Here is a 72,089-nt window from a genome sequence, read left to right on the forward strand (position 1 = left end):
ACAAGTAGGGTGAGGGAAGAAGATGGTTAAAATTCTAGTCACTTGTGTAGAGGGATCGAGAGAGCCATGGAGTTGGCCATTACATTTATGCAAAACCTCCACAGCCTTAGCAAGTTCCTGAGGTTTTGGTGGTTTGGGAGAGTAGTAACACCTCCCATGTTTTCATCTTTGGGGAAAGTCTAACATCACTACAATTCATATATATTCAATACTCTTCCACCTCTAAGTATCAGCAGTAAGGCATATGTACAGTACCTTGCATAAGTATTCACCCCCTTGGATGTTTTACCCTTTTATGGCTTTTATAAATCAGTCATGGTCAATATAAGTTGGCTTTTTTGACAAAAAAAATCACAAAATAGCTCTCTTTAATGTCAAAGTGAAAACATATTTCTACACAGTAATGTAAATTAAATAAAAATATGTAATGAAAATAAGTGATTGCATAAGTATTCACCCCCTTTATATAGACTGACCTAATTCAACAGAGGTCCAGCCAATTGGTGCTAGAAGTCTCACAATGAGTGAAATGGGGATCAGTGTGCAGTGAATGTGTCTCAAGTGACTGTAGTATAACGACACCTGTGTCTGGAAGGTCCATTCACTTGTCAGTATTCAGTAATCAGTATTCCTGGCTACAGTTACACCATGAAGACCACAGATCACCCTAAGAAACTCAGAGAAAAGGTTATTGAAAAGTTTAGGTCAGGGGAAGGATACAAAAAAATGTCCAAGGCACTTAACATCCCCTGAAATTCTATTCAATCCATCATCAAGAAATGGAAGGAATATGGCACATGTGTAAATCTGCCTAGATCAGGCCGTCCTTACAAACTGAGTGACCATGCAAGAAGGGGACTAGTAAGAGAGGCCACCAAGACACCTATGACTACTCTGAAGAAGTTTCAAGCTTCAACAGCTGGTGTGGGAGAGACTCTGCATACCACCACTGTTGCCTTGGTTCTTCACCAATCAAAGCTTCATGGAAGAGAGCCACTGTTGAAAAAAATGCTCCACTTTGTTCTCATCAAACCACAGAACCTTCTTCCACTTGACCATGGAGACTCCCGCATGCCTTCTGGCGAACTGTAGTCGATCCTTTTTTTCAACAGTGGCTCTCTTCCATAAAGCTTTGATTGGTGAAGAACCAAGGCAACAGTGGTGGTATGCAGAGATCCTCCAATCTCAACTGCTGAAGCTTGAAACTTCTTCAGAGTAGTCATAGGTCTATTGGTGGCCTCTCTTACTAGTCTCCTTCTTGCACGGCCCCTCAGTTTGTGAGGACGGCCTGATCTAGGCAGATTTACACATGTGCCACAATCCATCCATTTCTTGATGATGGATTTAACAGAATTAAAGGGGATGTTTAGTGCCTTGGACATTTTTTTGTATCCTTCCCCTGACTTATACTTTTCAACAACCTTTTCTCTGAGTTGCTTAGAGTGATCTTGGGTCTTAATGGTTTAACAATAGCCAGTAATACTGATTACTGAATACTGACCAGTGAATGGACCTTCCAGACACAGGTGTCGTTATACTACAATCACTTGAGACACATTCACTGCACACTGATCCCCATTTCACAAATTGTGAGACTTCTAGCACCAATTGGCTGGACCTCTGTTGAATTAGGTCAGTCTATATAAAGGGGGTGATAAAGGGGGTGAATACTTATGCAATCACTTATTTCCATTACATATTTGTATTTAATTTACATAACTGTGTAGAAATATGTTTTCACTTTGAAGTTAAAGAGGGCTTTTTTGTGAATTCTTTTGTCCAAAAAGCCAACTTATATTGACTATGACTGATTTATAAAATCAATAAAAGGGTGAAACATCCAAGGGGGTGAATACTTATGCAAGGCACTGTAAGGGATAATGTATAGTACACTGGTCAGTATCCGAAAATAAATCCAGACAGGATGAACAGGACACTCACGTGCAGCGGACTATACATTATCCTGCTTAGTATACAGTTAACGATAAGACATTCCTCAAGATCTCTTTTAATGATTTTGTTGCCTATTTGGGCTTCCGTCGAGAGAAAAAAATAGTTCACGTAGATAGAACTTTAAAGTTTCAGGTGTTACGTAGCAAAGTATTACTTGACTTTCAGTTACAATGAATTTCTATTAGGAGAAGTGAACGGACTAGTTGCGTAATGATATGTAATACGTGAATCAGAAGCACAAAACTTGTTGCCAATGGCAGTGATATATTTGAGCAACAAACATTGAGCGGAGGCCCATTCAAATCAACGGAACATTGTCCAGCATTCTGAGAAGCCGTACAATATATTATATCAAATTGCTGTACATAAGGTCAAATATTGTAATAGGAATTTTGGTTTGGATCGGTTGCCTTAACATAATGGTAAATCTGACAAATGTCAAATGCCAAAGTGCAGGGAGGTGTGTATACCAAAGACAAATTCTCTGCCACCCCTGATCCACTAATGGCTAACGGCAACAACTGATATCACCATCATCTGTCAGTCAAGGCAAACTACTGTCCCACCATCTACAGTGTGTGCTGTACACATCTGTGCATGAAGCGCTCTTGCTGTGTAGAATATGGGCCCTGCACAACTCACCTCTTCAGGAGAACCACTGGAGCTTGACTGGGGTCTGGGGTCTGGGTAGAGTGGGGCATGTTAATGCTGATGAACATCTCTAGACACACAGCCATCTCCACCTCATTCAGGGAGCTGGGCAACTCCAGCACCAGGGAGCCAAGCACCACTTCCACCAAGGGGTAATAGCCATGTTTGTAGGCACCTGCACACATTGCATTTCAACAAGCTGCAATTCAATTCAATTCAATTTTATTTGTATAGCGCCATAACAATACAATTGCCTCTAGGCGCTTTGGCGCAATGAGTTTATTCCCAAAAAAGTTTAAGTTTTGCAAATACTGGTTGCTGGTGAGAGTAGCAACAGAAGAGGTCATCATATTTATACTCACACACATACATCGAATCTGTGAAATAGAATTTAAATGTGTTTCATGATTTTAGCCTACGTTGGAAAAGTATTCGAGCCCGGTTCCAATGGTTCCGCTTGCCGAGGTCACAGATGAGTTTCTGGACCAGCACCAGCTCCGCAGGCAGCCCGCTACCCAGCATGACCTCCAGGGTCTCCGCGGCAACCAGTAAAGCATGCCGTTTCAAGCACGCCCTCAGAAGGGAGTTGAACAGGCCCGTGTAGTCACGCACCTCGGCAGAATCTGTCACACACACCCACACACACACACACACACACACACACACCAAAACAGGTCAAGTCAATCTGTATGGTTTGGAGGATGTTCATGGGTAATATGAATGATGAAGGCGGCCTTCTTGTAGAGGTGTCTGTGAATCATCATCTCACCAACTGGTGGCTGCAGCCCAGGGAGGTGTGTGAGGAGCTCCAGCGCATCTCTGTGAGAGGTGCATTGGGCCAGCCGCGTCTGGACAGACACGCGGTGCACCACATCCGCACGCTCGCAAGGCCACCTGCTGCAGCTTACAAACCAATTGTTGTCTACACACACAACCACACACACACACAACCACACACACACACACACACACAAACAAACAAACACACACACAAACAAACAAACACACACACACACACACACACACACACACAAACACACAAAAATGCATTTGAAGTTTTTTTGTTATTTTTATGAAATAAAATGGTGCTTCAAAGTGTGTGTGTGTGTGTGTGTGTGTTTTGGCATCTGCATGTTACCTCTAAGGACATTCAGGGCTCCCTCCACACTCCCAGTGTGCAGGTAAAGTTCTGTTGCCATGGTGATGAGGCAGCAACGTGAGGCGTCATCCTCACCACCAAAAACCCCCTTCATCACAGAGTAACATGGATGTTGCTCAGACAGTATCTCCACAATCTTCTGTCCCTGAAAAACACACAAGTTTGGACACCCAAATGGACCACTCACTCTGACAGGCCTTGACTTCTTACGTTTTAATCATTAAAAAAATTCTCTATTTTCAGCTTTAGATGTCTAATAAATCCGAGACAGTGGCATTGTAGAGTAGACATAAACTGATACCTTGCTCCATTGCTGGTTCTTGTAATAGTGGTTCAGCACAGAGATTCCAATCCTGCCCAAAAAGCTTCGGGCCACTCCTTCATCTGATACCTGATTGGACACTGTACACACACACACACACACACACACACACACACAGCAAACACAGCAAACACAGAAGGAGATGACTAAAGCAGATTGAATGTAGCCTAAACCCAATATGACACTTAATCATGGCTCTAAGTTAGGATTTTAGTCTGTGACCAGACCATGACCATGACATGGTTGGCATTCAGATCATTCACTACCACAGCACACAAAGGTATGTGCAATTAATGGTCATTACAAAATGGTTGTGTGCATTAAGTTGTCCAACAGCACTGAATGGAAATGCTACAAGATTGTTGTGCGCTTTAGACCGCACTAAGATCAAGCAGCGCTTCCACATCACATCACAGTGCCAGGCAACCTGTACCTGCTTCAGCGAAGCAGCTGTAGGGTAGTGTGTGTGACTGAGAAGGCTCCCCCAGCAGTGCGCTGGCCACACACACACAGATTTTCAGCAGGTGGCTGGGGGTGCAAGGACTGGCACACATGTGCAGGAACACAGCGGCCATCTGTCTCCAGTCCTCCTGCTTCTTACACAGCTACACACACACACAAGTGAAAGTGAAAAGTGAAAGTCACACACAGAAAGGGATTCAATGATCATCTCTACCTCCAAAAGTACTACTGTTATCCAAAAGTGACTTAGAAAGCATTATTTAAGTTCAAGTTCAATCTAAGTTCAAACAATGACATAATTGGGTATCTTTATGGGTGAACACACTTCTATGATCACATTAATGAGAGAAACTGACCTCTAGATCGATAAAAGCTTGTGCTATGTTCACCACCTCAGAGGGATTATCACAGATGTTGGCCAGCGCCCTAGAAAAAGAAAAGAAACAGAAAGAAAAGAAACAGGCCTTTGTAAACACAAGCAGAAAAAAAATGGCAAAATGAGATGATCTGGGTCTGGAACTCTCCTTGGCTTTTGGTAATCAGAAGTAGATGCACTGACCGATCTACCCTTTTTCAGCTTGATTGGCCAATAAGTCTCAGATATATCCGATTCTGGGACGGTTAAACATGTTAGATAAAGTGAGATATACTGCAATTGATTTTTTGTTGGATTTTAAAATCATACATTCGTACATTAAAAGCTCTGTCCAGTAACCTGGAAAAGCTTTAGAAATGTAAGTTATTTAAAAAAAATCAATGTTTTATTTGGAATGTACAATTGAATTTTCCATCATAGAAAAGTTGTTTGTGTATGCTGTCAAGTATAGTCCCTAGAAAGAAAGAAATTTGAAAACGGCAGGTCAGACCTAAAAATCAGAAATGGCTGCACAGCTCATCAGAAGTTGGCAGTTTTACTCTGCGTCAACCAATCACAAATCTCCCAATGTGATTCCTAAGAAAAAACAATCGATGAACTCTGAACAAGACACAATACTGTACAGCAATGTTTCACAGCAAATACTAATATAGATCATACAGGTCTGCATATATGCCTCACCTGCATTTGACAGCGATGAAAAGGTCCATCTGTGTTTTGGGGGCCTTCAAAAACACCAGACACTTCTGCAACCTCTCACACTGATCCAAGGAGAACACACAGCCGGCCTCAACCACCTACACATACACACACACACACACACACACACACACACACACACACACACACACACACAAACACAAAACTGCATTATTCCAAACACAGCCCATAACAAACAAAAGCATCTATTATCTGTGTGTATGTGCCCAAGTTTGAACCATACTGAAGGCTTTGTCTGAATATGAGTAAAGATGACTGTTTATACGTGTGTGTCTACACTATTCTATACCAAGCTCTTGACCCAGGCTAAACATCAGCTGAGGGTTGGTCCCTTGGGTCAATAGCCTAAGAGAAGAGTAGGCCGATGCTATGACTATGCTATGCTATGCCGTGACTGCCTGGGTTAAGGGTAAGTTCGTGTTTTGTGATTCATGTTTAACCCTGGTTGCGTGGGGGAAATGTATCCCTGTTATTAGATAGCTGATGCAATGGGTGGCAAATGCATGCTGAACATTTTCTCACAACAATATAAAACAAAAAGCTAGAAACAACATACAGCAGAAAAACATTCAAACTACATATAAGGAGAATTAGATGTAGGTATGTGCATGTGATTTGTAACGGTGTGTGTTCACCTTGGAAATCAGGAATACAAGCTTGGGAACAGTATTATGGAGCATCCTGTCACAAGCATGCTGGAAAACAGCTAACACACATTCAGATGGAGGCTGTTGAGGAAGGGTCAAAGGTCGAAGGTCAAAGGAAACTCAGAAAGGGGAAGTTACTCAACATTATAAATGGACAGGCCCAATCCCAGTTCCACACACACAAACCCGTATATTGTGTTTGAGCAGCAGGTTGAGGACATGGAGTGTTTCAGGTAGATAGGACAGTCTGAGGAGCGACGACACAAGTCCAGTCACCACCTGAACATTGAAACACAAGCCAGGGGTACACATCTCATAGTAGTCTGCAAACAGGTCCACTGGGGAAGAGAGAGAGGGGGAAAACAAATTACATTTACAACATCACTATGCAGGCACCTGACATGACATTCACATGACTGCCATGGGGAAATAAAATAAAATGAATAAATAACTAAATTCAAAAATTCAAAGCCCAGTTGTACTACCCTGTAGATTTCCAAGAACAGCCGAAAAAGTTTGGCTTTGTGGACATTTACGGGGACCCACAGAGTTCTATGGAAATCCTCTAGTTGAAATGCAATGTCACCTCACGCACTGTTAGCTCAATTTCCCTTCCCAACACACCTTTGCCTGTGTGCGGAGTACAATTATGGTAACAAAAGGTCCAGCAGCTGGCAAAATAGAGGGAGATTTAGTAACGGTCAGCAGTGAATCCTGGTCATGTTGCCAATTTAGTATTTTGTTTCCAACCAAGGGACGACTTGTTCAATGTAATACATTGTAGGGTTTCCATGAACGTAAACAAAGCGTGCAGCTGCATACGCGCATGTGTATGTTTTGGTGTGTCAGATACAATGTATGTATGTGTGTGTGTGTGCATGTGACTGTCTCACCAGCACGTTTGACATTCACCGCGTTGTTAGACTGTGTAAACCTCTGCACCGTGACCATGCAGAACTGCGGAAAGGAAGACACAAACATCAGACATGCCTTATAGACCAAACACACTAATCCACTGGCATACTCATCTCTACACATCAGACATGCCTTATAGACCAAACACACAAATCCACTGGCATACTCATCTCTACACATCAGACATGCCTCATAGACCAAACACACTAATCCACTGGCATACTCATCTCTACACATCAGACATGCCTCATAGACCAAACACACTAATCCACTGGCATACTCATCTCTACACATCAGACATGCCTCATAGACCAAACGCACTAATCCACTGGCATACTCATCTCTACACATCAGACATGCCTCATAGACCAAACACACTAATCCACTGGCATACTCATCTCTACACATCAGACATGCCTCATAGACCAAACGCACTAATCCACTGGCATACTCATCTCTACACATCAGACATGCCTCATAGACCAAACACACTAATCCACTGGCATACTCATCTCAACACATCAGACATGCCTCATAGACCAAACACACTAATCCACTGGCTTACCCATGTTTACACATCTGTGCTAATAATAAAAACTGAATACCACCTCTCCTCTAATCTTTGAAATGGCTGACATGGTACGTTTGACTTTTTGCCACTATACGTTATTTCATACCTCTCATTATTGATCATAATGTATCAAAGCAGACCCATAAGTACAATTAAGGGTGGAATTGCATAATACCTTTTCGTCCCCACTTCTTGGCACGTGCAGAAAACCGCAGTTCTTCCTCGAACAGGGGTGATTCTCACTGAAGTAATACTTACAGTACTGGGGACAAGTGCAAGAGAAAGACCAAAGCACAAGAATGAAAACACTGTTACTACTTCAACACGTGTGTGAGGCAGTGGAGTGAATGAAATCAACTTCAAGTGTTAATAGATCTTTTTTCTGGTCGTTGTTGTTTTTAACAGAGATATCTTTACATCTTAGAGAAAAAGCTGGATTCCAGAAAACAGCTTAGTAGTGTCAACATCTGAATCTAAGCAGACTGAATGATACTGGGGGTGCCTTTGTTTCGCCTTTAATCTTGACCTCTTTCTCAGTGATATACACGTCTATTGCCATGACCAAAATAATGATGTGGGTGAGAGAGAGAGTGAGTAGGAGACTTACAGTGTCATACATTGCAGGTCTAGGTGGGCCTCCATTCTTCAAAAGTGTGAAGTTGTCTTTGAATCAAGAATATAATGCATATACATAACTTAATATTAATATTGTATGTTTATACCTGTTGTGCAAGGTTTCGCTGAAAGAGCAATAACCTGTTCTACATGTGTATATGCTTTTCTATGATTAGGCCACAACCAAAGAAACATATTTCTGAATTCGTACCTGTGTTGCATGTGTTCTGTTTCAGGTTTGAGGGCAGCTTCCTCCTAGTTAAAGCCAAGATATGAAACATGTCAAAAGAAGGACAAACTTGTTATCTCTACATGTTACTGGTTACTGTATGTTACTGCACCATAACGCCTCCTAAACAGATTACATCAGACTGAATCTACCAATGGCTACCACATTATTCTTACATCTTTGGGCTAGCATAGGCCAACGTGGTAATGCTGCTGAGGCAAGGCTAATGTAATCAATCTATGCACTCGGACATCAACATGCTAATAGCAGAAATGAGATAACATCACTGGTTTCGCTTGCCAGCTCTCTTAGTCATGATAAGGACATGCACTAGTCACTGGCACTGCAGCCAGGGATGGTGTTCAAACGTTGTATAAAGGTTGTCATTATGTCACTAAGTGTATCCATAGTAACTTGCAAATGTCTCATTCCTCAATCTGCAATACACGTGTTCATGAAGAGTGGACCTCATGTACAAAATGTTTTTTTAAACATACAATGCTACTGTGCGATCGCAAAGTTTTAGTGCGGGAGCTCACTGAAACACAGCATCTTCATGAAGTATTACATGTCGTCCAACAAGGTCACTTACCCTGGGTTCCAGCCTGAGTTCCAATCCTTGCCGTTACCATCACCATCACCATCAGTCCCATTCTCCTAACACACACAGGAACAGGTGAGTGAGTGAGTGAGTAAGTGAAACTAAACCTTCCTACTAAACTAAAAACATGTTTACATAAAACCAAAGCGATGTTCCAACTTTGCCACAACCGTGTAAGTGTAACAGTATAGTGCAGAGATATGACTCCAAATCCTATTGTTTTATTTATTCTGAAGTGAGCCCATCTTGTTGAAGTACACAGTAATACATGTTTCTCTTGTACAGCACTATTTCTGAGTGCAAGTTGCAAAGGTTGACATAAATAAACACATGTAAAGATTAGACTGCTTCCTATGAAATGCATTTCATCCTCATGCACAAAACCATTCATCTCTTAATTCATTAATCTAGCGCCATTTTCTTTCTCCATTCTTCATGGTGTGTTGTGAATGCTAGATAGGCATTCACATACCTCCAGCAAAACAAACATGTCCCCAACCTGAGTCCAACTGCTGCTGGGTAAGGATGGTACCCTTCTTGTCATCGGGTTATTAGGGGTGCAATCCAGTGCATTCTCTAAAACATAAATACATCATTCATCAACTTCCAACATTTCCCACATTCAAATATTTGGAGCTCATTACACATCTAAATGTGTTCAATAAAATACATTTATCTACTGAAATTCTAAACCTTAAAGCAAAAGCTCAGACGATGTTTTGATATAACTGATTATATACTCACTTACATTTCTGGTGAACAAATGTTTGATACAGACTCAAAGTCTGTAAGTCTGAGCATATACAACATATCCTAGTCAAAATGACTACAGAATATCTTCAGAAATATATGCAAATGAACTCATTTTGCATTACCAGAATATTGTAATACCTATCATTTATTTAATGGTTACTGAACAAATGAAAAAAACTTGCATGAAATTAAAAAAATACTTAATGTAACGTGGACAGAATTATTGGCACCCTTTACTAATATTTTGCAATTGTCTAGTAGCTTTTGGAATAATGTTTTTTGATAATAGCATTTCTGACATTGGATGGTCATTTTCTGAATCCAAAAATGCAATGTTTTCAGTATTAACACACTCCCATGACTTATTATGAATGTTAGCATATAACAACTGACACAAGTGGAGAGGAGCAACCTCTGTGCAACAGGCTGTATGGAAAGCAAATGAAAATTAGTGTTAGTATCAGTTAGTAGTGAGACCTACCCTCAAACGGAAGATTGGTTTTCTTCACCTCTGCCTTGCCAGTTGGCTCTTTTAAACATCTAAAACACAAAACAACATCTGAATTTCAGGGTAATTTACAATCAAGTAAAAACTCAAGAGTAAACCTGTATATTTGAAGTGGGGATGCTTTAACAGACATACATACACGTACCTTTCAGTGTCAGAGAGTATCGTTTTTTCTTCGCAGATGGCTGGCTTAGAGAAGTTTTCTATAGTCCATGTCTGGACTGGTGTGTCCTTTTTCTCAGTTATCATGGACCCATAGAGATCTGGGTCATCATCTATCACGTCCAACACGATTGCATCCTGCTCATGTACTTGGAGATAATTCGTGGTGTCGTCAAAGGCACCAGCAGAAGGAGAATGGCTTGGTGAACACAAGGGATCCGGCCTCTCGCACATTACTTCAATACTGCCGAAAATGTCTTCATCAACGTCATCAACCTCTTCATCATCTTCACTGTCCTTTTCTGTAGAAAGGTCATCCTCACTGGAGGTGGTGGACTGAGTGTCAAACGCCGCTCTTCCACCCATCTTCCACGACTCACCATGGGGAGGACCCTGGCCACGTCCCAGAGCCGAAGACAGAGTTTCTTGTTCTGCTGGTATGGGCTTGTTGGGGATCCTTTTGAGCCACAGATTGTGTGCGCTTTCTGACACTTCACTCCCACTTGCTAATCCAGACACAGTGACGTCATGGTAAGTTTGGTGAAATATTAGAGGCCTGCAGGTTAGGGGTTTGCCCCGGGCAGCTGATGATACCACCTCACTCTCTTCCTTCAGAGATGGGACAGCAACTTGCTCACTTCCCACTTCCCTTTTAGTCATACTCTCAGTGTTCTCTCCATTTTGCCTTGATTCCTGAGAGCTCACATGAAGGTTCCGTAGAGATTCAGAGGCATCTCCAGCTGAGCTCCGCCGTGGTGACATCACAAAGGGTGGTGGATCGTTCCGGTGAAATGGCCAGGTTATGTACGTGCGTGAGCATAGGTAGCGATTTCTCCTCAAAAATACCTGTGTCCTCTGGCAGGTATTGACCTCAGATGGTACAAACAAATTGTCTTTTGTATCAGTAGTGACTTTAAATAACTCATCTCTAATCTGTCTCTTCCTTTTTCTTGAAATATCATCCTGCCGCTTGTTACTGTTTGATTTATTTTTGGTCTGCCACTTAGTGGTCGGCTCAGAATCAACTGCTGCTGGAAAGGAAGACCCTGATCCACAAGTGGACGAGCTAAGAGGGCCGTTCTCCGATTGGCAGAAACTGCTTGTTCTGGCATTCCCATCTTCAAGGAGCTCCTGGCACATGAGCGCTAAGATTTGCCTCTTGAAGCAGTGCACACCGCTCCTCTGCCTGAAGGGGAAAAGGGCCGGAGGGAGGTAGCAGGAAAAGTGATGTGAAACCTCAAACACTCGCCCTATGTCACACAGATTCACCTTAGGATACCTACTCAACCAGATCACCAGTTTTCCGTGCTTGTACTCAGACTTCGTAGAGGACAGCTGGTCTTCCGGCTCCTTCAGACAGACGCTGCTTACTTTGGGCACCCTACGGCGGGCCAGCTTCCTTGTTCTCACAGGTGGGGTGTACTTAACGACACCACACAAGGCGCAGCAGACTTTTCTGAGATCTATCAGTTTCTGTCTACTCCTCAAACGTCGTGACAAGGTCGATCTCATGGAAGGTGGCTGGCAATGCCTTTTTTCTGGGTCACATTAGTATCTGCAAAAAGAGATGTCAGCTATCGTTTAGATTCACTACTTTACCAGAGTCACCCATCAGTTATATCCAAATGATCAGTGGGGTTGGTTAGATCTTCGGCCAGATTAAATAACATTACATAACCACCTCTTACTAGCATTAGCTTATCCAATTCAGCAACTTAAATAAATGTACTTCTCACATTTCATTCCATTCAAAACACTGAAATAGCTGAACTGAATAACTGAATTATTCACACTTAAGAAAATGTATTCTACAGAAGGTACAACATTCAGTTTTATAAACACTATCTTTTCCATGACCGCGTCAGGCTGTGGCTTCGTGATGATGTACACACACACACACACACACACATACACACTTTCTTTGCTGTTGTGTCTGTCACTCCTACAAAACATGGAATACACAAGTGTCAACTCCTGTTTCTATCAAGTTCAAAATTCACAAATTAATGTCACCTAATTCATAAATGAATTTCCTGATTCACATATAAATGTCAAACCTTTCACAAATGTAAACATCGCTATACATATTTAAAGACTAATGAACGTGCATTTACAAACTGGTCGAAATGTAAAATGACGGTTGTTCGTCTATTTTGTGTTTGACTTACAGGTGGTCTTGTTAAACCAAAAACGGATCGGACAGTGAAATTCCCTCATGATGGAACGTAACACTTACTTTTTAAAACCAGGCCTGTTATTTTGTGCCAGTAAGCATTTTAGGGGGCTTAATTTAGTTGTGCATTGTTGTTATTTTGGACAGAATACCCTTCCATAACCATGGGTCTTATACAACCAGTTGCTAACTTTGGGTTCTTCCAACTTATGTCAAGATGTTGAAATGCAGTACAACGCCAAACGACCTGGACTTTCAAATTAAAAAAAATTCAAACCGGATTTATATAATAATTAATGATTAATGTATTTGGCAATAATGTCATAAACCCACATTTTAAATCCCTGTACTTATTTTATTCCCCAACTCATGCTAGCTTCCACTGCCCACTAAATACCGTGCTTGGCTAGCTTAACTTCATACACATTCACCTCTTGTAAAATCAAGTTAAGCTAGTTAGCATATAGACAGAGTAAATACTGGCCTTTCTTCTATACAAAAAAGGTCTGAAATTATTCGTATTGTGTACTCAACTTACACTTAAACATGAGACTTATTGACTGACGTCCAGTCCCTGCTCTTCCACCTTCTCGCACGATTGCGTGTGATCTGAAATTATCTTGAAGGTATGCTTTCTTTTCCTCTGGCGACTTCAATTTCTATGGTGCAGGTTTTCACCTTGCCATGCGTCCTCTGAAGGTTCAACTATGGCGTCACATCGCCCATTACTACATTTCAAACGTGCTTCTTTCTCATAATTCTTCGTATTGTTTCCAAATCCACACCAGCGTATTTTTCTGTGTTTCTGTTTTTCTTTTAAGTGTGAACGTTGTTTTCCCCTCAGAGAGTCCGACGCTTTACTCTTTGGCAGGAGATTGGAAATCATCAATGTGCATTCGTTTAGCTCCCAGGACTTTTTGAATGCATGAACTGAGACTATATATACCAGCTTTATGAAATCAACTCAGGGCCTTTCAGAACAGTCCTTTTTGGGGGGCCTTATTCAGGTGCCTCTGACTGTCTCAATCAAGCCTTGATTATTCATACAGAAACATTAGGACCACCACATCTTGTGAAATTAACACGAATGATGGTTGCATAATTTTTGGCACACATTTTTGGTGCTACTTATCCAATATACACTTTTTGTCAAATTCATGAAGTTGTTCATCAAGGTCATAGTCGTGTCACTTAAAAAAAACTCCAAGACTTGCTTCTACAAATGGGAAACGACCACAGTTAACCAAGCCATAAACGATTTCAGCCAATCAACACATTGCTTCAGGAGCATGGAAAACAGAGTTTTAGATTGGCTGTTGAGCCCAATTATCAATAATCTTTTGCCAGAATCACAGACTTCGCCTCTAAATCATTTAATGAGCATACTTATAATGGTTAAGAGGCATTTATCTTTCTCTCATTGAGCTTTAAAGGTGCAGTGATCATCTTACAACAAATTGAAAATGGTGTTTCCAAACATATCACGGTGATAAAATAACAAACAGCCAATTTCAACAGCTAGACGGTTTGAGTTCTAGCCCTGGAAGCACCCACAAAGGGGAGAGACTCTTCAGATCTGTACAACTTTCAGTATAAAAAACTGCACAAAGCATCCACGTCACATTAATGTGGAAGAAGAATCAGGGAAAATAAACAGTTATTTCAGGAGAATTGTATTAGGCTACCTATACAGAAAATCAGATAAAGACAAGAAAATAAATAAAGTACAAAGCTCAGCGGTACAAGACATGAGTTGTATTAGGGTAATTCTACAGAAACAAATACATTCCTTTTTCTAACATTTAAACTTTGACTGCAGTTGTCTTTACACGTCAATGACATCTTAGTTTTATTATTGATTTATGTATTGTTTTAATTTTTTGTGCATTTATTTTGTTGGCCCTTACTATAAGGAAGGTAACGCCAGTAACAGTAACACCAGGGACAATTTTCATGAAACAAATGTATGTCCATTAAAGACATCTAACCACATGTTGTTAATAATAAAATACTCACTAAGTTGTGTCATTTGATCCATTTGCTCTTTATTTATTATTTCCCTTGCAATTCCCTACTGATGTAGGTAACTTGAGTAACTCCAGGTAAAATGCTGTGTATGAAATGAAAAAATGTCTGATTGTCTGAAAATTGCACAGAATCAATGGAACAACCATATGTCCATCTTGAAAAATCTTTAGGATATAGGAACTCAGTTTTATTTCAGATTAAGGGATTTCAGGGGACCACTAATGTATAAGTTGTTTTGTCATTTCGAGGAAGCATGACACTGCATGCTGCAATTTGAACATGCTGTTGCATTTCAATCAACAGGTTCATGTGGACCAGAAAGACCAGGGACTTCTGGCACGTTGAGGGGCTTCTTGGTGCACAGCTTGTTGATGGTAAATTAACATACAAAAACAAATGAATCTTCAGTATTCTTCACTAAATTGCTGATGCTGGTTCTGTAGTTATATTGGCATGGATAAACAAATAATATTGGTGTTTGTCATGGTTAAACAATATAGAACCAAATGTTTCACCACTGTTCACTTATGATTTCACCATATTCCAACCTCAGGCCATCATACAAACATAAGTGTTTTTTGCTTTTTTTTTCAGTCAGGATTCCTGAAATATACTTGAGTATATTACATATACTTTTAGCCAACTATGTCTTCACTAAACTGACTTTACACATGTATCCTCTCCGCTTCTGGTTTGTACAGGGCAACAGATAGTGGTGATTGTAAGGCTGAAAACCAGTCACAAGCCATCAAATACGTGCAGTCAAACAATAGAGACATATTGGATCTACTATTTGATTCACTCTATTACAATCATTTTGGGAGGCTGTATTCTTCATGTGTTGTCACAAGGAGGTCCTTACTATGAATGGTTGCACCAATGCCCACACTATTTGAGGAGTGGCAGCCTTATCTATTCCCAGAACTTTGAAAGGGAGTCGGAGATAAGATTTAGCATCCATGTTAATGTCAGGAGGCATGCAATACATCAGCTCACCCGGTCACTTCAGCTGCTTAAAAAGACTTAACGGTTTTATACCCGATCATACAGTATGCATCCCTTACTAAAAGTACATTTCATTCTGATTCCAATGTTTTAAAACACCATAAACATAAACACAAAAAGTACTTACCAGTGCTTGATCAAGGGCAAAATCATGCTATTATGCCAGTGGTTGGTTAAACAATATTATCAGCATTTGGTTCAACTAGTGCCTTGTTTGTTTTAGTCATTGCAACCCAAAAGCTGTATGCAGATACACATTTTTCATGAACTGGATTGCTCGTCATTGTTTTCTATTTGGAGCCATCTTCGTACATTTCCACATCTATTTGCTGTTCTGTTCTGCAGTTTTAACATTGGTTCCTCTATGTATGTAATATGAAAAATATAATATGATAAATGTGACTTGAATCACTCTTCCTTCAATGGTATAAGAGTATCACTAGCTTTTTCCCTCATTATTCACACTTGTCAGGGAAAGCCATAGCTACACTATATTTGCACTCCTCTACACCAGTCTCTACCGTGTAAAGTAGCTCATATCATACTGGGTCCTTTTACACAGACTGTGCCCTCTCCTGTTCCATGATGTGGAAAGCCCCATAAGACGCTTACACAGGAACTGATCTCCAGATGTGCCCTTTTGTAATTTACTGAAGTTGCAGCAAAAGATAAATAAAATTTGGTGCACGCTTGTAAAATATTCAACTTCAGCTGCCATTTTCTTGCTGACCAGTAATGTTCGTTCAGTCCAAGAGCCTTCAGAGCTACAATAGGCATTTTGAATGCTGAAAGTGTGTACCGGTCTCCATATGTACCATAATGCTGGGAGAAGGAAGAGGAGGGGGTAAAAAGACACTAGAAGACAGAGAATCAATTAAGATTTTTATTGTTGTTAGAAATGCTCACTGCTTCTTATTTGCAACCTTCTGCAGCTTCCTGACTTCAACCTTGATGATCTTGTTCCTCTGCAAACCCAAAACAACAGATATGTTAGTATGGACATCAATGCAAGGGGACCCTTAATAAAACTCAAGGGACAAAGACAGCTACAAAAATAAGGGACTGTACATCAAACTCATTTTAAAGCCAAGCAATACAGTATTTAATGCAATTCTGTGCTTGTTACAATTCATGTGCCCTGCACTCAAATGGCCTGAAGTTATGCTCAGCACCTTTTTGAAAAAGTATTTTGCTCCAACATTCATTACTGCACCCCATGAAAATACTCATCTCTTGCATAAAGCTACCCATATCAAACAGGCTGAGTAAATGGAAATCGCAGGTAAACCACCCCTTTAATATAGTTAACCATCCCTTTAATGCATTATATAGTTACACTGGCATCACAGGTGAACTATCCCTTTAATATATATATTATAGTTACTTTGACTAAGAAAAATAAGTCTCAAGTGCTGAGAAGTACAAACCATTTTCTTGGCCTTCATAACCTTGAAACGGTCAAAGTCGGTCATCTTTGCCCTCTGTTGAGACATGAGCAAAAGATCAGAAAAAGAACACCTCCATGAAGCATCCACTCACTCAGATTCTACCAGCCATGTCCAATGTGAATTGGTACTCCATGCAGAACTTAAAAGATTGGTCTTTTCAGTTTAAAACAAATTCTTACAACTCCTCCTATACCTTTTGAGCACAGTATTGTTTCCAAAAGCCATTACTGCCAAATTTGCATGTAAACATATCTACAATCTTAATTCACAAAGTGATTTCCATAGCTTGGATAGGGTGGTGAGCCCATAGTTTGACTTATTTGCTACTAGAATAAGTTTAAATTGGTGACCAGAAAGGCATTTGCCCTCACTTAATTTTACAGCCAAGTCTTTTCTTCTGCTGACCAGTTATTCCATTGATTGCTTTGTATAGCACCAGCAAATCTCCCAAAGCTATTTATAATCTGGTATTGCTCATAAATATAGTAACATGACAATGACATATCAAGCGAAGAGGTCTAAAGTCATTTTGAAACTTGTTCCAAAGCAGTCAGTGGGATCGTTACCTTTTGTCTGGCTTCAATCTTCTTCGCCCAGCTACTCTCCACCCACTTCTTGTCGACCTCTGCTTTTTCCCAGGCACGCTTCACAAACTTCTGGCGAGCACTGAAACAAACACAAGAAGAAACCATTACACACTTGAGTACCGCATGGCCAACCTGCACAACCTAAAGCACCTCAGCATGCAGGGTGGGAGTAAATTTACATTACTGGTGATCATAGTTTATAGGGGTGTAACACCAATAAGGTGTCACTAGTATATTTGGGGACTTGGTTTGCCTTGAACACATTGACATTATAGCCTACAGCATTAGCCTCTCTTCTTTTCAGGTCATTTTATTTACATTAGGCAACTTGTGAATTTTGCCCTATGACTGTCTGCTATCCGTTCCTTAACTTGTCATGGAGATGGTTTGGGAAATGGAGATGGTTTGGGTAATGGCGCCCTATCGGCTAGCTCACTTTTGCTGCTGGAAGTCTCGGACCAGAGCATACACTCCCTGCCTTAACGGAACAATAATATAAATATTGTCTCAATATAAACAATGGTGAGTTACAGCTATAGTCAATCACGTCTTTGAATGTGTGCCCATTCAACCATTTTTATACATAAGCCAACACTATATAAACACCAAAAAAATACATGTATCAATGAAAAGAAATACCCCCAAAGTCCAACAAGCAATAGAAACTAAATAAACTAGAAAATTACTAGCTCCTTTGTCACAAACTTTGATTTCAATCTTGATTATTCATATTAATGTAGAACTCTTTCTATTAATGATTTCAATCAAGATTGAAATCAAAGTTTATTTCTAAGTTTATTTCAATCTTGATTATTCATATTAATGTAGTACTCTTTCTATTAGAAAGAGTTCTACATTAATATGAATAATCAAGATTGAAATCAAAGTTTGTGACAAAGGAGCTAGTAATTTTCTAGTTTATTTCGTTACTGAGGTTACTAGACACAGGTCTATTCCTGTAGTCAGACACTTAGTCACATTATGAGGCTGTCAGTAGTGGAAAAACTCTATGGCACGGATGCATTGCACATTGGATTACATTGTTAGCCGTTTTGTAGATGCATAGCGTTCAAATTCAATATTGAACCGATTTCAAACTAAAATTGCCCTCAGTAAAAGTTTGGGCCAAAAAAGATGTAAAAACTAAATAAAAAAAATAGGGCACAGGTTGAAAAATCCTTACACTCCCCTTTAAGAAATATTTGTCCATTACATTCAAGTATTGTCATTTCAGGGGTGTCAAAAGGGGCCGAGCCTTTGATCATCTAGAATCTCTCCAGTGGAATAATGTTCCTACTTCTGTTCAGGATGCTCACCTGTGTGCAACTTTGATGACGTAGTCTGTAAGCTGCATGCACTTGAAAGGCATTGACTGCCTCTTCACGCCAGTGCAAGGACCATCCACAAGGGCCTGTCAAACAAACACATCACAGTCACTTTCCTTGCTCAAAGACACCATAGGTCAACACATTTCTACTGGGGATTTTCACTAAAAACATAAAAAAGGGTCAACTAATATAAAATGAAAATAATTCATAGCATGCTAAAAAAAAAACACCCCCTTTATATGGAGATATAATATGTTAGAATGACTGCGTTAGAATGAATGAGCAGTCACTTTACTTACCCTGTTTTGGTCAATGACATCGACGATTGCCACCAGTTTACCCTCATGGGGCCCGAAGGCAACGTAGGCGACGCGGCCGATCTCAACGTAGCGCTTGAACACCTGGAAGAAGCAATCTGGAGTCAGACATGGTAAGAGCCAAAGTGACAACACAGGCCCTTAACTACCCTGCATGATGGAGGGCTGGTCCGTCAGCTGATGTGGAAAGGTTATGTGTCAACGTGAGTAACATTGCCATTATCAAATTTTGTATTTCTTCACAACGTGCATAATAACATGGTCTTTTTAACCCATCCCTTTGCCATCTCACAACAGCATGAAGTCAACCCAATATTAGCATAGCAGGGCTAATTCACAACTTTGATCACGATCTTTGCATGCAGTTCCAATTGCACCGATAATAACTAACAGGTAGCCTATTCCCATCAAACACAAACGCATGCACACCGAGACCATACTTCAGCTTCGAGTTAGTCTTAAGTTTGAGAATAGCCTGTTCCACATTAGCTAACGCTAGCTTAGATGCTAGTAGGCTAATGCTAAAAATCCACTTTCTGTTGAAGAGCTACATCAACTTTAGGCCACAAAAACGTTGCCCTATGCGGCCATTCCTTTTGTATGTCTAGATTTGATTTTGTGATGGGGCAGCGTTAACCGATTTCACCGAGCCAAGCCTACCATGACAAGACACCACACAGCAACACAGTGAATAGCTTGCTAGTAAACTGAATGGCTAGCTGGTTCCACGACCACGTTTCGGGGAAACATACAGTACGTCAACTACTCCCAAAACTTTCAACAGATTGACTAGGGATTATTCGGTAATTCTAGCAACAAGAGTAAAATTCCGACAGTTAACGGTCATATACATAAGGTGTATTATGTGTAGAAAGCAATAGTATTGTACATTTCAAGTAAAACAACATATATTTTCAGCGTGAAACGTCGAATGCCTACCATGTCTGCAGTCCGAGATCAGAAAGAAAGAGGCTACTTCCGTTCAGTGTAGATACTCCTTCCGCCTTCAAAATGAGCGTGCGCAGTTAGCGACAAGTCCTGAACGAACGATGAAGGAGCTTCTGCACAACTGCAATTATTGATGAAGTGTGGCTTGTAACATTTAACACATTTTTAGAACTCGGTTTCAGCGTTGGCCCATATTTTGATTACAGGGGCTAATCTTTTAACAACATTATCTGCTCCAAAATCGCAAATCTCATTAGACAATATAACTGTATCTTAGCACTCGCACAAGACTCACGTTCATTTTATAATTTAGAACCTAGAATTTCCTCTGTAGGCCCTAACGCTGTGCCCTAGCTGCTACCCTTCCCCTTTCATTTACTGCGGAACCTTCAACTACGGTTTTCTTTCATTGTCAATCAACCCTTCTGTTATTCTCTTATTTAACAGCTAACAACTCAGTTTCTAGATTCCCTAATTTTTGCCGAATACGTGCACGTGACCAATTTCTTTTATGGTCAAAAATATGATTTTTTTTCAAGTGGCTGTACGTGGCCAGGACATTTCTCTCGGCTCTGATGCAGTCATTACCAGGACATTGTAATTTTCATCTCGTGTAATTCACCCAGACAGTAAAAAAGAATCTACCAAGGCGCATTGGCCCTTGGACACACATCCATAAAACCAATTGAATGGTCCTCAAATCACAAGTTGAAAAGTGATAATTACATAGCCCTTTATGCTCCTGAATCAAATAGATGATACTGACACTATTAAACACAGAGGCTATAGTCATGTATCCAAGGCTTAAGTAAGTATACTAATGCTTTACATTTTAAGTATTTGCCTTCCAACTTACTAGCTAGCTGATTCATTCATTTTTTCTGTCTTCTACTCATGGTTAATGACAAAAGTGATAGAAGTGGACTCATTTCAGCACATGCTGGACACAGAAATACTTAGGCTTCCCAATCAACAGCGCAATACACATAATACACATGAAGAAACATTTTCTCAGCTGTGGGCTCAGACAAAAGGGCTGATGTTTCAATAAAAGTTTAATGATAACATTCAAGCTATGATACAAAGGTAAAATGAATGTAAAAGGAATTCATGGTTGTCTTAAAAAGGACAGAGATAAAAATGGAACAAACATGTGCACAGAAATGAGGTCAATGGCTTCCTACAAACGACTCATCATAGTTTCCCAGACTGGACACCTTCTTCAGTGATCGGCGAGGTTTCGGTTTGAAGATGGGAGAGCGGAGAAACTTTGTGTCTGTGAACTTATCACCACGTCTCAGCTTCCTGTAGAGACAAAATTAGAAAAGGAGAGCCATGGTCAGGGTCATTACTTTTCATTATTCTTAAACCTAAGAACTCCATTATGTGTAGGGAAAAGTTGCCTGTAGAAGCTGAACCCAGATCAGTTTGAAACACTGTGTCTGCTCCATCTACTGCTCATTGTTTTCTAGAGTTCCATGTGTATTTTCTATGTCATGACACCATTGGGGGTGGGGGTGTCAAGGTTTGGACTAAGTTATAGTGCAGACATGTTGTTTAGGTTATCTTTACCCTAAACGCTAATTTGTCCAGAAGGTCTTCAAAATTTGAAAATATAAATATATTTTTTTTTTTATATCTATGAGAAGGCAAGATTTTATCTATTTAAGAACATATACAAATGTCCTGAATCTGATATGGGACCATCAACACAAAGGCATACGACACGGAGAGGCTTACGAGCTGATTGAAGGCTGCCTGTAGTCAACAGCAGCGGTGCATCTGCGCTTGCGGATGACGGGGGAGTGGACAGTGACCGGGCGGTCCTGAGCAAAGGGGAGGGCACGACGTGTTGCCGGGGAGAGATTGGTCATGTCAGTCAGAGCCACGCCAACAGCCGACCGGACCGCTATTCCACCTGCAGAAAACACAACAGAGGGTGTGCTGTAACAAAAACGCCACTACCACAAATTGAAAATCAAATAATATGGAGGGTGACATGAAATGAAAAAAATGTATGAGTTAACAAACTCAAGAGCTCATTAATGGAACAAGAATGAGTTGAATAAGACTGTTTCCATTTCCATCTTGGCGTCGATTTCTTTGCAATACCTTGCTTTTGATATATGGTGCCTAATTTTGACTGAGCTCTTTTGACCCAATAGTGGTTCTTAGAAGGTGTATGGATATGGGGCTGACGAGCCAGCTGGTAGGTCCTGCTACTTCTCTACTAGGCTAGTAAGTGTGTACTTACGTTTGCTATAAATCTGTCGATTAATTTGATTATGTTTGAAGAACTAAAGAAGTGCTCTGTCTACCTCTGAAGAGCTTAAACACTTAATTTAGCATGGAGTACCCTTACAATAATGGATACTGATAAGAACAAATGGTCCTTGCCTGCACATCTCCTGTATTTTAATAACGGTTTTTCTCTCTTCAGACCCATAGACTGGCTTCGGCTTGTCAGTCCACATAGCGGGTCCCCAACCAACAGCAGCTCCTCTTCCATATCAGAAAAAACATCTGGCATCTGAGGCTCCAGCTCTTCTCCTTCCAGGATTTCTGAAAGATACATTTATTTCACACAAAGATAAATTAAAGGCTAAGCAGTGATATGTAGGACAGTTAGGATCTGTATATTGGGGTCTTAAATGAAACGAAGTGGTTGAGTAGGTGACTAGACATACCTATACTTGAGGCCTCACTGTGCTCTGACAGATCAAGTCTCTCAGAGTAAACGAACACTGGAGAATCGGGAGGTGATTCTGAGCAAGGAGACTGCTGAGGCTGGATGCCTGTGCCAGTGGATTCTGGGACTCGCACTTCTTTGCAAGAGGATTCTGTTAGGGCAGTGGTGGCTTCAGTCCTCATTTCTGAAACTAGTACATTAAATGGATTTATTAAACAATGACCAGATTGCAAGTTCCAAAGCTGTTAAATCTAAGTGACCATGTCACTTGTCAGAACAATGTTCTGGCCACCATTCACTTTCCTTTGAAAAGAGTTAGTGAGCCACATTTTGAAACTGAGTTTAATGTAACCACCAAGCCTTTTAGGAATACATCAGAAATGTGTGCCTACCTGTCTGGGGCTGGGGCTTGATGTCGACTGTGTGGGTCTGGGGCTTGATGTCCACTGTGTGGGGCTGGGGCTTGATGTCCACGGTATGGGCCTGGTCATTCTTCCCTTGTTTAGCCCCCTGGAGCGCAGCGTTCCTCTTTGAACGTGCCCGTCTGGGGGGACTGTTGTTCTCCTGCCTCCTGTTTGCCCTCTTTTTAGGGATGTACAGGCTGTCGTCTCCCTCCTCATCCCCAGACAGAGAGGTGTTAGTCTGCGGAGTGTCTTCTTGAGGTGGGTCCTGAGCTCCTTCAGTCTCGCGCTCATCTGTCTTGGGCCCCCCTCTAAAAGGGGTTGTGTGAACTGCTTCTTCGCAGTCAAAGTCAAACGTGTCATTCATGTTCAGGGAGGAGTTGGGGTTGGGGCCTTGGTGTTTCTGATGCTTGCTACGCTGTGTGCTGCGGCTGCCATTGCGATCTCGGCTCTTGGAGCGTGCTCGGGGCTTGTTGTTTTCCCAGGGCCTTTTCATCGGGGCAACAACCACTTTACGGGTATGCGGCACCGCCTGCAACGACCTCCCCCTCACTGGGCAAGGGGGATCGGGGATCTGTGCTGGCGGTTGATTCACCTGGGGAGAGGGCTCAGATGTCTTTTTGGAAGCAGCCTGTTTGGGGCCTCGCCGTCTTTTCTTGGGCGGCTCGGGGGTGTGGCGCACCTTAGTCTGTACATTGCTCGGTTCAGTCTCCAGCATCTCATTGCAGTCATGAAGTCCAGTGTCCTCCTCCGTCTCCTCTTGAGTTTTAGCCAGTCCAGATTCTGGGTTCTGAGGGCCTGCAGTCTCCGTGGCAGCTCGAGGTGAACTAGCAGGGTCAATAAATGACCCCCGTCCTTCAGCTCTACGCCGACGCCTTATACCAACATTTGGCGGTAACTGTGACGATTTGTTGTCATGGTAATGAGAGTCTTGAGGGTAAAAACACACAAACACAGAGGGACAGATGTAAAAGTTGTAGAAGTGACATTTTCACATACAGAAACTGCTCCGTGTAATGGTATCATTTGTAATGCTAATGTCTCCCTCTTCATAATCTGCTAAATGTAGCAGGGGACAAAATGGGAGCAAACTAAATCCATGATATTATATTCTTCTGACAATATCGATGAATCTCACCACAAGAAAAGTTATGCTATTTTACAAAATAGAAACCTTGTAAAAGTGCACTGTCAACCCAGCCAGTAACTGTTAAAGGTGTTATTTGCTGCTAATTATAATTGTGTTGAATGACTGCTATGGTTATTTGATAACGATCAACGATAATGATTCATTTTATATAAATTCGTTTTGAACGGTCCTGAGTCTGAAAAAAAATGTGTTGCTATTTGTTGTTACTGTATTGATAATGTACAGCAAGCACAAATATCGCGGTCTTGATATTTTATCCCACCCTTACTTGTTGGTGTTTTTATGATAAGGTGACTGTATGGAGACATGCCCACAGCTTAAAGTTGAAGTGAAATGGTCAACATCCACTCTATGTCAGTCCACCAACGTGTCTATTTCTATTGTTTCTGGTGTAGAGTCAAGTAGGCTTTACTAACATTCTATTGCTATTAGTGAAAATAACAGTGTTATCAGTATGTGCTCTACAAAGTCAACCGCAAGGCCCTTCCTGTATTCTGAAGGTTTCTGTTATTCAGCCCACCCATACATATCCATCAGGTTCAGGCTGGGTTTAGAAATACTTGCCTACACTCGCATATACTTTAAGGCGTATTTTAAACTTGTTCTTGTAGAGATGGTGTGTTTTAGCTTGAAGGTTGTCAGGATGACAATTTCTTCCCCCTACCTGTGCTGACAGCCTCAGGTGGTTGTGTTGCCATGTCTTCAGGATACAAATCACGCCCTGCTCCTTTCTCAGACCCCAATAGACAGCTGCAACACAAAGCACAAAACGTTCAGAAAAATAAGGCTATGTTGAAGCAAATCTAGTGAGGAACTGCTGTGTACAAAGGTAGGCAAAGGTAAGTCTAGAACTGAACACAAGGTTTCCTCAAAAAACACAGGATTTTTGTCTGAAACAATCTGGTTTTTCATAAACTAAACCTTGTATACTGTACACACATACATACCTGTATGCGTGTCTATTAAAGGTTTGGTATCTGTACATACATACCTGTATGTGTATGCATCACATTTGCCAGAATGTTTTCACACCATAGCTGCTAATAACCACAATAAACAAACACTGTAATGTGCTGACCTGGAAGAGGAAGAAGAGCCAGGGTCCAGCTGACGCGGCTCAGGGGTGGAACTCTAAAGGAAGGGACAAAGACCCATACTAGTGTAAATAATGTCTGGAGTCAATGACTGAAGAAAATCCCCATTTCAATCAACAACCAAAGCGATTTCAACATGTTAATTTGCCAACTTGTAACTGACCTGCGTTGTGAGGGGAGTTCGTTTCAGTAACAGCAGATGAAAGAAGAGGGCCTGTCTTTCTCGTTTCAGCTGCAGTATTACCCCCTGGGCTTGCCGGACTTTGTCCCTCTCAGCCTCTAGTGCAAGGGCCAGCCATTTGTTGTTCTCCTGCACACCCTTTAGCACAGTTGGCCTCACCTGAACTGAACCACAGACAAATGCATACATAGATAGATAGATGGATTGATACTTTATTAATCCTGAGGGAAATTTAGGTTAATATAAACATAGAAACATCTTTGGGAAATATTTTTTTGGCAATATTTACGATTACATATCAGTCGTCATGAAGGAGGACACTGTGGCCTTATTGTTGTGATAGCATATATCAAAGATTTGTATCTCACCATTTGTTTTAGTTTTGGGCTTCCCTCTGTTCACAGCGCAGGCGCTTGCTAAGCGTTTGTTTCTCTTCTCCTTCATCTTCTCTTTAATGTCATCCAGACTCTGCTGGAAGGACTTTTTCTGGGGCTGCGTCCCCCGCTCTCGTGCCATGATTGTACCGAACCAGCTACAGACATGAAGTGCAACATTAGGGTCAACCTGTCCTTACAAAACCTGTATCAGCAATGTTGTGCATTCTGCCTGTCTAAATTCGCTAGCAACTTACACAAATCTTAAAGGAAGGCGTGTCACTTCTAAAGATGTCAAAGCATGCCGTCATCAATAGATGATAAGAATTCATTTATGTAATATTATCACCCCCTGTGGAAAATGAAACAGCCCGTTGTTTGGTAGCAAGCTAGCTATCCATTCGAGATCTTACTATGGTATATAAACGAATAAATGTTAAACTGATGCAAACTATGCTAGCTGTTGTATACTATCTAAATAGCTAATTGGATAGCATAGTTCATGACATGTAGAATGTTAACCAATACCGAGGCAATTTAACTGTGTCTGCTATACTATCTAAATAGCTATGTTACAATCATGTTGATGATTGTGTATACTACAAGCTAGTAATCCTAAGGTTAAAAGTCAAGCCTACGGTTCTGGTTAAACAAACCTAGTAGCTAACGTTAGCACCTAAGTTCTCGAATGGATAGCTAGCAAGCTACCAAACAACGGACTGTTTTTCCTCACAGGGGGAGAGAAGTCCAAACGTTTTTGTCGCCAACTTAACGCTTACCACAGTTGTTCTACAATCGGCAGTCGTTAGTTTATTTCTGATCAATATTATGTCCACCAAGAGAGTCTGTGAAAACAGTAAACAACCTGTCGTTCACCTCCTTCGATTCTTTTTTCTTCCTGGCTAGCTAGCAAGAAACAATTTTGAATTAGGTGCAGTGCGACCTCATTGGTGGATGGATGTAATACGTCATTTCCAGGTAGCGTGTGACATCTGTACCCCAACTAGCTAGGTTGAATGGACGACAGTCTGTCAAGGGAGCTGCAGACATGTTAACTTCAGAGACTTGTCCTAGAATGGAGTCTGATACTAACCAATAGTCCAGTCTAGATCTATGTAAAGCATTAGGTTGAAAGCAAGAAAACATAATTGTATTATTATTATAATGTCTCCATGCATCTTATATGTAATTTATGAGACAAAATTGATGAAATAGCTGGGGTTGTGGTTCTGTCCTCTTGGAAGAGATCTGTCAAACCAATCATCATTCAACAAGTTCATATAACCCCCTACTACATTTTCGCATTGGTATAACAGTTTGCATATTTGTGTGGTTGGATAATGTGACCCCAAGGTCAAACCAGTCTCGCTTCGCTCTGGAGCTCCAGTCTGTGAGCAGTGCAGCGCAGCGGGGCCAGGTGGATGTGCTCAGGTCTATTGATGATGAATACACACCCTCCATATTCAAGGTCAGGCCTCACTCCAGACTGTCAATGCAGTGCTATCTCTGACCATTCCAACATTAGGTTTGTTCAAAATCTGTCAGGATTTGGATTCTGTCACTAGTTAAACATTTTGGACACATAAACATTAACAAGCATACCTACATTTCAAACTTTGACCCATAGATTTAAAATTCAAAAAAGTTTTTTTTACTTTTTCCGGTATATGCCCCATATTCCCCATCTAAACAGAAAAAAACATTTGTAGCTTGAAGAGAATGTGTAGCCTACATGCACTTTTAACCGTTTAATGTAAATAAAATCAGAAAATTCAAATAAAGTTTGAATTGTCCTGGCCTGCCCCTGGTTTGATATGTTTACATGATGAAAGAAGCTCTAGTGGTGGCCTTCCTTTTACAGACAAGAGCTTGAAGTGCTATAAGATGAATGTGTGTGTGCTGGTCACTAATGCTCGGCCATGTTCCTTGTATCTCAGGTGTCTCAGTGGGTCTCGTCTCCCAGCAACGCCTCCTCCACAGTTCTGGAGTACACCCAGTGGAAGCCGGTGGCCTATCGGACAGCGCATCCCAAATTTGAGGATGCCACTCCCTGCCGACATTCCAACCCTGTCCCTGTCTCTCAGTTGCCACCCTCCGGGTGGGTCCGAGCATTCTTCAGAGACGGGCAGCAGACATCTGCACTTAACATCACTTTCAGATCCCTTTTACAACGTCACCAACTACCTCAGCTGGTGGGTCACACACCGGAGTCCCCTTGGATACCGCTTTATCTCTCTTTTACTGTCAATTACTTTTACTGCGGGCAGCCGTGGCCTACTGGTTAGATTTTCAGGCTGGAAACCGTAGAGTGGGTGGCTGGTTCGATCCCCGACCAGTAGAAAAAAAGGTGGGCGGGGGAAGTGGTAGACCACTGCTCTCCCATGCCCACATCCACGGCTGAAGTGCCCTTGAGCAAGGCACCTAACCACTGCTCCCCGGGCACCGCCAAAGGCAGCTCACTGCTCCGGGTTAGTGTAACTTCACTTCACTGTGTGTGTGTCACTGGGTGCTGTATGTGTCACTTCCCTGGATGGGTCAAATGCAGAGGTTGAATTCAGAGTGTGTGTGTCTACACCACCTCTGCCATAGAGTCACTTTCATTAGCCATACTATTTCAATAAGAACTTGAAGGAATTATGTTTTCACAAGTTTAAGGCATCTTTTTCTCATCTCTCTCTCCCCATCTCTGTCTCCCCTCTTCCTCCATCTCTCCCGCAGGTCTATGTTGGTGGGGTTGGGTCCTCCCCCGCTAGACTCTTTCTCTCCACTGGTGTTGAGCATCATGGCCGTGGGGCTGGGGACTCCCCTGGCCCTCATCCTCTTCGGGGGGGCTGGGGCCTGCATCTTCAAGAAAAGCCAGCATCCACAGGGCTATGAGCCAATCAACTAGGACTATTCACTTGAAGACATGCATCTTCACTTGCGCACACACACACACACACGTGCACACACACACACACACACCCCAAAATTGGGATGTTGGGCATTTCAGTTGAGAATTTATAGGTCATATCTTTGCATAGAAGCTTTATTCTGCTTGGTTAATGTGTGAGGATATCCTTTTTTTCTGGCAAGCAAGTTTAGCCTTAATTTGATTTCTGTGTGAGGAGCATTATTCCTCATATACTGCCTAATTATACAAGATCTACGCAATTTCTGCTCATTCAGGCAGAACATCTGGTTATTTGATTTTTCAAATCAATGCATTAGCTTGATGAGCATAGCAGGATAGAATGTCTGAGATACGTGCAGACTCCTGTGTGGTGTCAAAGTCAAAACCATTATGAGCAGGTGGAATGGAAGCTACCAGGTGAGCCTCCTTCCTAGCACTTTAACAGAGAAGTGTTAGTGAATGCTAACACCAGGGGTTTGCTTTCATTTGACTTATGTCAAAGTCCAGTGCGGAACAGGTTACACTGATGCTGTTTTCTGGGTTGGGAATGGGGTTTAGAGTGAGTGTTACTGAGCAGGTAGAAACCTGAGCTGTGTGTAAATGTGTGCCTTGCACTATATGAGACATGCTACTGACACCAGGCACGCAAACACGTACAGAGCAGGACTAAAAATATAAAAATATATCATATATATTAAACCTAATCAGAAAGGATTGTTTTTTTTTTCACATGAAAGATGTCTGTGTAAAAAAATGATTCAACCCCCTGACCAGTATTACATGGATCAATTTTTGCACTTGAAAACCTTCCAGAAACATTTGTGGAAGGTGCTCCCTTGGTGATACCTCCCTGGTGGTATTTCAGCCCACTCCTGATGTGTAAAAGCTTCCAGCTTAGCAGTGAATCAGCTGAACTCATTCTTGTTTTACACAGCAATTCAACCTAATGCACAGCTGTGTGTTAAACTCATGAAACCTCAATGTACCTCAGTGGTACAGTTCTAATAGGGGTTAAATTATTTTTCATTCTAAACTCAATTGTGTTCCTCAAACTTTCTTTGCTTGAATAATTTTGACTGTGTAGTTTCAGACATTACAGAGGGCATCTGTTTTTCATGTGATTATCTGTTTTACTGTGTTTACCTTTCTCTCACCTACCATTTACACACTCTACCTCTGGGTCCAGAAGAGCTGGACACCTTGTTTGTAACCTCAATTTGTAGAGGATACGCTTAATCAAATTGAGCTCTTCACAAAAATAATGCTGATACTGAAAACGAGTGTCACAGAGTAACAGTTTTGATCATGTATGTGTTGCCCCTCCGAAGGAAACATATATTTTTAAATAGTATTACGGCTGCAGAACTTCATGTATGCCTGTAAGCGTCCAGGGGACAGGGACATGACGGCGACGGTTAGTGAAAGTTTAAAATGATAAAGGTAAAATGTGCGTCCAGGGGACAGGCGTGGCAGCGGCCTGCCTTGGACACTTAAATCTTGATATGCACTGATTTGACCGCTTTGCTCACTCAATGTATGCAGGCTGACCTATAGAAGATGTATGGTGGATAGATATGTGTGACATGCCTTCACAATGATTACTGATGTCACAACAAGTGACAAGTCACAACAACCCACAATCTTATCTCAGTTTCAATAATGCATTCACACCCCTCTCAGACTTCTCAACGTACAAAAAAGAGCACCTGAATCAGAAATGTACTTCATAGCATCTTTATTTCCAGCTCAGAGGTTCTATGATCCTTGTAGGGATGAAGGGGGCCAAAGCTCATACCAGAGCCCCAGAGGTAGTTAAGTGAGGGTAGGAGAGAGAGGGCATAAGGATGAAGAGATTTAAATCTAGGATCAAACACGAGGGCAGGCTCGGTTATAGTGAGATAATACTTATAGTAAGATAGGCACGTGCACAGACATTTTGGGGGGCAGGTGCTCAAACCAAAAAAAAGGGCACCCATCGCCAAAACTATTAATAAAATTGAAAATAATAATAATTATAGGTAAATATATAAAAAACACATTTGTTTTACTAGTCGGCCTGATCCAAGATAAAAGCTGAGCTGCTTGCTGCAGTTCCCTGTCCTTATAGATTTGTCTGATGCTGCGGGTCAGAGAAGAAGTAGGATGCAGCCGTTTGGCCTGGCGCTCAACTCCAACACCATGCTCAACACTGCAGGAGCACTAGGAGGAGGAGGGGCGCGGTGGGGGCTTGTGAGCGCTGCGGAGAATGTCGGGGCGAAATTTTCACAATTACTCAAAAAAATGCCCGGTCAGATATCAAAGCACATTTTGGAAGAATTGATGACAGAGAGAGTCATTTTGATTCTGAAATATTGATTACTGAAGAAAAAATTGGGCTCCAGCGGAAAGGGCACTTTTTTCATCCCGGGCAAAAGGGCAGGTGCTTGAGCAGCACTAGGGGTCTATCTGTGCACGTGCCTGATGATACGGCATTTTATGTCTAAATTGATACAGGGCTGGGGGCAGACTCCCTCTTCTCTAGTGTTCTGTTTTGATTATTTAGGTGAGGGTTTGGGGCAAAGTGTTCCTCCTTGCTCTCGCCAGCGGTTGACCTTAAGTTGACCTAGAAGCATGCCCTGAAGAATCTCCTCCTGCCGGTCTGGGATTCATTCTGACCTCTGCTCTCTGTTTCTGCCCGTTTTGCCTCGCGCTGTTCTTTTGCTTCTGCCTTTTCCTGCTCTTTCTTTTCCTTTATTTGCATTTGCTCTCTCTGCTTTTTCAATTGAATTTGCCTTTTCTTCTCTTCCTTCAGCTCAGCCTGTTGAATCTTTTCCATTCTCTCTCTTTTTTTTTTCTCCAGCTTTGATGTCTCTTTTAATTCAGCCTGAACTAGTTTGGCCTCCTTCTCCTTGGCCTCATTTCTGATCTTGTCAATCGTTTTCTTATACTTCAGGTTAATTTTATCCTGAGCTGCATTCATTGACAGTATCAATGTCTCAATGTCTTTGCTAAGGCAGCAATTCTGAAAACAAAGTAATGTTGAGACAGAAACACAGTTACATTTTGAAGACTTTGAAGCATAGCAGATAAGAAAAGGCAGTTTTAAAAGGAACAAACATGTATACTACCTTAAGATCAGCATTGAAGAAGGCCTGATTCCCCTGTAGTTTCCTCCATTCATTACGAATCCTCCACTTCAGGAAAACATTTGGCATGCTCTTCATATGGCCATCTGTGGAATTTTCTGAAGCCTGAGGAATGAAAAGAGACAAAGGAATTCAAAGATGAAGTTAAGCCCTGTCAAGGCAGTGCTGTACTCAAACAATAGAATTTCACGGTAAAGGAGATTAATTAATTTCATGTAAAAAAGAAGAATGAATTACATTCCCAAACATCCATGTCTCAGCCTGAGTCCTCAATTCTGACATCAGCCTCTGTTTGATGACAGCTGTGTTCAAGGCTTCAGACAAGACAAGGTCTTCCATTTGCTTGGACCTCATTTGCAAGATCTTTGAGGCCTGCTGCACGCTCACTTCAAATTCATCCCTTTCCTTTTCAAGAGATAAGATTATCTCATGTTTCACCCTCAGCATTAGATTCAAGTCAGATGTGGCACCCTCGTAATGTTCCTTCATTGCTTTAAGCTCCTGGTCCCTGGAGGCCACCAGAGTTTCCACCTCCTTCATTAAAGCCACTGTCACCTTCTTGCTGGATGTGTCTTTCTCTTCTTCATCCCTTTTCATCTGTGCAATGAGGCTCTTGTGTTCAGCCTCCATTTGCTCCCTCTCTTCCAGCCTCTCCATGGTTTCTTTCTTGATCCTTTCAGCCATTCCTTCAACGGCAGCCTGACATTTTATTTGCTCCTCCTTGCGAGCAGCTTCTATCTCCAACTTCAATTTCTCTTTCTCCATCTGCCAATGCTGTTGCTCCAACCTCCTATCTCCCTCCAAAGCCTCGATGGTTTCTTTCTTGATCCTTTCTGCCATTCCTTCAACGGCCCCCTGACATTTTATTTGCTCCTCCTTGCGAGCAGCTTCTATCTCCAACTTCAATTTCTCTTTCTCCATCTGCCACTGCTGTTGCTCCAACCTCCTATCTCCCTCCATAGCCTCGATATCAGATAGCAGTATGTTCAAGGCAATTTTTGCCACTTCATCCTGGTCTGCGAGGACACTTCCTAACTCCTTTCTCATAGGCTCAGTCAACTGAGTGTTAAAGCTTGCACTAAACTCGTCCATCTAAACATTGAAAAGCAAAACATTGTAAGTACATCAAATATAATGTTCTCCCTCAGCGAAGACTAAAGAATTGGCTGTGACATGATCTGGAAAATGGCTGACTAGAATCTCTGAGAACACTTTAATGTAAGACCCTTGGTAACCAATAACAGTTTACCATTCATTATACTCTGATAGGTATGATGGTCCCATATCTTTTCCATTCAGAACATGTTTGATCTACCTAAAGGAAACTCACCTTGTTTCACTGCCGTAGCCTATGTAGTCTCTGTTTTCTTGTTCCAGTATGTGTAAATAATAAGCCACTTAATTGTCTTGTTGCAAAAACTGACAATCAAGTTTGACCATCCCATTTTATAGCTACTGAGCGTGACGCAATGCCAGTCAAATGACGTCTAAATCAATGCACATTATGACGTTACACCTGACCCAAATGTGCCTTCCTGCAGGTAGAAACGTTTACAATAAAAAGTTTATACAAATTTGGATATTTATTTCTTCTACGGAGGAAGTATTTCAGATTAATCTCAGTTCTTTCATTCTCTTCTTGACACTGTGAGAAAATGTCACAAAATTCAGTTCTTGATTCTCCTTTGAAATATTCCATTCCACGGGAGGCCTGGGTCTCTGGGGCTAAAGCCCCGGTTATTTTATGACTAGCCCCGGATCTCAAAATAATGATATTTAAAAAGTGCCCCTTATTATTCTGATAATTCAATAAAGACTTCGGAAATAATATGACATCGTTGATTAAAGTACAACCGCAACCCGTCAACGGACATATGCTTAAATGTTTGACGAGCTGCAATTATGCATTTATGAGTCCTGTTCGTATACATTATTCCTTACTTAACATCATTGACATAGTATAAATATCTAAATGTGTAGCTGTCTGCAATTTAGTCCTTTGTGATATGCACTTGTGGGAGTGACATGTGCGTCACATTAGATTGAGCACTGAATGTAAACCTTGGCAATGTATATGGTTGTCTTCTCTCATACAGTTGTGGGAATATGATGACGTGAATGATACTGCAGACCCTGAACACCTCGGCCCATCCAGCTTCTTTCCACCGTACGAGCTGCAGGACTTCAGTTGGGACGATCTCAATGCAACCATCAACCTCACCAACCACTCAGTCACACTTTGTGGCCGGAACAGCTCCAACAGTTTCGGGAATGGCTCCCTCTGCCTGGCTGTAAGTGCTACTAGATTGTGTTATGATGCCCCTCTTCCATCAATTAACTCATAGGAATTTTTAGAATTTGCATTTGAAGAAAGTTGCTTCAAGTCACTTGAGAAATATTTTTTTCAATTATATTCTATTTAAATAACCTAATTTGATCACAAGAATAGAATAGACATTGTTAATGTTATAAATAATTGGCATAGCGTGAAACTGCTTATTTTTCCTGCAATATCTACAAAAGCCCAATTTCTGTAACCATCATTCCTGTGTACTAATACATTTTGTTGGCTAAACCTGAATTATCATTAGAAAACCCATGGCTATTCCATGCAAGAATCTGGCAAGTAACTGAAGATGAACCCAGGTATTTCCTTTAAAGGCACCCAGTGCAACTTTATGTAAACATTCAATGAAAAATAAACGTTCAATTTCTAGTCTTTTTTACACGTAGTAAGTTTCAATAACTCCATACCATTACATATCGACATTCAAGGAGCAAAGATGAGACGTCGTTGTGTGGTGAGAACTGATAGAAAATCGTAAACAACAACAATCGCCGGTGGGGAGAAGCCATTTTTCCATTGACTGGAAGCCTGCTTTATTTATTGTAGGTTACAAAAATAAGGAAAATGGCGGCGATTGTTGTTGTTATCGATTTTCTATCAGTTCTCACCACACAACGACGTCTCATCTTTGCTGCTTGAATGTCGGTATGTAATGGTATGGAGTTATTGAAACTTACTACGTGTAAAAAAGACTAGAAATTGAATGTTTATTTTTAAGCCTCGAAAGTTGCATTGGGTGCCTTTAAAACAGTGTAAACGGGCTCTAACTTGCAAAGAAAGAAAAAAGCTAAAGCAGACACTGACCAGTAAAAGGAAATAAATTATGGTAACCAGCAGTTAAGATAGTGAGCGCTGTTTATTCTAAGAAAGCTTTTCAGAAAAAGAAAAGACGCAAGGTGGAGGATGGATAGAAAATGGAGGATGAATGGAAAACTGTGTTATGTCTCTTTATAACACATTTTCCATATCTGCTTTAGCTTTCTTCTTGTGGACTTGAGAACTTGGGTTTATTTATGTCATGGTCAAGATACTATTAGTCATTACTCTACATCTGCTGTCTCCACAGTTCTCTGCATTTGGGTCTGCAGGACGAGGCAGTGTGTGGCCAGGCCTCCTACACAATGCCAACTCCTCCCAGCTGCGTATATGGCTGGATAATGTGACCCCAAGGTCAAACCAGTCTCGCTTCGCTCTGGAGCTCCAGGCTGTGAGCAGTGCGGCGCAGCGGGGCCAGGTGGATGTGCTCAGGTCTATTGATGATGAATACACACCCTCCATATTCAAGGTCAGACCTCACTCCAGACTGTCAATGCAGTGCTAACTCTGACCATTCCAACATTAGGTTTGCTGAAAATCTGTCAGGATTTGGATTCTGTCACTATATACCGTTCATATGCGCTGCCTGTAAATCACAGTTTGTGTAGTTTGCGAGCTAGTCAACAGGGCTCCATTACACAATCCATCTAAATTAGGCTACAACATCAAGACATCAAGACAATCTGTATGGCAACATTCATATGCTAATGTAAATAAAATCATAATATTCAAATTAAGTTTGAAATGTCCTGGCCTGCCCTGGGTTTTATATGTTAAGATGATGAAGGATACTGATTTCAGAATCAGAATCAGAATTGTGTTTATTGCCAAGTAGGTTTACACCTACCTGGAATTGGATCTGGTGAGTTGGTGCATACAGTAAACATTAAATATACAAACAAACACAATAAGTACTACACATAACATAGAAACGCAATAAGTACTACACATAAGAACAAAAAAACACAATATATACAATACAATATATAAACAAAGTATATAAGGAAGTAAAGTGAAAAGTGAAAGTGGGGTGCAAAATACAAAGCAGTAGTGCAATGTGGATGTACAATGTGCAGTGTGGTGAGTGTTAGAGTAGCACAGACTTGAGGTGGGGGGGCGGGAGAGGAGTCCTTGTCAGGTGGGGGTCCCGGGCCTTGTTGATAAGGCCAACTGCAGCTGGGAAGAAGCTGGTTTTGTGGCGTGAGGTTTTTGTCCTGATGGACCTCCGGAGGGAAGTACCTCAAGTTTAGCTCTAGTGGTGGCCTTCCTTTTCCAGACAAGAGCTTGAAGTGCTATAAAAGGAATGTGTCACTAATGCTCGGCCATGTTCCTTGTATCTCAGGTGTCTCAGTGGGTCTCGTCTCTCAGCAACGCCTCCTCCACAGTTCTGGGGTACACCCAGTGGAAGCCGGTGGCCTATCGGACAGCGCACCCCAAATTTGAGGATGCCACTCCCTGCCACACTCCAACCCTGTCCCTGTCTCTCAGTTGCCGCCCTCCGGGTGGGTCCGAGCGTTCTTCAGAGATGGGCAGCAGACCTCTGCACTTAACATCACTTTCAGCATCGCTGGAGACCCCTTTTACAACGTCACCAACTACCTCAGCTGGTGGGTCACACACCGGAGTCCCCTTGGATACCGCTTTATCTCTCTTTTACTGTCAATTACTTTTACTGCGGGCAGCCGTGGCCTACTGGTTAGATTTTCAGGCTGGAAACCGTAGGGTGGCCGGTTCGATCCCCGACCAGTAGGAAAAATGTGGGTGGGGGAAGTGGTAGACCACTGCTCTCCCATGCCCACATCCACGGCTGAAGTGCCCTTGAGCAAGGCACCTAACCACTGCTCCACGGGCGCCGCCAAAGGCAGCTCCGGGTTAGTGTAACTTCACTTATAATAATAATAATAATTCATTTTATTTTTAACGCACTTTTCATTCAAAGGAATCTCAGAGTGCCTACATATTAGAAAATAACTATAATAATACAATAAAATTTAAATATTAACATAAGCATAACAGAAAAGATTCAACACAAGGCCAGAAATGCCTTCCTGAATAAAAAAGTCTTAAGTCCAGCTTTAAAGGAATCCAGCGTCTGCGTTGCCCTTAGGTGGTCAGGGAGGCTGTTCCATAGATGTGGCGCTGCCGGGCAAAAGGCCCGGTCGCCCATGGTGCGACGCTTGGTTTTGGGGACGCGGAGGAGCGAGCTGTTTGAAGACCTGAGGGTGCAGGTGGAGGTTTGGGGATTAATTAATTCTTGCAGGTAGGGAGGTGCATGTCCATTAATGCATGTATGGGTCATTATAAGGACTTTGTAGTCTATCCGGAAAGAGACAGGGAGCCAGTGTAGTGAGTGTAATATTGGTGTTGTGTGCTCATATTTCCGGACCTTCATCAGAATCCTGGCAGCGCTGTTTTGGATGTATTGCAGCTTCTGGATGTTCTTGCCAGTGATCCCATAGAAGAGTGAATTACAATAGTCCAGTCTTGAGGAGATAAAGGCGTGGACAAGCTTCTCTGCATCTGATAGGGTTAAAGTGGGGCGGAGTTTGGAGATGTTTCTTAGATGATAAAAAGAGGTTTTGCACAGGTGTTTTATATGATCATTAAAGTTCAGGTGAGAGTCAAACCTAACTCCGAGATTAGTGACTGTGGAGGAGAGGGGGATGACCTGGCTGTCGAAGGTGAGGTGAGTCAAGGAGGATGACTGAACCTGTGTGGGGTACCAACAAGAAGGGCTTCAGTTTTGCTACTATTAAGCTGGAGAAAGTTGTTGCTCATCCATGCCTTTATCTCCCCAAGACAGGCGTTGAGAGATGACATGGCTGCAGTGGGGCTTGGGGCAGTTTTGATATAAAGCTGTGTGTCATCAGCATAACAGTGGAAAGACATCCCATGTCTGCTGATGACGCGTCCGAGGGGGAGCATGTACATAATGAAGAGGATGGGGCCGAGGACCAACCCTTGCGGAACACCACAGGAGACAGGGAGCTGTCTGGACTTGCAACTTCCCAGTGAGACATATTCAGTTCTGCCAGAAAGGTAGGACTGAAACCACTTGAGTGCAGAGTCTGATAGTCCAATGGTGGTGTGGAGGCGCTCTAGCAGGATAGTGTGGTCCACTGTGTCAAATGCAGCAGTCAGGTCCAGGAGGATGAGGAGTGAGGGTGATCCTGCATCGGCTGTCATCAGCAGGTCATTTGTCACCCTGAGCAAAGCTGTTTCAGTTCTGTGGGCTGAACGAAATCCTGATTGAAATTTTTCAAACAAGTTGTTGTGTTTGAGGTGGTCCTTAAGTTGAGAAGTAACTACCTTCTCTAACACCTTGGACAGGAAGGCAAGGTTTGAGATAGGCCTGTAGTTGGCTAGAACCTCCGGGTCCAGGGTGGGCTTCTTAAGAAGGGGGCGGATGACAGCAACCTTGAGAGCAGGTGGGACACAGCCAGACTGAAGGGAAAGGTTAACGACTTTGGTGATGAAAGGACTGAGAGTGGGGATGTGTGACTTGAGCAGAGCAGTGGGAATGGGCTCCAGGGTACAGGTACACAATCTCATTTTTCTGAGGATTTCTTCAACATGGCTCTACCCAACCTCAGCGAGATGTAGAGGAGACAGCACACTCGCAGATGAGGTGTTGGTGTTATAGGGAAGCAGAGCTGGGGAGCTTGACATCTGAGAGCGAATGTTGTTGACCTTGGATCTGAAAAAGTCAATGAAGCTGTTGCATTGCTCCTCTGTAGCCTCAGTTGAAGAGGATGGTTGTGGCTTCAGGAGATGATTTATGGTGGTAAAAAGCTGTTAAGAGTTGCCAGGGTTTTTATTAATTAAGTTGGAATAGAACTGTGAGCGAGCATCTTTAAGTGAGTTGGAGTAGGCCCTTTGATGTTCACGGAAGGCCAGTTTATGCACAGTCAGCCCAGAGTGTCTGTAGCGTCGTTCCAGGACACGCCCAGCTGTTTTTATTTTCCGCAGCTCATGTGTGAACCAAGGAGCAGAGCGTGAGAAATTGACCTCACGTGTCTTGACAGGGGCATGGAGATCAAAAACACAGCTCAAGGATGTATTATAGAGCTCTACTAATTCATCCACTGATGCAGAGGGTGGGCAGGTGATGAGCTGGAGATCCATGGTCATGGTGGCTGAGTCAATGCTTTTCCAGTTCCGGAAAGACATTTGACGCTTAGGTCTAATAGTAGGCAGCTTAAAAGTCAAGGCCATTGAGACCACCTTGTGGTCGGACACACCAATATCATACACCTGTAGGTTACTGATGGGAGCAGAGTCAGTGATAACCAGGTCCAGAGTGTGCCCCTTGGTGTGAGTAGGAATCTCAACATGCTGCTGCAGGCCAAGACACTCAAGCAAACTCAGAAAATCTGCTGCAAACTGACAGGAGGGGTTGTCAACATGAATATTTAAATCACCAACAATGACAATGTTAGTTGACACAGTGCAGAGTGAGGTTAGCAGATCACTTATCTCAGGTAGAAAAGCTGGGTTAGGTTTTGGAGGACGGTATATTAGAAGCACTGTCATGGAGTGTGGAGGTTTGCATTTGAAGGCCAGGCATTCCATGGACGAAAATTCAGGCATTGGCAGAGGAGACAGTCTTATTTCAGCCCGGTGTATGATGACTAGTCCACTGTGTGTGTGTCACTGGGTGCTGTGTCACTGTGTGTAACTTCCCTGGATGGGTCAAATGCAGAGGTTGAATTCAGAGTGTGTGTGTCTACACCACCTCTGCCATAGTGTCACTTTCATTAGCCATACTATTTAAATTAGAACTTATTATGTTTTCACATGTTTTAAGCATCTTTTTGTCATCTCTCTCTCTCCCCATCTCTGTCTCCCCTCTTCCTCCATCTCTCCCTCAGGTCTATGTTGGTGGGGTTGGGTCCTCCCCCGCTAGACTCTTTCTCTCCACTGGTGTTGAGCATCATGGCCGTGGGGCTGGGGACTCCCCTGGCCCTCATCCTCTTTGGGGGGGCAGGGGCCTGCATCTTCAAGAAAGGCCAGCATCCACAGGGCTATGAGCCAATCAACTAGGACTAGTTACTTGAAGACATGCATCTTCACTTGCACACACACACACACACACACACACACACACACACGTGCACACACACACACACACCCCAAAATTGGGATGTTGGGCATTTCAGTTGAGAATTTATAGGTCATATCTTTGCATAGAAGCTTTATTCTGCTTGGTTAATGTGTGAGGATATCCTTTTTTTCTGGCAAGCGAGTTTAGCCTTCATTTGATTTCTGTGTGAGGAGCATTATTCCTCATATACTGCCTAATTATACAAGATCTACGCAATTTCTGCTCATTCAGGCAGAGCCTCTGGTTATTCGATTTTTCAAATCAATGCATTAGCTTGATGAGCATAGCAGGATAGAATGTCTGAGATACGTGCAGACTCCTGTGTGGTGTCAAAGTCAAAACCATTATGAGCAGGTGGAATGGAAGCTACCAGGTGAGCCTCCTTCCTGGCCACTTTAACAGAGAAGTGTTAGTGAATGCTAACACCAGGGGTTTGCTTTCATTTGACTTATATCAAATTCCGGAACAGGTTACACTGATGCTGTTTTCTGGGTTGGGAATGGGGTTTAGAGTGTGTCTCACTGAGCAGGTAGAAACCTGAGCTGTGTGTAAATGTGTGCCTTGCACTATATGAGACATGCTACTGACACCAGGCACGCAAACACGTACAGGGCAGGACCACAGTAGCTGTACATATCTTGAATTTGCAATTTTTTCTAACTGATGATTGGTCATTTTGAATGTGTCACATCATGCAGGATGAATGACCTGGGATGTACATCTGAACTCATCAACCCCCTTAATCCTGAAGACATGGTGATTTGCAGTCAGTCTAAAAATATATCATATATATTAAACCTAATCAGAAAGGATTGGGTTTTTTTTCACATGAAAGATGTCTGCGTAAAAAAATTATTCAACCCCCTGACCAGTATTACATGGATCAATTTTTGCACTTGAAAACCTTCTAAAAACATTTTTTGAAGGTGCTCCCTTGGTGATACCTCCCTCGTGGTATTTCAGCCCGCTCCTGATGTGTAAAAGCTTCCAGCTTAGCAGTGAATCAACTGAACTCATTCTTGTTTTACACAGTAATTCAACCTAATGCACAGCTGTGTGTTAAACTCATGAAACCTCAATGTACCCCAGTGGTACAGTTCTAATAGGGGTTCAATTATTTTTCATTCTAAACTCAATTGTGTACCTCAAACTCTCTTTGCTTGAAACATTTTGAGTGCAGGTGTCAGTGGTCAAAACATCCTTTGTCATGCACAAAATTTTGAAATAAAAACCTTTTTTCATCAATAGGTTCCTGTTTCCAACATTGTTGTTATGGTGTCTGACTGTGTAGTTTCAGACATTACAGAGGGCATCTGTTTTCATGTGATTATCTGTTTTACTGTGTTTACCTTTCTCTCACCTACCATTTACACACTCTACCTCTGGGTCCAGAAGAGCTGGACACCTTGTTTGTAACCTCAATTTCTAGAGGATACACTTAATCAAATTGAGCTCTTCACAAAAATAATGCTGATACTGAAAACGAGTGTCACAGAGTAACAGTTTTGATCATGTATGTGTTGCTCCTCCGAAGGAAACATATATTTTTAAATAGTATTACGGCTGCAGAACTTCATGTATGCCTGTAAGTGTCCAGGGGACAGGGACATGACGGCGACGGTTAGTGAGAGTTTAAAATGATAAAGGCAAAATGTGCGTCCAGGGGACAGGCGTGGCAGCGGCCTGCCTTGGACACTTAAATCTTGATATGCACCGATTTGACCGTTTTGCTCACTCAATGTATGCAGGTTGACCTATAGAAGATTTATGGTGGATAGGTATGTGTGACATGCCTTCACAATGATTACTGCTGTCACAAGTGACAAGTCACAACAACCCACAATCTTATCTCAGTTTCAATAATGCATTCACACCCCTCTCAGACTTCTCAACGTACAAAAAAGAGCACCTGAATCAGAAATGTACTTAAAAGCATCTTTATTTCCAGATCAGGAGGTTCTATGATCCTGGTAGGGATGAAGGGGGCCAAAGCTCATACCAGAGCCCCAGAGGTAGTTAAGTGAGGGCAGGAGAGAGAGGGGGGAGAGAGGGCATAAGGATAAAGAGATTTAAATCTAGGATCAAACACGAGGGCAGGCTCGGTTATAGTGAGATAATACTTATAGTAAGATAGGCACGTGCACAGACATTTTGGGGGGCAGGTGCCCAAACCAAAAAAAAGGGCACCCATCGCCAAAACTATTAATAAAATTGAAAATAATAATAATTATAAGTAAATATATAAAAAACACATTTGTTTTACTAGTCGGCCTGATCCAAGATAAAAGCTGAGCTGCTTGCTGCAGTTCCCTGTCCTTATGGATTTGTCTGATGCTGCGGGTCAGAGAAGAAGTAAGATGCAGCCGTTTGGCCTGGCGCTCAACTCCAACACCATGCTCAACACTGCAGGAGCACTAGGAGGAGGAGGGGCGCGGCGGGGGCTTGTGAGCGCTGCGGAGAATGTCGGGGCGAAATTTTCACAATTACTCAAAAAAATGCCCGGTCAGATATCGAAACACATTTAGGAAGAATTGATGACAGAGAGAGTCATTTTGATTCTGAAATATTGATTACTGAAGAAAAAATTGGGCTCCAGCGGAAAGGGCACTTTTTTCATCCCGGGCAAAAGGGCAGGTGCTTGAGCAGCACTAGGGGTCTATCTATCGATGATATGGCATTTTATGTCTAAATTGATACAGGGCTGGGGGCAGACTCCCTCTTCTCTAGTGTTCTGTTTTGATTATTTAGGTGAGGGTTTGGGGCAAAGTGTTCCTCCTTGCTCTCGCCAGCGGTTGACCTTAAGTTGACCTAGAAGTATGCCCTGAAGAATCTCCTCCTGCCGGTCTGGGATTCATTCTGACCTCTGCTCTCTGTTTCTGCCCGTTTTGCCTCGCGCTGTCCTTTTGCTTCTGCCTTTTCCTGCTCTTTCTTTTCCTTTATTTGCATTTGCTCTCTCTGCTTTTTCAATTGAATTTGCCTTTTCTTCTCTTCCTTCTGCTCAGCCTGTTGAACCTTTTCCATTCTCTCTCTTTTCTTTTTCTCCAGCTTTGATGTCTCTTTTAATTTAGCCTGAACTAGTTTGGCCTCCTTCTCCTTGGCCTCATTTCTGATCTTGTCAATCGTTTTCTTATACTTCTGGTTAATTTTATCCTGAGCTGCATTCATTGACAGTATCAATGTCTCAATGTCTTTGCTAAAGCAGCAATTCTGAAAACAAAGTAATGTTGAGACAGAAACACAGTTACATTTTGAAGACTTTAAAGCATAGCAGATAAGAAAAGGCAGTTTTAAAAGGAACAAACATGTATAGTACCTGAAGATCAGCATTGAAGAAGGCCTGATTCCCCTGGAGATTCCTCCATTCATCACGAATCCTCCACTTCAGGAAAACGTTTGGCATGCTCTTCATATCGCCATCTTTGGAATTTTCTGAAGCCTGAGGAATGAAAAGAGACAAAGGAATCCAAAGATGAAGTTAAGCCCTGTCAAGGCAGTGCTGTACTCAAACAATATAATTTCACGGTAAAGGAGATGAATTAATTTCATGTAAAAAAGAAGAATGAATTACATTTCCAAACATCCATGTCTCAGCCTGAGTCCTCAATTCTGACATCAGCCTCTGTTTGATAACAGCAGTGTTCAAGGCTTCAGACAAGACAAGGTCTTCCATTTGCTTGGACCTCATTTGCAAGATCTTTGAGGCCTGCAGCACGCTCACTTTAAATTCATCCCTTTCCTTTTCAAGAGATAAGATTCTCTCATGTTTCACCCTCAGCATTAGATTCAAGTCAGATGTGGCACTCTCGTAATGTTCCTCCATTGCTTTAAGCTGCTGATCACTGGAGGCCACCAGAGTTTCCACCTCCTTCATTAAAGCCTCTGTCACCTTCTTGCTGGATGTGTCTTTCTCTTCTTCATCCCTTTTCATCTGTGCAATGAGGCTCTTGTGTTCAGCCTCCATTTGCTCCCTCTCTTCCAGCCTCTCCATGGTTTCTTTCTTGATCCTTTCAGCCATTCCTTCAACGGCAGCCTGACATTTTATTTGCTCCTCCTTGCGAGCAGCTTCTATCTCCAACTTCAATTTCTCCTTCTCCATCTGCCACTGCTGTTGCTCCAACCTCCTATCTCCCTCCAAAGCCTTGATGGTTTCTTTCTTGATCCTTTCTGCCATTCCTTCATCGGCAGCCTGACATTTTATCTGCCCCTCCTTGTGAGCAGCTTCTATCTCTAACTTCAATTTCTCTTTCTCCATCTGCCACTGCTGTTGCTCCAACCTCCTATCTCCCTCCAAAGCCTCGATATCAGAGAGCAGTATGTTCAAGGCAATTTTCGCCACTTCATCCTGGTCTGCGAGGACACTTCCTAACTCCTTTCTCATAGGCTCAGTCAACTGAGTGTGAAAGCTTGCAGTAAAATAGTCCATCTAAACATTGAAAAGCAAAACATTGTAAGTACATCAAATATAATGTTCACCCTCAGCGAAGACTAAAGAATTGGCTGTGACATGATCTGGAAAATGGCTGACTAGAATCTCTGAGAACACTTTAATGTAAGACCCTTGGTAACCAATAACAGTTTACCATTCATTATACTCTGATAGAGGTATGATGGTCCCATTCAGACCATGTTTGATCTACCTAAAGGAAACTCACCTTGTTTCACTGCCGTATGTAGTCTGTGTTTTCTTGTTCCAGTATGTGTAAATAATAAGCCACTTAATTGTCTTGTTGCAAAAACTGACAATCAAGTTTGACCATCCCATTTTATAGCTACTGAGCGTGACGTAGCAATGCCAGTCAAATGACGTGGCAATGCACATTATGACGTTACACCTGACCCAAATGTGCCTTCCTGCAGGTAGAAACGTTACAATAAAAAGCAAAGTTTAGACAAATTTGGATATTTATTTCTTCTACGGAGGAAGTATTTCAGATTAATCTCAGTTCTTTCATTCCCTTCTTGATACTATGAGAATGTCACAAAATTCAGTTCTTGATTTTCCTTTGAAATGTTCCATTCCACTGTAGGCATGGGTCTCTGGGGCTAAAGCCCCGGTTATTTTATGACAATCGCTGGATCTCAAAATAATGATATTTAAAAAGTGCCCCTTATTATTCTGATATTTCAAAAAAGACTTCGGAAATAATATGACATCATTGATCAAAGTCCAACCGCACCCCGTCAACGGACATACCGGTATGCTTAATTAATACAATAAGGAGTAGTTCACTAAGCAAAACCTTTTTTAACAGTAATTTTAGACACTCAGGTGAACAGCGACGGCGCTACACCGGGGCTAAGGGGTGCTATAGCCCCGGCAAAAAAATGTGTAGCCCCAGTTAAGCCCCTCTAGCATTTAAGCACTGTTTTGCAAATGTCGAGGATGATTTGAGAAATGTACCAAAGCGACTGAGAAAAACTGTAAAGGTTCATACGTATGCATTCTGTTCCAATACAATCCACGCTTGCGTGTTTGTACTGCGCCTGTTTCCCGTTTACCCTGTGCTGTGTGTGTGTGAGAGAGAGAGGGGACAACTGGGACAAGAGGGGGGAGTAGGCCGTAAGGTGAACACTGTTTTCGTTTCAACCCGTTCCACTGTCTGGCATCTACACAATCTTTAGCTCATAAAAAAGAACGAGTCCTGCTAACCTACCAAAAAAAAGTTTGTCGCTGAAATTCCAGTCGATTGTCGATATGTCTTTGTTTAACTAGAGTCTTCAGAGCGTAATAAGATTTTGCCCGGGAGCCGTGCCATTCTGGATGTCCAAAAGATCCAAAAGATCATGGACTAATTTGCACTTAACCACAGCAATAGACGCATCGTCCTACTGTAAAACAACTCTGGTGAGTTTTTTTTTTTTTTTTAATCATTCAAACAAGCTGTTCGCACTTCTCGTTGCGGCTGCACTTTGTAGCCTATGTTATGAGTTTTACTATTAATGTAATGTAAGTTATGATGTTGTGATCCGAGACAATATTGTCAATGCATAGTTGTTTGTTTTCATTTATTATGCGCAGCATATGGAATAAATACTTGTTGCATTTTGGATGTATTGTCTTGCTATGGGCAGGCGCATGGTCGCTGTATGAATGTCACCTTTGCACGCACGTGAAACATTTCCGCCATTGCCGCTTGTATTACATTCTCGTGCTGTGTATCATAGCTGATTTTATTGAGAAAAAAAACAAGAACCTCTTTATAAAGTAAGTGACGTCATGAAAATAAATTATTTTCTTAGCTACCCGTATCGAAAAAATCCTGCCGCCGTGCATGCAGGTGAAGAAGAGTACCATGTTTTTTTATTTCGTCTATTTGCTCGTTACCCTTTTGCTCAAGAATAAGCACACAAAGGCTATCTTCTGAAACGGAAACGAATAATTATTTGTATTGATATTAGATATGCCCAAAATTCAAACCTACAGAAAAAGGCACTTTTATTTTGACAAAATAGCGGCCATATTGAAAATGTCGGTGCTACTCCACGCAGTTAAGCATGTACCAACATCTTGGTGTACTTGACAGATACCAGTATATGATTCGTGTGTTAAGAAATAGAACTACTGCTGGACCATAAATAGTGGCTTCTGTAGAGAAGTGATAACGCTGCAGCTCGGACATTATTCAAACTTTGTCGGGACCCACTGGTGGAATTTACAGGTAACGTTATGGTATTTATATCTTGGCCATTTTGCCCATACGATCTGGTTGGGCGTTAATTTAAGTTTTCTGTTATTAGTGTAAATGGTATAGCGATCGGTAAGTTAGTAACTCTTTAACTTCTGTGAATGATTTGACTGTTGCTTGGAACAGCAAATGCTTGTCGACAAAGCCTGTAGGATGGTTAAACGTTGCCTTGTTATCCATCTGGCTAGCGTACAACTGTAGCTAACGTTGCCTGTCACTGTAACTTAAATTGCTGACTAGTCAAGAACTTCATAGTCTTTGGGTAAACACAACAAAATTGCATTTGCGTCAACCTTAAATTGTGCATTTTATATTTAAAACTTCACACATTTACGAAGAAAAGATAAAAAAAAGATTAGACATGTAAACAATATCAGATCACACAATTTGAACATTGTTGAGTCAACGGTTCTGGACACACATTGCATTAGAGTGCCCTATATTTAAGACATTTTGCACCTTAGTAGAATGCCACCTTGCGGTTTGCAGTGATTACCCACCAGCCTGATTTACATCGAAAAGTGTGTCATGGGCAGGAAGAACCCTGAAGATTTTGGAGCGTATCTCAGTGTCAAGCTGGTATGGAACAGACTTGAATTGAAGCAATTGTAAACAGTGTAGTGGGACACTGTTGGTGCGACGAGGGACAACAATAGTACAACTAGCAAAAAAAACAAAACTACAAATAGCTAAAAAAAAAATTAAGAGTTCAACAAAGTGTGGTGGTATAGAGTAAAAGTACTTCCCTGAGCTGCGTCACAATAAAAACAATAACATTTTGTTTACACTGATTGACGAGATGCCATAAGAGACTTGCAGTCGAATAAAAAGATTAGTGTATTAATTTTGCACAATGAAATTCCACGTTTAGTGCATGTCTGTGTTTAATGTTCTGATGGCCATCGGGGAAAACACTGCAACAGGAGTACCACGCCGACATGCAGTAGGTCAGTACACTTTTGAGAGTGGTGCGGTAGAAGGCCACCATCAGATTACACTCTAGGTTGTTTTTCCAGAGTACTCTCGGGAAGTGTAATCGCTGCTGGGCCCTCTCAACTATCGCTGAGGTGTTGACAGACCATGCGAGGTCATGGGATGAGTGGGCTCCTAGGAACTTGAAGGTGTGTGGACCTTCTCCACACAGTCCCCGTTGATGTGGAGATGGATCTGCACCATGCCTCCTGTAGTCCAGAATTAGTTATTTTGTGTATGTGGTGTTCAGTGACAGATTTATGTCTGAGCACCACGCGGCCAGTTTCTGTACCTCATCTCTGTATGATTCGGCGTCTCCTGAGATGAGTTCGATCACAGTGGTGTCAGCAAATTTGATGTTGGTGTTGGTGGGAAGGGTCAAGGGTCAGTACAATCATGTGTGTACAAGGAGTAGAGTAGTGAGCTCAGCACACAGTCATCTGGAGCAAGGGGGTGCAACGGCGGTCTCTTGAACGTCCGCACAGGAGGCCATTTTAAGGACGGAATAGCTTCCGGGAGGGATCAGTGGTACGTTAGGTAACGTCAGTGATCTTCACAATCGTTTACACTCTTATCTCGCGGAAATGTTGACGGATTTACAAATGACTTGATTTACAATCGTCATTACCTTGGTAATAATTCTGGATGCTTGAACATGTTGAAATGGGCAGCTTAATTGTGTATCACGGCTATTGTGTATCAGTCATTTAACATCAATTGGCGAGGCACAATTGTTCTTTCTTTTCAATATAACTTCTTTAAGTTGCACATAATAAAACTGAAGTTGCACATGATTTCCAATCGGGTTGGTTTGTTAAACATCTTACATTATGATTTCGACAGGAAATTGCTGACTTTATTGCCAATGAAGATGCCATAATTTTGTGCAGCCTGCTCTATTGAACGCGCCCTTGAAACGAGACCTGTCAGAGACCTGTCAATGTTATTTTCATATGAAAACCCATGTTTATAATTCTTCATAAGTATGTAGTGCCATACGAAATATCTTACGTTTATAACAAACCAACCCGTTTGAAAATCGGTTAAAAATTGAGCAAGTTCTGGTTATTTAAAAAGTACCACTACCAACACAATGTTAAGGGGGAGTGAGCTATACCGTCCTCAAAATGGCCGAAATGTGCGGACATTCGACTCCGTCGGCCAGAAACGCAGGCAGGATATCTAGCCTTTATATAGATATCTATGGGTTGAGTTGTATCGGTATGTTTGGGTTGTCGGAAGTAAACAACAATGCTTTATATACTAAATAACACACTGGCTATGCTAGTTTTGATTACATAATGTATTATGTCGCTTACATTGTGTGCGCAAAACAAATGCCTAAATACTGTCTGTAAATTCCTTACTAGTTTAACGTTAGCCTAAACATTAGCTAGCTAGCTACGTTCAAATTACATACCCAGTCATTGAACAAGCATTTCATGGTCGGAGGAGAAAATACAGTTGTGGTTTCGGACCCTTAAGTTAGCATTTCATCTAAATAGTAATTTAATTAATTGAACTTATTTCATTTTCATTTAAGATATATATTATCAGTATGCAAATACGTTCTCAGATGTCTCTTCCTCTTTTCATTCTGAAGTAAAATGCAGATCAGTTTTAAGTGGCACAAAGATTCAGTGAAGACAAGTGAATTTCTATGTATCTTTATTCACGCTGTTATAGGGGGGAAAACTACTTGAGGTGACCATGACGAAAACGGAGACAGAGAAGGTCTTTCATAAAAAGAGCAAGAACAAGAAGCAACTTTTAGAGGAGGTGCCGGAGCCGGGCAATCCTCACAAAACAACCATTACGGGAGTCGACTCTCACAAGAAACATAAACTCAAAAAGAAGAAAACAAAGAGTGAGAAAGATGACAATGGACACGTCGAGGGCCAGTGTGACACAAGAAAAGATCAAAACAAAAAGAAAATAAATCACGACGCAGAGAACGTTAGTGTGACCCAAGAGGCTACAGATGCTGCTGCTCAGGAGAGAGAGGTGAAGAAAAAGAAGAAACGGAGAATTGAAGAGCTAGACCGTCCTGAAAAGAACACTGAAGCGGAGGCGGCACTTGCAGCGGTGCTAACCAACCGTGAACCAGTCCCCCAGAAACGAGTGAAGCGCAAGGCGAAGGTCAGAAAGACACACACACAGCCTGCTGCAGACACACACCCTCCCACAGACGCACGGCTTCGCCCAGATGATGTGCCTGAACCGCCTGTGCTGGATGTTGACGGTGCCATCCGACAGGAGATCCTGGAGTTCCTGCCCAACTTCACGTTTTGCTACGTCGGCATGGTGCAGAACACCATAAAGAACGACCTGCCCCGCTTCAGGGTATACAAGAAGCAAGGTGAGTAAGCAAGTTTTATTTTATTTTGGAATATGTGATGACTGCAGCAGTGTTATGTATATGTTGTCCAGGATGATCTCTCAGTGCATAGTTGTATGATTCTGGTTTGTTATGACATCCTGAGATAAACATGTCAGACTGGGTTCATATGTCCTCCATCATCACTTAGATTTTTTGGTGGACTGTGTTTGAGAAGTTGAAGGACCACTGACCACTTGAGGGATAAATTCAGTCATGCAATCCAGGGTTTTAGTGTTTACCTCCGCCCCCACCATGCCACAGGGATCCCTCTGCGAACAGGGCGGTTCACCGCGGCGGAGAACAAGCAATTGAAACAGAACGTGAAGGACTTCCTGGACGTTTCTGGGATCGACAGCGAGTTCAAGCTTTTCAGACCCACACGATTCCCAGATGAGACAGTTACCATCCGAAGGCTGAAGAGGACGCACAAGTTCCTCTGGTGTTTATGTGAGTATCGATATCAGATGTCATGTCATGTATGAGTATGAGACATGTGAGTTAGTGACGCAGGCCCAGTTTGTTCAGTGAGTGTACCCAATGCTGCCATGCCAACATACATTTTTTTTGAGATGTGTCAAATTGTATCAAGTGACTGGAAGTTAGAGGTGAACAACAGTCAGGCCTGCAGTGCAGCAGTAAATGGTGTCCTGTGCCTGAACAGGCGCTGGGATCCCTCGTTCCTGGAATAATATACTCAACCGAGCCAGGAGAATGTGCAACAGGGAGAATTACAAGGGGAGGTAAACACAAGCTTCTCAACTACGGTTCTCTTTATAAAGAAATGTGCCCGTGCCTCAGGGGACTTAAAGTGACTTAAAGTCCCTACCAGGTGGGCAGCACAGTGAGATTCAGTGGGTGTGTCTGGTTGTTAGGAAACAGCAGCGTCATGCTGGGGGTGTTCCATAGGTGTTATGACTCTGTGTGTGTGTGTGTGTGTGTGTGTGTGTGTGTGTGTGTGTGTGTGTGTGTGTGTGTGTGTGTGTGTGTGTGTGTGTGTATGTGTTCGTGTCTGTGTGCGAGTTGGTGTGAGAGCAGCATCAGGTTGGGGGTGTGTCTTCATTGTTATGACTGCCCCTCATCCACAGGTTTACAGAAGATGAAAACAAGGTCTTGAAGGAACTGCATACGCTGCATGAGTCAAGCTGGACGACCATATCGGACAAGATGGGCCGCAGTGTTTCAGCTGTGCGGAGTCGCTTTGTCTCGATGTGTAAGTGATCAGATGCACACCAGAACATTCATAGTGTTAAAGGCTCAGTCCGCGATTCTTATCCCATGCACTTTTTTTTCAATTTCAGCTAATTACTCCTCATGGTCCTTTAGCTGTCCTATCAGTGTTTGCTCTCAAAAGAAATCTGATGTTTGTACAGGGAAATTTGTAGATGGCAAACAGTGAATTACAGCCATAAAACACAATTGTGGACTGTACCTTTAAGCTAATTTTGTGATTGGCAGCCAGCTAGACGGACAGTACATAAACTGATAGACACAAGGTGGGTAGACATTAAAACTAATGCAGACGAATGAGGTCTGTGAATACTGACCCAGTCTTGTTTTATGCCTTTTCACTTCTTGTCCCTCAGCTGAGGTTTATGGGCCATGGTCAGAGGCAGAGTTTAAGGTCCTCCTGACGTGCGTACACCAGCAGCTGCTGAAGAGGGCTGAGCCTGGAGGAGTGGGCGGCGACAGGTCTGTGGTCATACAGAAGATGGACTTGTATAAGAACTTGGCCTGGGTGCGTGTGGCCAAGCAGGTCAAGACTCGCAGCCCACTACACTGCAGCCACAAGTGGTGAGAAAGCTCATGTGACGCATCATGTTGCACACAAAACATGTTTTTCTGTGGCCGGCTGAATAATCCATGAGAACATAGACAACACTAGCAAGGAACAGTTTCCCTTCAACACAGAGACCATATGCAGATCCTGCTTCTGTCTGACACAGCTTTGACCTGTGTGTATCTGTGTCTGTATGTATCCTTGCCTTTGTGAGCTGAGAGAAACCCGTGTTGATGCTCTCCCTGCCTGTGTTGTGTAGGACGGCTTACCTGAGGGGTAAAATGCAGACTGGTGGAAAGATCCACGGGAGGAAGAACATAGAGGGGAAGATTCAGCTGATCAAAACGTACGTTCCAAACTGTAACTCTGGTTACCTGTAGATCCAGCTGATCAAAGCTTATGTTTCAGACTGTTACTCTGGTTACCTGCAGATCCATCTGATCAAAGCGTACGTTTCAAACTGTAACTCTGGTTACCTGTAGATTTGGCAGAAGGGGCAGAAGGGGAAGGGAAACAACAGGGGTTGTACACAGCCAGCATTTGGTAAATGTATATACTATATATACAGACATCCGGTGGTAAATGCATGATACAGGCAAGACCAGTTTAGTGGGTATACACTGTGCTCGTCGGGTTACTGTTACAGGGATAAGGGATGTAGGGACAGAGAAACATTTTAGTGGTGGCAATAATGTATATTGTATATAATAGCTAGCATTGGGTATGGGGTAGAGAAAGTGTTACGGCAGTGCGGTTAGAGATCTGCTTGTGTGTGAGTGTCCTGTGATCAACTTATTTCTGAAGTGAACCCAGTTTTTGTGTGCCCCGCCCAGGATCAATGAAATGGCTGTGGAGGAATCTTCAGACATCGTCTGGGATGACCTCACTCATCTCTTTGGGTAAGGGGCTCATGTTAGCAAGTACATGGGAGACTGACAAGTACAATGCTTCTGTTCTTGAATGCTGGTTACTTCTTGCCCTGCTAAGGTCATAATCAATATGGGTTGGCTTATTGGCCTTAAATATGCGTTTGCATTGAAACTACTATTTGACCTGGCTGTTAAAAAAAATTATAGTGTATTAGATAAACTCCAGAAATCATGACTGCGTCTTCCAGTCCGTTCTTCAACTTTGGCGTGATATTTAAGTGATTTTGTGTAAGTGTGATATTTTAGTGAGTTGTGTGTTATTGGATATTTGAGTGAATCGTGTGTCAGTGTGATATTGAAATAATCGTGTGTTAGTGTGATATTTAAATAATCGTGTGTTAGTGTGATATTTAAGTGAGTCAATTGTTAGTTTGTTATTTGAGTGAGTCTTGTGTAAGTGTGATATTTGAGTGATTTGTGTGTTAGGTTGATAATTGACTGAATCATGGGTTAGTGTGATATTAAGTGAATTGTGCGTTAGTCTGATATTTGAGTGATTGTGTGTTAGTTGGATTTTGAGTGAAAGTTTCCTGTGATTTTTCTATGAAGCAACACCCCACCTTTCTACCTACAAAAAACGTTCCACCAGCTGAAGGTAACCAATGTACCAGACTGGCACAGAAAGTCTTTCTGTGGTGAGTACTGACCCCTGCTGGTTCATGTATCTCTCTCATCATGTCTAACTCTGTTGTCTGTTTTCTGGTGGAGTATGTAAATGTGACCTTTGGGTTTGAGAAAAGCACTACATCACGAAAACAACAACTTCACATTTGTTGTCTTCTTCCCTTCTCCTCTGCTTGTCCACCTTCTCCTTTCTTCTGTCTTGCTCTTCTTCCTCTGCCGCATTGTCTCTCTGTCTGTCCCCTTCTTCAACCTCCCTCTGTCTCTGATGGCAGACATCATTGATTTCCTGTATGAGAAGACTCTGCCAAAGCTGGAGGAGGACCTGAAGGATTGTGAGGATGCTGAAGAGCCCGCAGAGCAGCGACAGACTTACAAGCTGTCAGAGATCTTCCCCAACCTCTGAAACACCCTACACATTTATTTGCTCCGGACGAAGAAAATATTAGCTTCGTAATGTTTGACATTTCCTGAAACTGATAATGTTTTTTTTATGCACTGTATCAATAGTAAATCAAGGAGTTTTTCACCCAGTGTCTGTTGACCATTTTGTTTTATGTGGATTTTCTTCTGGTCAGCAGTGGAGAAAGACATTTGGCATTTTCACCAGAGTTTTACTGCATCACAGAGTGTCATCCCCGGTTAGCCCTTTGCCATCAGACTGGCCAAACTGTGTCTGTCACAATCGGGACATAAAAGAACATATACAGTGGGGAAAATAAGTATTTGAACCCCTGCCGATTTCACAAGTTTGGCCACTTGCAAAGAAATGTGTGATCTAAAATTGTAATGGTAGGTGTATTTTAACAGTGAGAAACAGAATATCAACAAAAAAATCCAGAAAACTGCTTTTTATAACATTTATGACTTTATTTGCATTTGATGCAGAAAATAAGTATTTGAACCCCCAAGCAAACAGCAAGAATACTGGCTCCCAATGACCAGTTATGTGCCTAAGAAGCACACAGATTAGTCCTCATTAGGTCTAACAAGGTAAACCTGATCGCAGCTGGTGACGTGTATAAAATAAATCTGTCCAAAGAATCATACTTCACACCTTAAACCGCACCACCATGGGCAAGACCAAAGAGTTGTCCAAGGACGTCAGAGATAAGATTCTAGACCTGCACAAGACTGGAATGGGCTACAAAACCATTGGCAAGCAGCTTGGTGAGAGGCAGACAACTATTGGTGCGATTATTCATAAATGGAAGCAACACCAAACAACCGTCAATTACTCTAGGTCTGGGGCTCCATGCAAGATATCCCTTAGTGCGGTATCGGGGATCATCCGAAAGGTGCAGAATAACCCCAGATCAACACGGGGAGTTTGTGAATGATCTCAAGGCAGCTGGGACCACAGTCACCAAGAAAACCATTGGCAACACACTACGCAGTAATTCTTTGAAGTACTGCAGCATTCGCAAGGTCCCCCTGCTCAAGGAAGCACATGTACAGGGCCATCTGAAGTTTGCCAATGAACACTTTAATGATTCTAAGGAGGATTGGGAGACCGGATGTGTTCAGATGAGACCAAAATCAAGCTCTTTGGCATCAACTTGACTTGCCTCGTTTGGAGGGGGAAGAATGCTGAATATGACCCCAAGAACACCATCCCCACCGTCAAGCATGGTGGTGGAAACATTATGCTTTGGGCTGTTTCTCTGCCAAGGGTAAAGGACGACTCCACCGCATCGAGGGGACTATGGATGGGGCCATGTAACGTGGAATATTGGGCTTGAACCTCATTCCCTCATTCCCTCCCATTGAAAACACAACCTTAAGGATTTGGAGAGGATCTGCAAAGAGGAGTCTCCTGAGATATAGATATACTGTAGATATAGTTCAAATACTTATTTTCTGCATCAAATGCAAATAAAGTCATAAACAGGGACGTGCACAGGAATTTTGAAGGGCAGTTGCTCTGCCCTGGAAAAAAGGGGCAGCACAATATTTTTTTTCACTGGCGCTGCCACGCCCCCGTCATGTAATCGCAAATTTTCACAATATCATTTTAAACTGTCACTAACCGCGGCTGCCGCGCCCCTGTCATCTGATCGCTAATATATATATATATATATATATATTTCCTTCGGAGGGGCAACTTCAGTCGAAGAAGGCAAACGGGCAGTTGCCCAAGCAACCTTAGCACACTCCTGTGCCCGTCCCTGGTCATAAATGTTATCAAATTCAGTTTTCTGGATTTTTTTGTTGATATTCTGTTAAAATACACCTACCATTACAATTATAGATCACACATTTCTTTGCAAGTGACTGATTTTCCCCACTGTAACTATCTACAGTCCTGAAGGGGTGACCGAGATAACTCTACAGTTATGCCCGCTGAAGGGGTGACCGAGATAACTATCTACAGTCATGCCCAGTGAAGGGGTGACCGAGTGAACTATCTACAGTCACACTTCATTAGTTTCAATTCTTCTTTCAATCTTCCATCTGTCTCTGTCTTCTTTCAGATGGACCAAAGAATCTGTCTGTGTCACTGAACACCTCATGCTTTGAAATGGGCAGTCCCGTCACATTGTTTTGCCTTGGTGCATCCAATCCCCCTATAAACAATTTGAGATGGTTCTGGGACACAAATGGTTACCTGGAGTAGGTGGACTGGACATACCAGAGGGATACCAGAGAACCCTTTCAATTGTGGAGCGGATCCAAATCACAAGCTAGATTGTGTGATGACCCCTGTTGAGTCAACATCCTGTTTAACTTTAATCAATGGGAGTAAACTGAGAAAAGCACACATTTCCAATTTTTCCACTTCCAAAGTAAAACTATTACATGTCATTTAATTTAATAAAACTTATTTTTTTGGAGTATTTACATTAATATGTTTCTATGATTAGACATGACAACCAGAGAGTTTGGGGGAAGTTGTCTCATTTACTAGGAGACAACTTGTTACGAATCGGGGGGAATTAAAAGATCTCTGGGGAGAACATAAATGTCTTAATTAAGTTTTGGAAAGAAAAGAGGGCAACAAAGAAGAGGAACATCACAGAGGACTCCTAATCAGATGAGATAAAGTGTTTCTGGTTCACAGTTAGCCAAAGGAGACTGAGGCTTAATCTGTGGGAAAACGAAGCAGATTTGACCTGCTATTCAGTTTCATTGTAGTTTGAATTCAGTTTTCGTGTTTTTGAAAACGATGGCTTTGTGAATGGTCTATGTTATTTGGTGAGTCAAACATACTTTAGTAGCCTGTATACTTTACTTTTTCTCTTATAAGGTGCAGTATGCTTTACTGTCATCAAATATCAAAAATGCGTTTAGACAGACAGAAACTCATAACTTAACCAAAGTAGGCATGTGGATAGCCTGTCTTTTACCCATCAAGTCCATAAAAGGGTTTCAAGAAATTAGAGATGCAAATTTAGAGAAAGTCTTTTATTGTTTTAACCACAATGTTGATATCCATTTAGGTTTGAGTTCAGGGCCTGAAAAGAGAAGACAAAGTAAGAAAAGAAAGACTCCCTCCCACATGAAACAGAATTTGAGAACAAAAGTAGACAGATATCTCCATGGCTAAGATCAACTGGGAAAATCTAGCCTTTCCTGAAGAGAAAGAAACACATTAGAATTCCAACACACACTTATGAACATGGATACCATTGAAATCTTGTCCTGCTGTTGAGGGAGGTTGACTCAAATGGATTACTGGAGGAAATCGGGATGTAACTTCAGGATGTAGAATTTCTTTATCGGGCTCTCTATGGCAAACCGAATTTATAATCAGCATCCTTGAGTAAAGTGTCTCTTTTGAATCGTTGTCCTTAAGCTTTAGGTGTGTAACGTGTGCCATGTGTTATTCCAGAGAAGCAAATGCTCCATAAAATGGCCTATATTTGTAAGTACCATGCATCAGCGTTTCAATTATATTCTGCGTCAACCATATAGGCAAGTGTTTTACAGCTAAAATGGTTCATACACTTTAATGATGGGTAGTTCATTGATGCTGCCTCATACTGGCATCCCTAGAGATGTGTCAGCAGTAAGTAGCTATGAAGTTGGCAATGTAACTGACTGAGTTTGTGAATAAAAGGTTATTTAAAAAGGAACTAGTTTATCTCTTGTAATAAGAACATTATGTGGTTCCGGGAAGCGGGTTAACCTAGTCAACTGAGGAAAGCGACATAAAATGGATGCACTGAAACCGCCAGGTCTGTTAAAACTGACTGCAAATGCTGTTGCTAACTAAAGGACATTCAAGCAGCAATTCAAGCTGTACGTTGCCACGCTTGAAATTGAGATGAGCAGATGAGCGAAAGATGGCCACTGTTGCCGGCAGAGAAGCATTTAAAGTTTCAACACATTTCTGTTCGCTGCAAACTCCCCTCTGATCTGTGATCAGAATTCCGGACACTTATGTGTCGACGACCTGGAACAGGGTATAGAACCTGACAGATTCCTCCAAATGGCTGCATTATGAGGCATGGTGCCAGGACCGTTAAGGCCAAGCCAGACAGTAAGCAGAAGAAGGACAACAACAATATATTTAAATTCTTTCTTTTCTATTTTTACCTACATCATTATATGTGATTTTGTAAGTTATGTGAGCTTTATCATAAATGAGAATTGCTACTGCAACAACACTAAAACGGCTAAATTGGCTGAAGTTGATATTGACAAAATATTTTTTCAATCACCACAGTAGGGGTGAGGGGGCAGTTGGGAGGGTTAAGAGCTTTTTTGATAACGTACATTTGCATATATTGTCATTAAGCCAGGGCTGAGAATTAGCTTTTGGTCTACACTCCGTCATCAGCGAAATAGTGTCAAGAACTTATGTATACACTGAGTTGAAGCAAGTAACTAGCTCATCAATGCACGACTGAGAATTAGACTGATAAATAGGTATCACTACAACAAATGTGCTGCTAATTTAGGCCAAACAATGATGCTGCTTTTCATTCTTGTATTGTAATGGCAAAGTGACATTGAATATTGTCAGTGATGTCAACACTCTTCACAGTGTTGAATGGAAGTTCACACCTGACCACACACACAGCAATTGCAATCACCTGAAGCTAGTTGGTGAATTAGGATTTAGACAGAGAAGCTGTGCCTATAAAAGAGCAGGTTGGGTGTTTGGGAGTCAAAGCTAGGGTGTTGCTGCTGCAGTGGTGAGGAGAGTGCTACTTTTGGGTCTTTGAGTCAAACCACTGAAGTTTGCAACGTCTCTTGGCATGATGTTCAGGTACACATTCAATCGTTTGTCTTTAGGTATATCTTTTTCTGCTTGGTCTAAACATAAGTGTATTCTGCAGGTTCCCTTGGATATGCCTTTACTTAATAAGTGAAATATGCTGTCAACAACTTGAACAAGGTATGAGTTGGTATTTTTTTGTAAATTTGCATGTAGAGTATATTTTAATTGAAGCCCTTGTTTTGTTCTAGGGTTGGAAGTTCCCCAGAGTTTTGGGTACCATGGTTTCAGGCCTGGGACTCCTGGCAGTGGCTCTGTACACTCCATGAATGACTTCAGCTCTATCAAAGGTGAAGGTGTCCAAAGTTACAATGAACCTTTGAAGATGCCCCCAGCATGGGCCCAGGTGAACCAGGCGGCCAAGATTCATCCAGTGAGCCAGGCAGCCAAGATGCCCCAAGTGCAGGCCCAGATGCCCCCAGCATGGGCCCAGATGCCTCCAGTGAGCCAGGCAGCCAAGCTGCCCCAGGTGCAGGCCCAGATGCCCCCAGCATGGGCCAAGATGCCCCTAGCCCCACCAAGCCAGGTGCAGGCCCAGATGCCCCCAGCATGGGCCAAGATGCCTCCAGTGAGCCAGGCAGCCAAGATGCCCCAGGTGCAGGCCCAGATGCCCCCAGCATGGGCCAAGATGCCCCTAGCCCCACCAAGCCAGTTGCAGGCCCAGATGCCCCCTGCATGGCCCCAGATGCCCCCAGCCCCACCAAGCCAGGTGCAGGCCCAGATGCCCCCAGCATGGGCCAAGATGCCTCCAGTGAGCCAGGCAGCCAAGATGCCCCAGGTGCAGGCCCAGATTCCCCCAGCCCAAGTGAACCAGGCAGCCAAGATGCCCCAGGTGCAGGCCCAGATGCCCCCATCATGGGCCCAGGTGAACCAGGAGGCCAAGATTCATCCAGTGAGCCAGGCAGCCAAGATGCCCCAGGTGCAGGCCCAGATGCCCCCAGCATGGGCCAAGATGCCCCCAGCCCCACCAAGCCAGGTGCAGGCCCAGATGCCCCCAGCATGGGCCAAGATGCCCCAGGTGCAGGCCCAGATGCCCCCTGCATGGCCCCAGATGCCCCCAGCCCCACCAAGCCAGGTGCAGGCCCAGATGCCCCCAGCATGGGCCAAGATGCCTCCAGTGAGCCAGGCAGCCAAGATGCCCCAGGTACAGGCCCAGATTCCCCCAGCCCAAGTGAACCAGGCAGCCAAGGTGCCCCAGGTGCAGGCCCAGATGCCCCCGGCCCCAGTGAGCCAGGCAGCCAAGATGCCCAAGGTGCAGGCCCAGATGCCCATGGCCCAAGTGAGCCAGACGGCCAAGATGCCCAAGGTGCAGGCCCAGATGCCCATGCCCCCAGTGAGCCAGACTGCCAAGATGCCCCCAGTGAAGCAGGCGGCCAAGATGCCCCAGGTGCAGGCCCAGATGGCCTCCATGCCGGTCGAGATGACCCTGCCTAAAATTACTCAATCCAACTCTTTAGGTAGTCTTGGCAGCTCCTCCATGGATGTCAGTGGAGAAACTACTTCTAATGGTGGTGGTGCTGCTGAGGGTCCCTCATCAGGGCAAGAGCGCTACCTTGTGATCACAGAGCCATCAGGTTTTCAAGCACGCTACGTGGTTAAATCCTTCAATCGTTACGTGCGTGGAAAAATGGTCTTTTCCCAAACCACCTACATCCCACTGGATGTTCCTCCAAGTGATGCTGAGCCTGCTCCTGTCCCCATTTTTCTTGGACATGAAGCCCAGACTGACCAAACTGTAGACTACACTCTTTCAAAGTAGGCATGGGTTTTTCTGTTCATAAGTGAGTGTTGAATTCTAATGTGTTTCTTTCTCTTCAGGAAAGGCTAGATTTGCCCAGTTGATCTTAGCCATGGAGGTATCTGTCTACTTTTGTTCTCAAATTCTGTTTCATGTGGGAGGGAGTCTCTTTTCTTACTTTGTCTTCTCTTTTCAGGCCCTGAACTCAACCCTAAATGGATATCAACATTGTGGTTAAAACAATAAAAGACTTTCTCTAAATTTGCATCTCTAATTTCTTGAAACCCTTTTATGGACTTGATGGGTAAAAGACAGGCTATCCATGGATACCATTGAAATCTTGTCCTGCTGTTGAGGGAGGTTTACTCAAATGGATTACTGGAGAAAATCGGCATGTAACCTCAGGATGTTGAATTTCTTTATCGGGCTCTCTATGGCAAACCAAATTTTTAATCAGCATCCTTGAGTAAAGTGTCTCTTTTGAATCGTAGTCCTTAAGCTTTAGGGGTGTAACGTGTGCCATATGTTATTCCAGAGAAGCAAATGCTCCATAAAATGGCCTATATTTGTAAGTACCACGCATCAGCGTTTCAATTATTTTCTGCGTCAACCATATAAAAGCAAGTGTTTTACAGCTAAAATGGTTCATACACTTTAATGATGGGTAGTTCATTGACGCTGCCTCAACATCTAAAAGCCAAGTCACAGTGATTTTTCATTCTTGTCAACAAAAATGACCACACAACTTTCTAGCCATGACCTCTTGTGTAGCTGTCTGAATTTTTTTTTGAAGGAAATTTGTGTGCAGAACAGTGAACTGTGGCCATTTCAGCTGAAGTGCCTAGCAACTGGGCCCAGTTGTTCAAAAAATGTAATCTGGATCAAAATGATCCGGATTTGGAAATCCCATGTTTTGCTAACCAGGATCACCTGATCCAGATTACTTTTATGCCAGTTTTTTAAAGAAACTTTGGATAGGATCAAAGACCAAATTTCAGAATTACCAAATCTCGATTACCGAATTTTAGAATGGAACCAACAGTGCAGCCTACAGGCTTAGCAAAGAACAGGTACACCGAAAAATACAGGTGGCCACAAATAGCCATTGTTTTAATTTTAAGAAACAGAAAAATGATAATGAACTGAAACATTTACATTCCTTATTTAGTTATGGTAATAAACAAAAAAAATAGCACTGTCTAATATTCAAAAAATGTTAGGATCATTTACAGGACAAAGACCAGCTCTTCACCTCTGCCTTTAGGAGTTGTATCTCCATTTTCACTTTTGTCTGCTGCAGTTAGGTAAGCAGGAGTTTGTCTTTTGCCAGTTGAATCTGAATTTCTGCTCTTTCAGTTTCCTTTCGCAGAAGCACCTAATAGTCGTCACCATCCTGGCCCGAGGAACCTTTACACTTTGTTTTAGCAACTCCAGATACAACTGGCTCCATTGTCAGGGGGGATCCATCCTCCTCCTCAATCGCTGGAGTAAGGTCCAGGACAAAAAAAATCCCCAGTTTTGCTAGAATCTTGAATGTGAATTTGCACAATACATTGAAAAATGGATATCATAGACACAACCAAAAGTAGTAGAACTATCAAAATATACAAGGATTTTTTTTTTCAAAGGGGAAGAGTGTCATATTTCTTCCTTGTTGTATTGTATTTTTCTTTCCAGCTTATGCAATATCTGTCCCATGTGTCTGACTTTATTTGTTATTTTATTTGATATTGTTGAAATTAAAATACATAAATACATTCAAAAAAGTCAGCTTTCTTGCACCCACATAGTTCCATTAGTACATTAGTTGTAGTTCAATCAGTTCTGTTCTTTCAATCAGTTCATTTCTATAAGTTTATACTTTTGTTTTGGTTCAGGTTTTGTTGTTAATTTTTACAAATCTCTACAAAACCCCACTGTTATTGGTTATTTGTACAAAACCTTACCAATGTTGAGGTTCATTGTTCATCTTTACAAATCTGTACAAAACTTCAACTGATATACTGTATATATATATATATTTTCATTCATTTTTACAAATCAGGCATTTATATCACATTGTATCGTATATTTTGCTTCTCAATCATTTTGAAAGTACAGGCTAAATTACCAAATATGTATTTATTTAATTTATTTTACAGATCTTCCTTTGCTCTGCAGAAGACGAAAACAACAACAATCAGTACCGTTTTTGTTAGGTTGCTAGCTAGGGGTGTACCGATTCACCAATAAGAATCGGAAACTGGTTTTAACGTTGAAAATGAACCAGTTGATAGCCCAATTATTAAGTTACTCACTAGCCACTGTGAGGGACCAAGGCGGCCACCACACGTTTTGGGATGTGGGCTAACTTGAGTCGTGGGTGAAGTTGGGGAAAAAATGGTGCAGGTGATTGGTTGTTTTGAAAAATATATAATTATTTATTTTACAGGGGGAATCTCTCCAATGACCCCAAAAATGTACAAAAAACGAAATATAAATATAACTCAAACAGTACTCAAAACTAGTCACACAGATATGCCGTATTCACTTCAACTCACAGCTGGTAAATACTCACTCCTGCTCTGATGCCCCCCTCTTACGCACCCTTTAATCAGGGGTGGCAATTCATTTCCCAAAGGGGCCACATGGGATAGTGGGACTGTTGTGGAGGGCCGGACAAATAGGCTGAACTCAATTCAGCATGAAAAATTAGCATGTTTTTTCAGTATTAAAGGTGTGCCCAGTCGACCAATACACATGGCAAACACACAAACACACACACATGAGAGCAAGCTTGCAATGCAATAGTATAAGTATACAAATTAATAGTTATATCAATTTTTATGGTTTAACTTTTGATTCCTAATAACCATTGACCCCCGAGGGCCGGTCAGGGACAGCCAAGGGGCCGCATATGGCCCTGGGGCCGCACTTTGCATAGGTCTGCTTTAAATAGTCCTGCCCTTTAGGCTAAATTGGTCCAACCAGCCCTAGTTGGACCCAACCATTGTAGTGGGGGAGCCCTCCCCGCATTAGTTCCATGGATAACATACTAAGTGGGTTTTTACATATACATAAGCCCACCACAATTCACCAATGCACCCAGGACCGTATATTGAGTCCATTGTTTCTCTTCCGCTCTTGCAGGGCCACGTGAGTCAGACTCCATTCCAGTGAAAACTATGAGAAACTATGAGAATTTCCTGTGGAAATTCCCAAAAATGTGATTTCCTTCAGGATCTTGGGAGGGTTTATTGTTATTGTTGCAGCCAAAATTCTCACAAATTATGTTTAAAATTGTGGTGATTTTGAGTTGAATAAAATCAATTATAAATAATGCAGAAATTCAATGACTGTTGTTTTTAGGGTAAATAAGCGAAAATCCTTGAATTTGCGTAAATCTGTCAAAACGCTAGATCTCAAAATCCTGGGGGGACTGGAAAGACACATGCTTTAATTTTAATAGATCAATAGAATAGGACCATAGATCCGGTGCAACAGGATACAACAACAATGCACAACTGGTGACAGCTGCATGTTGTGCTCTAGGATCCGTAAAGGCCCCCCTTCCCAGTTCAACATGTAGCCCACAAGTGCTAAACGCAACAAAATGACTGCCAAAACATAAAACCTGAGCAGCAGAATGTAACAACAACAAAGTTGCCTGTGTGAACATTTCACTGAACTTTTCAGGCCTTCATCAGTGTTTTGTTAAATTAGCCCCATGACACCTCTAGAAGGCTCAACAGTGTTGTATGGCGTCCCAGACCCACCCCCGCCATACTCATGATGGGTTCGCATCTTCAAAGGGAATTGTTGACTCAATAAAGTAAACAAAGTGCTCACACTCAGAATACAACACCATGTCTGGTCTCATAGCAGTCACAACAATCCTCTGTGGAACTTAAAGCCATCAGCCAGCATCCAGTCCTGCGCTTTGCCCCATTTGTTAGTACTGCTGGTACATGCCTGGTGAACACTTCTTCACTTGTCCACTTCTGCCCCTCTCTCACACACCCGCCCTTCTCACTCTTCTACCCCTCTCACACAAACAAAATCCTACCTGTCATGAACCTGCAAGGAGTTAACCTCAACTTGTTTAACTTCAAGAAAGTGCAAATTATTTAAAACCCTAATTATGTCTCCATGTGTTCAAAAATGAATTATACAAAACTATCTATTTTGGTCAATTCTTAGACTCAGTCTAGCACTCAGTCTTTGAAGTCCAAGACCCAGGGTTCCCTGCCACAGACAAGACAAAGTAGCCCAAGTTCACCGTCCGTCCAAAACTGCCAGAGGCCGCTGTCCAGCCCAAGCAGCTTGTGTCCATAAGCCCACAGAGTCCCCATACCCAACCCAGGGCCATGATTATCCCATGGAATCACCTCTGAGTGACTACCCTGTAAGTGGCATGCACAAGTAGTATTTTTTTTGCCAGCGACACCTCGCTTTCATGGAAACAAGGCATTGAAAGTGACTGGCAGGGTATGGGAGATGGAGGCTGTTACAATGCTTAAAAGTTACTGTGCTATATCTTGCATGATAAATAATAATACAAAACATATATTTGTTTCTTCTTGTTAATTGGGAAAGGTATAGCAAGTAGCTTCCTAGGCTTTTCGTAGAAGACTCCAATGGAAACCTGTGTAGGCTTAGGAAAACATTTAATTGCCAGTGGTGTAAGTAGCCTATGTCTAATCTACATTTTATGATTATCATTGGCAACAAAATGATTTGTATTGTAAGCTATACAATAATGACTGAAAAAGCAAAGCTCACCTCACCATACAGCGTAGTTACAGCACATTAATGTAACAAACGTAACATAACCACACTGTAAAGGGAAAAGTTCCCATGATTGAACACAGCCTTTGTTTTTCTTCCTATTTAGGCAAGGAGAAAAAAATGACTATTCATGGCCCCGACGAAGCACAGCTTTACTAGTGAAATTGATTTGTTAAAATGACAGGAAATCATCAAGACAATCTAGATATAAACACAATTACTCAACCAGCTTCTTCAATATAGCCTGCATAAGCATGACTTAGTTGTCATTAATGTTATAAAGTTGTTTTAAAGCATAAGGTTACCCCTACCTGGGCATGGAAGTAAGAGCAAAAAAATCTACACTTAAACACGAGAATCTGCCGTTTAATCAGAACTGCTAAGGAAAACAATTCTCCTGTCAAACTAAGGGGTCTTGAGGGCCGAGGGGGTTGAATCATTCTGAGTTCAGTTGCACATCTCTGGGGTGCAAGATCATCCTGGAGTACCTGACCAAATGAATGTATCTATTTTGAGTAAGGCCACTGTCTTTCACTAATTTGTCCACAGTCAAAGTCAAAGCCTGCAAAAAACAAGGGGCTGTTAAGGCATTTTTATACTTCTACGATTCTCTCCGATTTGGTCGTAGAGGGACACTTTGGCACGCCTTGGCACGCCTTGGTAACACCTTCACCCAGGTGTTGCCGCCCATCCGACCCGTCGGAGAGCCGTCGGAGAGCTGGTCGGAGACAAACGATTTTTTCTAACTTTTCTTAAAGAGACGGAGAGAGTCGGAGACCCCCTTGGCTGTGATTGGCCAGTTTACGACATCATTTCCAAACAACATCATTTCCGGAATCACACATGTCAGGACCTCACATTTCCTGTTTTCTGTCAAAATGTTTTAGTACGACTTTGGTAAACTACAAAGCTGCACAGCATGCAGCATTAGGCTACCGTATTTTATATAAACCCTCGAAAAGTACATTTCTCCCGACCACTGTTGGTCTCTTGGCTGGTGGCTCGGTGTTGAAAGTGCCTTCTCCAACCAGCTTCAACTGACATCTAACGTAATTTGCTACGGAGTAATGCTGGCAGCATAATTACTTTGCATCTATTAAATAGGAAATGTATTTCATGTATGTGTAGAACCTATTTAGAATGACTGACTTTACATAAAACGGCAGTGAAAGACATTTGAGTCAAACATTACTTTTGCCTCAATGAGGGTGGCGTGTGAGAGCATAATCGGCACGACAACGTTGTACTTATTAGCAGCACACTTTTGAGAGTTATTGTGAATACGCTAACGCTTGATTTAGCGGAAAATCTAGTAAACGTACGTACCACCTGTCTCCTGTTCTGTTGTTGTTGTAGTTGTCGCTCAAATCGCTACAAGCACGTCCTCTGCTTATAACTCAAACTAGTCCAGCAGCTCCACCATCAACCATTGTCTGTTAGTTGTTAGTTCTCTTGTTGTGTTTCTGATATAACTATAACACTGCATGTGGATTGGTATGAAGACTGCAGTGGGTTTAATTTTCTGCCCCTTACTTCATAGTTCTACGGGTATTTCTGTTCGAAGTGTGCATGCTTTGTTTTATAGTGACGTTTCACGCTAACACTTTTGACAAGGGCAACCGTCTCGTTGCAGATTAAACACATCGGTTTTGTCCTGCCCACAAGCAGCACAAATGCATAGCCTACTTGTCAGTCCACTCTGTCTTAAATTCGAGAGTTTTGGAATCAACTTTTCGTGTGTGAGAGCCTGGCAGATGATCATTAGTAAGTGTGCTAATGTAGGCTATGTGTTTTTCCAACATATTCATGGTTGAAATCGCAGTCCCACAACTGTATGTTGAGGTATGCATGTTCTTGCTGTGTGTCTGATATAACTATAACACTGCATGATGTATGATGTAAGATGTATGATGAATACCGTGGGTTTATTTTTCTGGCCCTGTCCTCAGAGTTTGGGGGGTAATTTTGTTCGAAGTGTGCATGCTTTGTTTCATAGTGACACATTCACGTTACCACTTTTTGACAAGGGCAACCGTCTCGTGGCCAATGAGTGCATTGTCATAGCGTTGTAGTTATTCAAAGGTTACCCAGCGATCATTGCAGTATGAATGTGACAAAAATACCAAAGAAAATAAGAACGTATTCATTTTATTGGATCGTTTTATAATAGTTTCTGTATTGTATGTAAGATAAGCATATCGTTTTGTTATAAATGGCAATGTTTTTCCCAAAAAAATGACCACCACGATGGAGATACATTTGCCTACTCAAGTGAATATATAGCATTAGACATGTTAATATTGACTGTGCTACATGTCTCCAATGCCCATGTGACTGCACCTGCCCGACAGGTCTTGAAGCAGCATCCGTGTCATGTCAGTGACAGTTGGGAGGAAAAACAATCAATGACTTCCAATAAAGAGGTTATGTGGTAGCTACGGGCTCGACAAACAGTAGTTACCCCACCCAGCGGTCTGGCGTTGAATAGGTTGAATAAGCTTTAGGACGCATAGCCGTCGGAGTAGTATATAAGCCCGACCAGTACGTTCAATTTTTTCTGAATCAACTGCCTGCCCCCGCCCGCCCATTTTTTTTTCGAGGACGGAGAGGGATGCAGAAGTATAAATTAGGCTTTACTCACTATGCCTATGAAACTTTACCATCTATAAGTCAACAATTGTTTAGAAAACAATTTGGTAGGCCAATGTGATATCCTTGTGACATATATTTCAAACCTCACGGGTAAAACTGATTAATACAGCTGTCTGCAATGCTCTACACACGATATGCAACTCTTTTCGGATTTGGATAGAGGCAACTTTGATCAGTTGTCCATAACATTCTTTTGAACCTTCTGACTTCAACCACACGATTTCCTCGCGAGAATGATTGGCAGGTTCGGTTCGCTTTGTCACGTGCATGGAAGACTATCGGCCGTAAATGATGTCTAATCAAGGTATTAGCTGGTCTCATGTCTTCACAGAATTTGTGCAAAGTACCTAAGCTGCTGAGCTTAATTGTGATTGTTGGTTACGCCCCGGGACACTGCTCATGAGGCCGGATAGAAGAAAACATGTCCGTGCACGACTTCGGTAAGTGAATCATCGCCTTTAATGATTAAATGACTTGCATGAAGCTAATTGCATTATTAACTGGAAGCTTTATTGAAGTTAAGTAAGGAGAGTAGGTAGAGCATAGGCTTAGCTTAGAAACTGAAATAGCTTTAGTCATGACGGCGACTTTAGCTTGGCAGTTGATTAAAATGGGTAACTAATTGTTATATTGGCATGTTTGAAATAATGAAGAACACGGGAGGTTGGTTTCGTTGGGTGCACGCAGCCATGAAGGTTGTATAAAAGTCCAAGTGGATATCAAAACCAGCTGAATGTAGTAGCCAGGTGTATAATAAGAAACGTAACCTTTCCTCTCCTCATAGATTCACCAAAGGCTTTACATTAGGCAACTGTAGTGTACTTCAGTCGCCTAAAATTAATTTTATTTGGACAATTTATGTGTGTTTAATAAATGGGCCAAATTGAAATCAGGTGGTTGAGTTAACGAGTGCATAATATGAACAGAAAAATGATTGGCCCAGAAAACCTTTTTGCAATGGCTGCTCAGAATCATGAGGGAGGTGCTGCGCCGGAGAAGTAAAAACCTTACAGCCTGTATCAATCAAATCAAACCATCTTTCTTCATTTTCCTACATTCTATGTTTTTTTTTTTCTATTCATTATATGATTTCCCTTGGGACATGTGAGCTGGAAATGTTGTAATTTTGATTGGATTGGTTACTAATTACATCGCAAACATTCCTGAAATAATGGCTTTACTTCAGAAGTATCTAAATCACAATTACACGAGGCCTACACAGGTGTTTCATATTAATCTGAAACTTATTTTTTTTTGCCTGAAGAATGGCCTTTCACAGCTGCAGATAAATGGATGTTAATTGATGTGAGTCATGTTGAATTGGGTGCCTTACGACTATTTCATATCCTTTCGTAAAGGATGCTCCAGTGTGCAAAAGAAACTTGTAATACATAAAAAAAAGTAACTTTTTATGTATACTTTTACTATGTAAAGTTTTATTGTGGTAGGAGTAAAGGAAAAATTGAAAAATTATTTGAAAATGTTTTACTTTTCACGTTTCATTGGGTAAAGTTTTATTTTGATAGGAGTAAAGGGGGAAAAAAATTGAGATGTATTTTTGCCATGCATTTTTAGCACATCTCAGATTGATGATTCTGGACACCTCATAGAAATGATCTATGCTGAAAAATGCTGAAAAAAAATATTTTACAATGAATTCTATTTTTGGCTCTAAAATGGGATAGTTTGCCTGGGCTATACTGTCCCTTATAAATAAACTGGCTCTTGAAAGGGCCTTTCGTGTTCTTATGGCCTTAGGGGCCACCATAGGTTCTTTTTAGACACTTTGAAAGGGAGGGGCATTCAGTTGGATGCAATTCAGCAACCTCGATACAAGATGCAGCTAAATATTGCACAATGCACCTTTAATATATTGTGGTGCAGGCCTACTGTAAAAAGTTTGGGAGGGGACAAAATGTGCTTACCATAATGCAAGTTCTGGGTGCTGGACTGCTCTGCTTTGTGTTCTAGTGCTGGCTCCTGGGCTGAGCTTGCTGGTGCTGGGTTGCATTGGGCTGCTTTGTTGCAGTTCTTGAAACATTAACACATTAAGATGTCTCTAACTCAATATACTATAATATTAAAGGCACCCAGTGCAACTTTCGAGGCTTAAAAATAAACATTCAATTTCTAGTCTTTTTTACACGTAGTAAGTTTCAATAACTCCATACCATTACATACCGACATTCAAGCAGCAAAGATGAGACGTCGTTGTGTGGTGAGAACTGATAGAAAATCGATAACAACAACAATCGCCGCCATTTTCTTTATTTTTTGGTAACCTACAATAAACAAAGCAGGTTCCAGTCAATGGAAAAATGGCTTCTCCCCACCGGCGATTGTTGTTGTTTACGATTTTCTATCAGTTCTCACCACACAACGACGTCTCATCTTTGCTCCTTGAATGTCGATATGTAATGGTATGGAGTTATTGAAACTTACTACGTGCAAAAAAGACTAGAAATTGAATGTTTATTTTTCATTGAATGTTTACATAAAGTTGCACTGGGTGCCTTTAACACACTCTGCGACATTTATGCGTATCCAACTGAATGAATTGCATTGTTGACTAAAGTTTGATGTTTTTTCCCCTCGGTCAGTAGGTTAGATGAGAATTCTCCTGACAAATGTATTCATATTTTTGAAAGCAAAATCCTGGAAAATACTGGCTGGGAAAACGCCACTGTTTTAAATATTGGGTTGAATGTTTTCAACTCCTAGCAACCTAGCAACCTAGAAATGTTTTCAACTCCTAGCAACATCACTGACCCAAAGGCCTATATTCCACATTGACACCATGTTTGTATTGTTGTAATAGTATGGGCCAAAAGGCATTAGCCCTGACCCAAATCTCAGCAGCATTTTATCCTTTATCACTATCCTGAAATAAGATGGCGAAATATGTTGTCAACGTGCACATGTCAGTAGGCTTGTGCCCTACACTTCTACACATTTCAAATACTGATAGTTGTTTTTGCTCTGCTTGGGAAGTTTACGGTGCTGGTTTGCCTGCTGCCTTTAGGTAGTCCGTTCCTGATCTGTGATGAGGATGATGAAGAGGAAGACTATTACCAAGGAAACCAAGAGGCTGATGAAGAGAGAGAAGACGATAAGGAAGAGGAAGAGAAGGATGAACATCAGAACAGCGTCCTGACACCCGTGATGGGAAAAGCAGGGGAGAGGCAAGAGAAGATTAGTGGAGAAATAACCACAGCAATGATGAGCACAGATACAGAGGAAGACAGAGAGAAGAGGCGGGAAGAAATGTCTGATGAGGTGAGAACAGGACACCCAGAGGAACCCATGAAGCATGTAGAAGAGTCCGAAAAGAAAGACAGAGGAAAGGAAGAGAGAGAGATGTTCTATTTGAGAGGAAAGATGGAGGGAAATATGAGAGAGGAGACAGACATGCAGGGGAAAGGAACAGCTGGGAGTGAAGTAGAGGAGAGAGTGAAGACTGACATAAGCCTGGGTAGTGTGCTGTCTGTGTGTGAGCAGTCCCTAGAGCAAAGCATGAGTGCAGGCCTGGCGTTCAGACATCTCCCACAGCCACTCCAGCCACCCGATGCCCAGCCTGAGGCCCTCTCTGTGGGGAAGCACCAGGCGGGCGTCCCCTCCCACACACTGGAAGTGAGCACTATGCTTCCCCCAATGGAGGTCCAGCTAACGCAGGTGTACACCACCCGCCAGT

The 72,089-nt window shown here is 42.1% G+C and overlaps 5 protein-coding genes across 5 annotated transcripts; 3 read left to right on the forward strand and 2 right to left on the reverse strand.

The window, feature by feature from the left end:
* Positions 1–16,719: 16,719 nt before the first annotated feature.
* rpl14 (ribosomal protein L14) lies at positions 16,720–20,524 on the reverse strand. Its single transcript, XM_080858846.1, has 6 exons — positions 20,470–20,524; positions 19,513–19,614; positions 19,202–19,296; positions 17,865–17,964; positions 17,278–17,331; positions 16,720–16,815 (listed from the first exon to the last, which is right to left on the reverse strand). The coding sequence occupies exons 1-6, from the start codon at positions 20,470–20,472 to the stop codon at positions 16,753–16,755; spliced, it is 417 nt and encodes a 138-aa protein (XP_080714972.1). The 5' UTR covers positions 20,473–20,524; the 3' UTR covers positions 16,720–16,752.
* Positions 20,525–21,647: 1,123 nt separating this feature from the next.
* On the reverse strand, positions 21,648–26,509 carry sgo1 (shugoshin 1; the record flags this gene model as incomplete). Its single annotated transcript, XM_080859156.1, is given in 10 exon segments — positions 21,648–21,783; positions 22,219–22,396; positions 22,876–23,040; positions 23,166–23,409; positions 23,523–23,543; positions 23,546–24,498; positions 25,383–25,468; positions 25,797–25,849; positions 25,976–26,157; positions 26,362–26,509. Coding segments are annotated over 10 exon segments (2,166 nt in total).
* Positions 26,510–27,383: 874 nt separating this feature from the next.
* Positions 27,384–29,257, forward strand: LOC308381562 (glycosylated lysosomal membrane protein-like; the record flags this gene model as incomplete). The annotated part of the gene is made up of 4 exons (XM_080859157.1): positions 27,384–27,417; positions 27,684–27,835; positions 28,305–28,465; positions 29,086–29,257. The coding sequence occupies 4 exons, from the start codon at positions 27,384–27,386 to the stop codon at positions 29,255–29,257; spliced, it is 519 nt and encodes a 172-aa protein (XP_080715283.1).
* Positions 29,258–34,214: 4,957 nt separating this feature from the next.
* On the forward strand, positions 34,215–40,591 carry LOC308381563 (glycosylated lysosomal membrane protein-like; the record flags this gene model as incomplete). Its single annotated transcript, XM_080859158.1, is given in 6 exon segments — positions 34,215–34,232; positions 34,482–34,676; positions 35,799–36,017; positions 36,891–37,005; positions 37,008–37,155; positions 40,420–40,591. Coding segments are annotated over 6 exon segments (867 nt in total).
* Positions 40,592–49,970: 9,379 nt separating this feature from the next.
* Positions 49,971–54,445, forward strand: LOC308381396 (transcription termination factor 1-like; the record flags this gene model as incomplete). Its single annotated transcript, XM_080858957.1, is given in 10 exon segments — positions 49,971–49,998; positions 50,001–50,669; positions 50,952–51,137; positions 51,352–51,430; positions 51,776–51,900; positions 52,274–52,481; positions 52,727–52,813; positions 53,301–53,366; positions 53,946–54,031; positions 54,293–54,445. Coding segments are annotated over 10 exon segments (1,665 nt in total). The 3' UTR covers positions 54,424–54,445.
* Between the last annotated feature and the right edge of the window lie 17,644 nt (positions 54,446–72,089).

Source organism: Sprattus sprattus (genome assembly GCF_963457725.1).
Source record: "Sprattus sprattus genome assembly, chromosome: 20".
Taxonomy (NCBI): Eukaryota; Metazoa; Chordata; class Actinopteri; order Clupeiformes; family Clupeidae; genus Sprattus; species Sprattus sprattus.

Bases quoted from the DNA above. Each gene is read 5' to 3' on its own strand.
- rpl14 (XM_080858846.1), bottom strand. The intron at 19,297-19,512 runs GTAAGTAAAGTG...TTTGTTTGACAG, and splicing joins ATGTCATTGACCAAAACAGG to GCCCTTGTGGATGGTCCTTG. The intron at 17,965-19,201 runs GTGAGCATCCTG...TGTTTGTTTCAG, and splicing joins GTCATCAAAGTTGCACACAG to TGCTCGCCAGAAGTTTGTGA.